At 44.9% G+C, this 69,189-nt stretch overlaps 4 protein-coding genes across 14 annotated transcripts; 2 read left to right on the forward strand and 2 right to left on the reverse strand.

Moving 5' to 3' along the window:
- Positions 1-6,294: 6,294 nt before the first annotated feature.
- Positions 6,295-12,227, reverse strand: JMJD6 (jumonji domain containing 6, arginine demethylase and lysine hydroxylase). 3 transcript variants are annotated; one of them, XR_008712814.1, is made up of 7 exons: positions 11,817-12,227; positions 10,894-11,282; positions 9,789-10,075; positions 8,814-8,949; positions 8,240-8,333; positions 7,393-7,531; positions 6,561-6,699 (listed from the first exon to the last, which is right to left on the reverse strand). XR_008712814.1 is itself a non-coding variant. In XM_055575223.1 (6 exons), exons 1-6 carry the CDS (start codon positions 11,943-11,945, stop codon positions 6,568-6,570), a joined length of 1,212 nt encoding a protein of 403 aa, XP_055431198.1. In that variant the 5' UTR covers positions 11,946-12,211; the 3' UTR covers positions 6,295-6,567. The 3 variants fall into 3 exon arrangements, 2 of the variants coding, with proteins under 2 accessions (XP_055431198.1, XP_055431199.1); XM_055575223.1 differs by lacking the exon at positions 8,240-8,333 and having other exon boundaries at positions 6,295-6,699; positions 11,817-12,211; XM_055575224.1 differs by lacking the exon at positions 6,561-6,699 and having other exon boundaries at positions 8,240-8,328.
- METTL23 (methyltransferase 23, arginine) lies at positions 12,138-17,830 on the forward strand. Of its 5 annotated transcripts, none has more exons than XM_055575228.1 (5): positions 12,138-12,260; positions 15,231-15,335; positions 16,905-17,142; positions 17,227-17,311; positions 17,462-17,830. In XM_055575228.1, exons 2-5 carry the CDS (start codon positions 15,252-15,254, stop codon positions 17,634-17,636), a joined length of 582 nt encoding a protein of 193 aa, XP_055431203.1. In that variant the 5' UTR covers positions 12,138-12,260; positions 15,231-15,251; the 3' UTR covers positions 17,637-17,830. The 5 variants fall into 5 exon arrangements, with proteins under 5 accessions (XP_055431203.1, XP_055431202.1, XP_055431201.1 ...); XM_055575227.1 differs by lacking the exon at positions 12,138-12,260 and adding an exon at positions 12,312-12,420; XM_055575226.1 differs by lacking the exon at positions 12,138-12,260 and adding an exon at positions 12,340-12,724.
- A 260-nt stretch (positions 17,831-18,090) lies between these two features.
- On the reverse strand, positions 18,091-21,345 carry SRSF2 (serine and arginine rich splicing factor 2). Of its 4 annotated transcripts, XR_008712817.1 has the most exons (5): positions 20,730-21,345; positions 20,182-20,492; positions 19,803-19,906; positions 19,062-19,168; positions 18,091-18,548 (listed from the first exon to the last, which is right to left on the reverse strand). XR_008712817.1 is itself a non-coding variant. In XM_055575225.1 (3 exons), exons 1-2 carry the CDS (start codon positions 21,089-21,091, stop codon positions 20,189-20,191), a joined length of 666 nt encoding a protein of 221 aa, XP_055431200.1. In that variant the 5' UTR covers positions 21,092-21,342; the 3' UTR covers positions 18,091-19,168; positions 20,182-20,188. The 4 variants fall into 4 exon arrangements, 1 of the variants encoding a protein (XP_055431200.1); XR_008712815.1 differs by having other exon boundaries at positions 18,091-19,168; XR_008712816.1 differs by lacking the exon at positions 19,803-19,906 and having other exon boundaries at positions 20,730-21,342.
- A 130-nt stretch (positions 21,346-21,475) lies between these two features.
- Positions 21,476-50,857, forward strand: MFSD11 (major facilitator superfamily domain containing 11). 2 transcript variants are annotated; one of them, XM_055575221.1, is made up of 14 exons: positions 21,476-21,952; positions 22,231-22,404; positions 22,902-22,957; positions 25,036-25,143; positions 25,709-25,788; positions 25,897-25,993; positions 29,420-29,478; positions 30,014-30,158; positions 34,707-34,747; positions 41,430-41,495; positions 42,987-43,112; positions 46,119-46,293; positions 47,261-47,396; positions 47,931-50,857. In XM_055575221.1, exons 2-14 carry the CDS (start codon positions 22,309-22,311, stop codon positions 48,093-48,095), a joined length of 1,350 nt encoding a protein of 449 aa, XP_055431196.1. In that variant the 5' UTR covers positions 21,476-21,952; positions 22,231-22,308; the 3' UTR covers positions 48,096-50,857. The 2 variants fall into 2 exon arrangements, with proteins under 2 accessions (XP_055431196.1, XP_055431197.1); XM_055575222.1 differs by lacking the exon at positions 21,476-21,952 and having other exon boundaries at positions 21,961-22,404.
- The last annotated feature ends 18,332 nt before the right edge of the window (positions 50,858-69,189 follow it).

Here is a 69,189-nt window from a genome sequence, read left to right on the forward strand (position 1 = left end):
GAAAAGACGTCTACTGTTTTTGCTTCTCCAGACCCTGAACAGTGTAGATTGGAGATAAATGTAACAGAAAACCTTTTTCCCCTACCACTCCCAAACCCTGCCCTAGTTATTTAAAAAAAAACAACAGTGGACAGTTTGTAAGGTGCCGTGCCAAACACAGGACTGATATTGAAAAACCAGGCCCTGGGTTTTTGCTTAGGATGCATTCTTTTTTGGGAAAAGCAGTGTCTGAGTTGATAGCTGATGTAAGATCCTGGACAGGGAAGCCTGGCGTGCTGCGACTCATGGGGTCACAAGGAGTCGGATACGACTAAGCGACTGAACTGAACTGAGTTGATAGCTGATGTAAGATCCTGGAAGGAGTGCTTCTTTTTTAATTAAAAAATATATTTTACTTTTATTCATTCGGCTGTGCTGGGTCTTGGTTGCAGCACGCTGAATCTTGGCTGCAGGTTCTTCAGTTGTGGCATGGAGACTCCTAGTTGCAGCATGTGAGGCCTACTTCCCCCACCAGGGATGGAACCCAGGCCCTCAGCCACTGGACCACCAGGTCCAACCCACCATCACCCGCCCCAGCCAGTGCCTCTTTTTAAAAGGAAGATGCAAGAACACTCTCAAGCTTCCTCTTGAACTCTAGTTACGACAAACAAGATTCCAACAGCAGGGTGAGCTTAATCCTGCAACATCACATAATGTTAGGGGGACACACAAAGGGAATTTTAGCAGAGGTTGATAAAAATGCCCACTACTCTGAAATGTGGAATGAGGTTTTTCTCCTGGCTACTAGCTTTTGACCAGTGGGGGACTTTCACCCAAAGTGTTTGGGTCTTATTTTTATTACCTGTCTCCCCTGTTTTAAAGTGTACAGTTGACTCTTGAACAACATGCATTTGAAGTGCATGGTTCCACTCACATGCGGATATTTTCCCATTAAACAGGAACTGCAGTACTATGCAATCCGAGGCTGGCTGCAGAACTGTGAAACTTGGATACGGAGGGCTGGCTCTCAGCTTTTCTTGAAATTTTCACTGTGCATAGGGAGGATCGTACCCCTAAACCCTGAGTTGTTCAAGGGTCAAGTGTATTTTTAAGAGGTCCCTGTGTGCGGACAAACTCAGTACACTCTGTTGACTTTCAGATGAATAAGAATGAAAACAAGGACAAGACAATGCAAAAAACCCAAACCCAAATCAAGTTGCTTTATTTAAAATGATGAACAAGTTTCATCGCAGTCCAAGTTAAAAATGCCAATCCAGTGGCGGCTGTCCCCCAGCACTCCCAGGCATTTGGTGACAGTCCCCACAGGAAAAACTACAGCAGAACCAGCAGGCGCTCAGCGCGCTTGACTTAAATGACTGAGGAGGCACCAGGTACTTGGCAGATGGTCCCAGTTCCTCTGTAGTGTCCAGTCTCCGTGGTGAGAGCAGGCGAGGTCAGTTCTCCTGCTCTCAGGAGAACAAAGGATGGGTGTGAGGTGTTCCAAGTTTTTGAACTTGAACTACAGATGAGACAAAGTTAAAAGCCATCCTGGGAGGGCTCCTGCAGTTTTGATGTATCATCATGACAGAAGCTAGGGAGGCAGGAGTGAGGAGAAACCAGACTCCACGTGGAACCATCAGCAGGACCCAATACATGTGACAAAAACACTTATTTGTGGAAACGCTGCATACAATTCAAGAAATCTACGGCCGCGTGTTTAAATGCCTACTTCCTAAACAGTACTTTTTACATTTACCGCAGAATCCCTGTTCCACTCCAACTCTTATCTAGCATCTTAAAGTATATAGAGGCAGAACCTCTAATAAATTTGTAAAGCACTTGTACCAGAAATTTTAGTGCTGTTCCTTAAATACCTTTAGCTGATTTACAAAGAAGCCGTGTCCTCAGTTAAAAATACAGCTAAAATTATAATTATGTTCCTTTATGAAAATCTCATTAACTTGTACTTAGTAAGGGCTAGACTTGCTTTTCTGATCATGGAGATGGACGTGTATGGTTCTCCCTGCACTGACCCGTCCGTAGCCCTTATGAACAACAGCACCCTCACAGTCCGTGAAGATCTAGGGGGTCAGGGATCTGGGTTTGTTGTCCCTGTGGTGTCTCCAACACCTAGAACAGAGCCTGGAGCTCCAACGTTTGTGGAACGTTTTAATAATGAACAAATGGGCATCTACAAGCTGAGCAAAATGTGAACGATGTTCCTGTTTTTGGTGGCTCTCCCCTCACAGGCGTCACCTTCAACATCACGGCACTACGGACCTCAGAGGCACCTACCTGTGTGCGACACTGGCCCCCTCGGGCTGATGGTAAAGCCTTTCGTGACCTCCCTCGTCTCCACAGACCCAGATGTCCTGGGTCCCTGACTCTGGTCTCACCCACCCGGATCCGCCTCTTCAGTAGTTATTAGTCTAGATCCTTTCTTCTAGGACCCAGCTTGTTGGTTTTTTGTTTTTAACATTTATTTATTTGGCTGCACTGAGTTTCAGTTACAGCATGCGGGACCTTCGATCTCCGTGGGGTAAACACGCCTTTAGTGGCGGTATGTGGGGATCTAGTACCCTGACCAGGGCTTGACCCCGGGCTCCCTGCATTGGGAGTGCAGAGTCACAGCCACTGGGCCACCAGGGAAGTCTCCACCCCCATCCCCCTGCTATTGGTTTTAACATCAGTTGTCATCTCAGAGAATAATCTCTAAAAACAGTTTAATGTTGTATCTTTCTCCTTACTGTCCTTGGCACCACTCACAGGAGCAGCTCATGCAAAGTGGGTAGAAGGGTTGACTTTAGAACAGATGGGCCCTTGGACCCCACTTCCTGCCTCACAGTGACCACCTGGCCACACTCCACTTTCTTTCCTCACCTCAGCCCTACTTTTCGTCCACAGCGGTGTGTTTGCCTGGCACAGTGACAGTAAAAGGCAGCTGCTCAGTCTCACCCGGCTAAGACAATGGAAGAGGGCCCCATAGTCCTTCATGGGGTGGCGGGAGCCAAGGGGTGTAACCTGTGCCACCCAGGCACTTTCAGGACAGGGGCCTGCGGGCCTGTCACACAGGCTGGACCTCTTATATCTGGATGTTGTTTATCAAACAGGAATTACCTTTGGCATCTGGGTAAGTAAAACTGGGTGGCTAGTCTCGCCAGCCGAACTTCTACTTCACCATGCCCACCACGCCCCCTGGTGGCAGGCAGCCTGTCCGGTGGTTTGATCCTTTACGCTGAAGCTGAGGGAGAAGCAGCTGGTATGGATTGGAGAGGAAAGGGAGTGTGACAGCCCAGCAGCAACACTGGGGAAAAGAAAAGCACTTTGAAGATGTCAAGAAAGTTTTTTAAAGAGGAGGAGGAACGCCATTCAAATATGAATGCGATCCCTGGATGATCCCTTCGGGGTCTGGATTCCTCACACCTAGAGACACTTGCTGGGCTTCCCTCGTGGTTCAGTGGTAAGGAATCTGCCTGCGATGCAGAAAACTTGGGTTCAATCCCTGGGTTGGGAAGATCCCCTGGAGCAGGGAATGGTACCCCACTCCAGTATTCTCGCCTGGGAAATCCCACGGACAGAGGAGCCTGGAGGGCTCCAGTCCATAGGGTCACAGCGTCAGACACCAGTGACTGAACACTCACAGGCACAGACATGCCCTGGAGCCAGAGGGGGTGTGTGTGTGTGTTGGGGGTGGGGTGGGACGGGTAGACTGATAGTAGGTAGACTGATACTAGGAAATGAGCAGAAGTTCCATCCAATCCACACGAGTTTTGGTTGGCCTTTTAGAATGCAAAAAATTGGGCAAAGACAAAATAGGGGACCAGCCTTCTAGAGTAAAGCCACACGACCATCCCAGGGAGTTAGGAAGGGATGACTGGTCTGTAGACAAGTAAACAGGATTCCCTGATCACACCCACTTTAAGGGAGGATTCTGAGAACCAATGGGTACGACTCCAGTTGATGGCCCACTCCTCTGTGCCTGGTGGCGCTGGTGAGGCTCCTCTGCCTTCACCTGCTGGTGCCCTTCCCTCCCGCAGTCCAACCTGGAAATTCACTGGATGTGTCCTCGACAGCCCCCTCTTATTTTTATAACAATTTAGTTGAATTTAGAGACAGATGAAGGCAAGCAGGCGAATCGAGAGGGCAAGACATGGAATCTGCTGGTCAACCTCTAAGTATTTAAACCAGAGTTATTTAGAAACCTAAACAGATCCCAAAGACCAGATGCACCACCTCTGCGTTTATTCCTGGCTGCTAACAGGATCACCCACCTAGTCTCTCCAGGTCCAAAATATGAGGCTGTTAATTATGAAGCCTCTTAGAGAGTGAGAAACTTCTGACTCAGGGGTCACATACGTGGTGGGAAAGATGGGGACAAATTTGTAAGAACCTGGTCCTGTTTATAACTTTAGTTCTGTGATGACAACATGTTGAACACCTTTCCTGCTCTGATCATAAACCCAACAAGCCCGATGTGTCGTCCTTCCCCCACAAAACACACCACAGGAAAATACCCTTGGAATCTCACAGCCTCTCTGACCAGAGTAAAGGTGATGAATGCTCACCCACGCCACTCACACACCCAGGCACTAGGCAGTGGGTGAGTGGGTGGCGCTGGCCCCCTGCCGGGTTTCTCCTGCCAACTGCATTTCTGGACGGATGACGGCACACAGGGAGGCGGCGCTCTCGTGGTCCTTCGTTTACATAACTGGTTCACAGAGGACTCAGAGTCCACTCACCACTCTTGGCGTCTCTTGCTTGCGTGCAGGCGGCCACATGTGGATGGTGGGAGTCCCTCACCAACACCAGCAAGGCGACAAGGCGTTCAAAGGACCACAGCCCTCCAGGCTTGCAGGTGGTCGACCAGCGCGGTTTTAAAGAAGCACAGAACCTTCTCACCTGATGTCACAGCGGCCTTCAGTGCTTCGCTGAGCATGCTGAATTTTTTTTAACTTCTTGACAATCTAGTCTCAGTTAGCAGAGAAAAAACAGCATTTGACCGGAGACATGAGCTTGGGCCAGAGAGGATTATCCAAATTCAAAGAAGACAAAGGAGAAGGTAGGACCAGAAGACAGGAAGACTGAGGTGAGTGGCTGCCAACAGCTCCCACAGGAGCCACCTCAGGGAGAGCTTCAGCTCAGGGGTGAGCACGGCCTCCACAAGTGTCCCTAATCCTGTCAAGGAAAGTACAACCGCCTGTGATCAGCAGGTAGACAGCACGGCTGCTGCAAAGGGGAATGAAAGGTTAAAAGCAGAACCCCCAGGGCCCCAGGCTGAAATAATGGCAGGGCCTTCACTAAAGACTTTCCTTATAGAGTACGAATACAAAGCCATACCCCAGGGGCAGATAAAAGTCTACAACAATAGAAACAAGGCAAGAAGAGAAATCTAAGGCTGGAAAGGACAACTAGGGCTGAGAAATGCATGATCCAATCTGATTGATTCATCTGATTAGGACACCCGAATAGCCCCCACGGGATTCCAACCAGACCCCAGAGAATGAGGAAGAGATGACAGAAAGGAATGTGGGTCCTCCACTTCTGTCACATTTAAGCAAGTGCCAGGCTGCTTGGAGACACAAAGAACGTAACAGGGGTATCAGCTGCAGTGGGCAGGGACTTCGGACAGAGTCGCAAGAGCCTCAGGATTTCACTGTCTGCCCAGAAACCATCCCTCTTAATGCCGCCCCAGTGACGCTTCAGCTAGCAGCACGTGGACAACAGGGCTCTGGGGTTTAAAGACCCGGGACGCAGACAGGGTCTCCACACTTCAGTGGGAGCCTGGCATGTGTGCAGCACTGGGGTAGCCACTTGCAGAAAAGTTACCTTATTGATTTTATCTCAAGTTTTAACTTATTTAGATCCAATTCATTTTTTTTTTTTTTGCTTAATAATTTAGTCTGTTTAGGCTCGTGGGATCTTAAGTTCCCCAAGTTCAGGGACTGAACCCAGACCCTTGGCAGTGAAAGCTCAAAGTCCTAACCACTGGCCCACCAGGGAATTCCCTCCCTCAGGTTTAACACAAAAACAAAACCCCGCTGGAGACATGATTAAGATTTTATTTGAAAAACCTGCAAGTGCTCCATGGAGCAGTGGCAGACTGGGAGAAAAAGCAGGAGGCCATGCCTCAGACTCTTCAGAAGCTTGGGGACAACTTCTCAGCGTTTCCCCCTTTACTGTGATAACCAACCATCATTTCCTCATTGAGGGCAGCCACCACCCGCCAGCAGAATCAGTCTTTTCTCCCAAGGTCACAGCAAGAAGAGCAATGAGAGGAGATCCTGGTGTTCTCCAGGAAAAAAAATTTCAAAGATATAAGATGAATTTAACTTTTATTAAATAACGTCAAGGTTTCCCTTGGCACCACTCACACGGATCCTCACCCTTATGCATAAAACAAGCCCCGTGCACTTGTGTTGGTAGCGGAGAAGAGAGCTACTGCCGCAAACAGAGTGAGCGGCTCCCGGCCCGAGGTCCTCATTCTCGGGCTTTCGGGGCCCTCCCGGGTCTGCGGGACCCACAGGCTGCCCCGGGGCCCTGCCGCAGGCTGCAGGCGCGTCCTCGCACACAGACGACAGCCACGCGCGGTCACCTGGAGGAGCTGCGCTCTTTGCTCACGCAGTCATCCTGCGAGGTGGTGTCCCCGTTCCCCACCATGCCGCACGTCCGCCTCTTCTTCCTGCGGTGCATTGTGCCTTCGCCTTCAGAGCCGGACTCGCACTGGACGCGGAAAGAGAAAAACAGGGCATCAGTCGGGGGCAGCCAGGGACTGAAACTGGGCCCTCAGCAGTGAAAGCAGAGTCCTAACCACTGGACACCAGGCAACTCCCTCTAGGCTTATTATTTACCATCCACGGAAATTCCTAACTTGGGCTTTCAGTCTGGAGAATGCTTGAAGTTTAAATCCCGACCACTGTCCCCGCTGTGTGATCCTGCATCATTTACTTAACCGAATCTTCAGCTACGTCTCACCCCTAGAGACTACTCTGCATGCGTGCGTGCAAGTGAAGTCGCTTCAGTCATCCCCGACACTTTGCGACCTTATGAACCATAGTCCGCCAGGTTCCTCTGTCCACAGCATTTTCCAGCAAGAATACTAGAGTGGGTTGAGGGGATCTTTCCAACCCAGGTATCAAACCCGTGTCTCCTATGTCTCCTGCATTGGCAGGCGGGTTCCTTACCACTAGCACCACCTGGGAAGCCCAGTGACTATTTTAACGATTAACAAATGCCTTCAGAGCTATAAAATGGGCAAACTTTACCCCACAGAAGGACTGAGGACAGTGGTAGTTCTTGGAAGAAGAAGGTGAAACACGACCCCCTCTCTCTCCCTTCTGGGGAGAAGGCACAAAGTCCTCTCTGGTTTTTCGAGGGTGCCTGCCCTGGAGGACTGGGGAGCGAGGGTGGCCTCACCTCTGAGTCCGAGTCGGACGAGCTGGAGCTGGAGGAGCTGGAGGAGTCACTGGAGCTGTCAGAGGCGATCCCCGTGGATTCCTGCAGGTCAACGGAGTCAGCCAGGACCGCCAACTCCGGGTGCTCCTGCTTCAAGATCCTAAGAGACGAGACACGTGCTCTCAGTGCGGCGACAGCCACCCACAGAGCCCCAGACTCAGGGCTGAGCCCTGCCTCTGCTAGACGTGCCGGCACGGTGCTGAGGACAGACACGGATCCACAGGCCGGGCACAGAGCCCCTGCTGCTCAGGCTTCCCTGAAAGGAAAACTAGCCGCACGTGACTGGCTGCTACCTAGTGAGCTCACAAGCCACGCGCGCTGCCCACACGGGGCTGCGCGCCCCTGAGTCAGTCTCGGGAGAAACCATCTCTCTCCCTCGTACTCTTCCCTGCACCTTCCTAGCTGATATTTTTTAACCTCTCCTTTCCACAGCACAGTGCTCAGTGATGGGAGCTGGGCTCAGTTAACGTTCTATTAAGAGCAGAAACAATAGGGTTTGTGAGAGGTAAGAAGCGTCGGGTGACAGAGCGGGTCCCCCCTCACTGGAAGGTAAAGCTGGACGGGACTGTCGGGGGGCAGCCGCCAGCCCGCCCCTTAGGGACCTCGTCTGGTGGCCACTGCAACCGAGGACAAGACGTACTGTTCGGGAAGGCCTTTTGGAAGGACCAGACGGCAGCACACAGCGGCCTGAGGGATGGAGTCAGTGGGCCTCGGACGCCCGAGAGTCCGGGGAGAACAAAGCCACCACCCTTGCTGGCCCTCTCAGCAGGGAGGCTGAGCACTGAGCAAGCCGGGATCCCTCTCTTACCCCGAGAGCTGGTCCCTCCAGGTCAGGGTTGGGACACAGTGGCACGGGGTGGCTGGGGGTGGCTTGCACTGCCGCTGCCCGTGCTGTATCTGTTCTGTGGATAAACAGAGGAGCTAAGTCTCCAGGGCAGTCACCTCACTCACGAGAACTGAAGGTAATAAGTTCAAATGGGGGTAAAGCTTTTGGAATAAGGAAAAGAAAACAACCAAAATCAAACCCAAACAAAAATGGCTTCCTTTGCTAGAGCTAGCTTTGAGGAAACACAAAACCAAAACCAAAAAAACGAAAACAGAAAATGAGGAACAATCCCAGTTATGACCGTGTTCATTGGGACCGCCTGGCCTCGATCAAACGTGCAGTCTGAGCCTGTCACCTCAAGGCTGGCAAGCATCCTGAGAACTGGCCCTGACCTTGGACCCACTCTCTTCTACCTGTGAGGTTTTGCAGCCCCAGTTTTTCCCAGGCCTGAGTTAAACTCAGCACATGTTATAGCAGCAGTGGACTCTTGCCATTGTATCTCTGGGGTAGAAGTTGGAGCAAAAGCAAAAAATAAGAAAACAAAAATGTCTCTCACCTATACCATTTCCTTGACAACTTTGGTCTCCCTCTTACCGTCTTGTGCCAGACAACAGGGAAGTTGGTACTGCTGGCAAAGTTCTGGGTGATGGCAATGGTGGTGTCAAGATTAAGGACAACGTGCCACCAGCCTCCTGAAATCCAACAAATCAACGGTTAAACAGGAATGGGCTCTGCACACAATCGCCCTACAACACAAATTTCACATAACATGTAACACAAACTTCCGAAACTGGGGATTCCTGTCCACAAGGGACAGTCTTAAGAGAGCCAGGACCCAGTGTGGTTAGCACTCCTCCTGAGGCAGGAGCCACCAACCACCTGCTTGTGCTAAGTTTCACCGGAGCCTGGCCACGCCTGCTTTCCTGTCTCCTGGGCAGAGCTGAGCACTTCCGACAGACACCATCCAGCCTGAGGTGCCTAAAATATTTATTCTCTGGCTCTTTTACATAACGAAATGTGTCCAGCCCTGTCCATCCAAAGCTGTGACCAAAACTGTAAAGGCAGCAAGTTCTTCGGTTTCTAGGAAGAGGGTGCATATCTTAAATACCCTCAATTCTAACACTTAGCCTATCAAAACAAAGCGTAATTTTCAGGTGTGGGATTTCCCGCCTCTTGGCTTTTAAGTAACTGTTTCCTGACTCAATCCACCCAGTGCTACACTGTGTCAAAAACCCCATTTATGGAAATAAGCACAAGTCACTGAACACACACAAAGACACTGGGGAACTAGTAGGAATAAAAATGAATAGGCTCTCCAGCAGATAAGAAGTTTTTCAATAGTCATAATACACACAGGCTACAAGAAAGGTGGACAGCAGCCCCCTGAGCAGGTGATTACACAGCAACACATCACAGTCAGAGGCATGCCCCAGTCAGTTCACCGGGAGTCAGCATGTAGAGGGATTTCTTTGACTCACTGTATATAACTGTGCTCCAGAATGACAGATTACTGAAATCAAAGAAAGTATACCTGGTACAAAAACAGTCTCTCCTGGTTTCTGTAAGATTTCCAGGGGTTTGAATTCGGGTGGCCAGGTTGGAAGCTGTGTCCGGGGATAGATGATGTTAAACCAGGTAATAGCTTCATCTTGCTGGTTCCCTCCTTCTTCTCGGGTCACCTTGATGAGTTCCCTAGGCGTGCTGGTAGGGAACAGGCACCAGCGCTTGTGGCCCTGAACTAAGGCATTCCAGGCACTGGTTCCCAGAGGGTCGATGTGGATTCCTGTTCCGGACCGTGGTGGCCCCATCACAAACCACCTAAAGGATGGAAGCATCCAAGATGTGCAGTGTAATTTGACTATATACATGCCACAAAAGCAGCTTTCAGTTTTATACAAATGTTATTTTGAAAACTATGCAAATTCTGATATTTAGAAATGCTGAGTAAATTGTACATGGGCTGATCCCTAACAGAAAAATCACTGATGTGGCTTACTGTTGGACTTTAGCTATTAAAATGTCCCTTACAGAGACTTTCCCTGTGGTCCAGTGGCTAACACTACGAGCTCCCGATGGAGGGGGCCCAGGTTTGATCCCTGGTCAGGGAACTAGGGGCTTCCTTGGTGGCTCAGCAGTAGAGAATCTGCCTCTTAATGCAGGAGACACAGGTTTGATTGAGACGACCCCCTGGAGTAGGAAATGGCAATCTGCTCCCGCATTTTCCCCTGGGAAACCCCATGTACAGGGGAGCCAGGAGAGCTACAGTCCCTGGGGTGGCAAAAAAGTTGGCTACGACTGATCGACTAAACAACAGCAAAAGGGAGCTAAATCCTGCATGCCACAACTTAAAAGAGCCTGCATGCTGCACCAAGACCTGGCACAGCCAAAATAAATAAATATTTAAGTAAAATAAAATGTCCCTTACAGATCACTGGTTCAACTTTGATTGCATGCTTGGATCACCTGAGGGAGCTTTCAAAAATCTGATGCCCAGGCAGCACCAGGCAGGAGTCCCTGGGCAGGTATGGGAAGCCCTCTAAGTTCCATGAGCGACTATGGCACAACCACTCACTGTTTCAGAAAAAAGATTAGTTGCTGGAGACAAGATTATAACCACATCACTGCCCAGTACTTACCTGTAAGGGGGCCTGCGCTTCTCCCCCGCATACTGGAAAAGGTCATCGGTGAAAAACTTCGGCACCTTGTAGTCTTCCAAAAGTTTCCTTCTTTTGGGGTGTTCCCCGTAACTGCTGTCAAAGATGTAAAGGGGGCTGTCATCGCGGGTGCTCTCCATGTACTCGATGTAGTATTTCATTTTCATCTTCACCGAGTACCCGTCGTTGTCCTCGCCACACTTGAACTTCTGGTTCCGGTATTTCCTTTTGAGGCGCTCCAGAGTCCACTTCTCCTGCGCAGACCAGCCCTCTTGGGCATTCAGCAGAACCACGGGCTTGTACGGTCTTTCATATCGCTCCACAAATTCTTCCACCGACAGTTGTAAAGCGTCTGCCCTTTCCACATTGTCCTGAGGGAATCAGAAAAGACCCATCAAATTAAAAAAGAGAGAGAGAGAGAGATAAAGAAAAGCCCGGTGGCAGGTAAGGGTGTTCCCCAAAGCCAATTAGCAATCATAAGCCCAAGGAGCCAGATTCTAGTTCTGGCTCCTCTTAGGGAGGGGAAAGGACTTGCGTGCATTCGGGCACAGCAAACCCACCGCCATCCTACCAAGGAAGCAGGGCTTCGCGTCTCCCACTTGTGGCCTTGAACACCTAGGTTCCCTATGGCCCCGCCGCCCAAAAGGGGTGCAGGGGTGACAGGCCTCGTGGAGGGCGTCAAGGGGGTGCGGCTCCAGCTGCCCTCGGCAGGCGCGGCTGCGGCGAGGAGAAAGGAGGCCCGCGCTGGAACGGGCGCCGACGACCCCGACCTCCGCGGGGTGCGGGCGAGCCCATCGGAACTCCGGGGGCAGTGCTGGGCGGCACCTCTCCGGTCCCGGGAGAGGTGCGCACAGCCCCAGGCGGATGCCCGTGGTCCGCCCGGCCCGCGATCGCGGCCCGCTCACCGCCACGGCCGCCGGGTTCAGTGGGAAGCTCTCGTAGTAGTTGTGCCGGGTCCAGTCCAACGAGTCCTTCAGCTCCGGCCGCGCACTCCTCTTAGCCTCACGGATCCGCTTCTTGCTCTTGTGGTTCATCCTGCAGGGTCACCACCAGCTGGTTCCGCGACGACCTCAGCGCAGCTCGCTTCCTGCCACCAATGCGCCGCCCCCCTTCCCGCACACACACACACCCAGACTCGGGCGACGGCAGGACCAAGACGCCCTTCGCTCCGGCCCGGCGCCTTTAAAGTCGCCTTCCAGAAGATTCACTCCCTAACCACCTTCCGAGCCTCCGGTTGGACGAGTGGCTGCCGTCTTCCCCCCCGACTCCGGCCTCTCGCGATAAGCCATTGGCCTCTGCGTCTCCGGGGCCAGCCCTCACACAGACCGGATATCCGCCATGTTGGGAAGGTCAGCCCAGTTGAGCTACCTCTTCGTTGCGGCCCCGCCTCTCCCGCGTCCGCTTCCTGTTCGTCACTTCCGGCCGCGAAGGGCGTCTCTTTTGGCTCTCTTCCGGCCGGCTAGCCGCCCGCTCCACCTGTTCTCTGTGTCTCGTTTGCCGGGTGCTGGGGTCTGTTCTCGCCGCGTGGTCATTTCGTCGCTCGAGGGGTGCTTCCCCCGCTTGCTGTCGGGTAGTAGCGACCTGACGTGCGCCGGGGAGACGGCCCGAGCCGACCCGGGGGCCCTCGCGCGTGCAGCTTGGCAGCCTGGCGGCCCAGCGCCCTCCCCTGCTCCCGGCCCGCACGGAGGCCACCGTCTCCTCTTCGGACGAGGGTGGCCTCCGAGGGCAAGTGGTCCGGGCCCAGCGCTTTCGATTCTCGGAGGGGCCGGGTCTGGGAGATGAGGGGGCCGTACTGGAAGTGTGCGTCCCGCAGGTGCGTGCCAAGGCACCCACCGGGAATCGCCTTAGCGCGGTAGCGTTTCTCAGCCGGCTTGGGGCTGTAGGGAGGGGTATAGGAGAGGGGGTCAGGGGCTTTTTCATTCAGCCTTCGGGTGAACCCGCAGAGCCAAACGGTTTGCTATGAAGCCTTTTGGCAGATTAAATGTCGAGAAGGGGAACCTCTCCGTACCTAATAGTTCTTACTGGGAAAGTGACATTCTTGACACCTAATTTTTTTAATCTTGTTGAAGGGCGTGTTAACTGAGATTTATCTGGGACAGGGGATTCCAACTCTCATTAATCAAATAAAGTTTCTGGGGCCTGGTCTTGCTTCCTTTCAGCTCATGGCTGCCCCCAAATTCTCAATAGCCGTTATATATTTTTTATGCGTCCGGTTTTTCAAAGCGTTTTCACGTTGCAGCGTTTCATTTGATTTTAACAGCAGCTGGTGGGGTAGACATTGGCAGCAACGGTTTTGAATATGAGAAACAGGTTAAGAGTTGAAGGCTGGAGTGGAATCCATTTCTGGCAGTCTCTAAAAGCCTTCGTGTTAAAATTCCCCTTTGGATTTCTTCCCAGATTGAGGAAGTGGATGAAGATACACCTTGTGAAAAGATACACCTTTAATATAAAAAAATGTTGTAATTGGGGTATTGTTGAATATACGTCTTTTTTCTTTTAATTACTTAAATCTGGATAACTCACACTTAAGATCAGAACTCCTTCATTGTACTCCTGGGTAAAATCCACCAGGGCAGGCATTTTTGTTTTATGTTTTATTGTATTTATTTAGAAACACACTCACAGACAAGAGTGGGCCATTTCAGTGGGCGAGTGCAGCCTAGGCACTAATATTTTTGTTGAGTGTATTGAATGATTATGTTCAGACCTTCAGTTCCTTCACCTTTGATATTTTTACCTTTTCAGCCTATCACCCTGGGAGGGGCACCCGTTACAAAACAGACTTGCAGTTTTGCAGTTAAACAGTCACTAACTTTGTATACTTTGTACTAACTAGTTTTCATTGAATTTTCCTGACATTCTATGAAGATAGTGTTTTGGAGTTGAGGAAAGAGCACAGGTTAAGTAACTTGAGTGAGGTTACACAGCTAGTATTGATAAATTACTTTTCTCAAGTTTGAACTCAGGCAGGCTTATTTCAGAGTTGTGAGCTATGTTGCCTTGCCTCCCTAAATACCATGCTCATGATTCAGTGCCTCCGCAAAGGCTTTACAAGTTGCCTGCCTTCCTAACTCCAGGACTCAGCTCTACTCAGATGTCATCTGAGATGTCATCCTAGAACCACCCTGTTCTTCCTCAGCGTTAGCACGTTCCTGCTTGTGCTGTCGCTCAGTTTTGTCTCTGTGACCCCATGGGCTGTAGCCCGCCAGCTTCCTCTCTCCAGGCCATTTCCCAGCAAGAGTACTGGAGTGGGTAACCATTTCCTTCTCCAGGGGATCTTCCCAACCCAGGGATCAAAGCCTGGCCTTCTGCATTGCAGGTGGCTTCTTTACCATCTGAGCCACCAGGGAAGCCCATTACCAGGTTATGCCTAGCTTAAAACCCTCCAGTATCTTCTCACTGCACTTAAATAAACAGCTAAACTTCCTGTGGCCTACCAGGCACCACAAGTCTGGTCTTTGCTTTCTCTCTGACCTATGCTTGTACTATGCAACCCTGCCTCCAGCCCTCAGGCCCACACTGCCAGGGAGAGGGCCCCGGGGAGGCCTTGGCCTTTGCCTGAATCATCCTCTCCCTATCTTGAGCAACCACCTTGTGGTCACTGCCCACCCCCATTACTCTCACATCACCCTGTTATACTGTGCTGGTAGCATTATTACTGAAAATACTTGCTTGTTGTCTCTCCACAGTAAGATACACACACACACACACACACACACATATACACATATTCCATGAGTTACATCCTCAGCCTAAAATAGCCACTAAGCCACAAGCTACTCAGGCCCTGGAGTGCATTATGAAGAATGCTTATCACAAAAAGGAAAAAAAAGTGCTTATCACATTGTATTATAGTTTTATATTCCCTCTCCCCCACCCAAGGGTCTTCTCTGATGGCTCAGTTGGTAAAAGAATCCACCTGCAATGCAGGAGACCCTGGTTCAATTACTGGGTCGGGAAGATCCACTGGAGAAAGGATAGGCTACCCTCTCCAGTATTCTCAGGCTTCCCTTGTGGCTCAGCTGGTAAAGAATCTGCCTGCAACGTGGGAGGCCTGTGTTGGGAAGATACCCTGGAGAAGGGAAAGGCTACCTACTCCAGTATTCTGGCCTGGACAATTCCATGGACTATAGTCCAGGGGTCGCAGAGTCGGACATGACTGAGCAACTTTCACTTCACTTACCCACCCATAGAATGTAAACTAGAGAACAAGGAATTGTCATTTTTGTAATGGATGCCAGTGCCAGGCACTCAGTAATTGCTGTATAAATATTCTGAGTTCCAGCGTTATTTATGGCATACAAAAAATTTCTTTTCAGGTCCTGCATCTTCAATATGGAATGTATGTTTGGCCCTGTGCTGTGGTCCTGGCCCAGTACTTGTGGTTTCACAGAGGATCTCTGCCAGGCAAGGCTGTCTTAGAGGTAAAAGTGCCCTTGAGGTTTGCAAAAATCCTATATTATAAGTCTGTATGCTGGTTATTGGGTTTCATTAGATATCTATTTTTAAGTCAGGGATGATGTGGCCAGTCTCCATGGCAGGTGAGTTAAAAACACTTTAAAGTTTAAGTGAAACCCATTGACTAATCTTAAGGAACCTTGGCGTGGAAGCAGTCTTTGAGGCCATCTTTCTAGGGTGTCCCAACAGGGTCATCCAGGCTCTACTATACCACTGCAGCCTTTCTTGAAAAATGGCTTTCATCTTTGAAAACCTTGAGATTAGTTTTAAAATGTATCCAGTGCTTTCTCACTACTCCACCTGGCTTAAGACTGCTGAAGGCTTACAGAAGTAAAACTTAAGTCGTTTGCAGAAACGGTACTATGCTTAAACCCAAAGGCTGAAGACCAGTCAGAAGCTTAAGGACACCTCTTAACTTTTGCAAGAGCATGTAAATGAAATGAAGGCATTTGGTGCATAATTCAGGCTCAAAGTAGTGATGGTTTTTAGCTACTCAAAAAAGGTCGGGAATCTCAGTGTTGATCCTTGAACAGGAAGCATGTTTCAATCCATAGCAATAGTAATTTTATGAAAGGATTTCTTCGTATTATGCAAAGTATGTTTAAGTTCTTTGCTGTTCTAAAGACCTGTAGACCTGTCAGACTTTAGCCATGAAAGTTATTTAAAATTGGTAGTAACTTAATGGCTGGTTGTACATTCAAGTCACCCACTGAGCTTCTAGACACCTGGTGTCGTCATTATTAGGAGCTCCTTATAGATCATGAGAACCAAGTGACTGAAGGTCACTATAGTGCTATAATGCTTGGACATCCTGAACAATGGAACTGCTCAAGATATGCTCCCACTTGGAAATGGTTGATCCTCAAACAGCTCAGTGATTGGAGCACCCACCCTCAACAAAACTCAAAATCCACATAAAACAGGTGGTTGTTCCCACATCCCAGGACTCAAGAAACTGGATTGCAGAGTCCTAGTTATCAGATCTGATCAGTCGCTCAGTCGCGTCTGACTCTTTGCGACCCCATGAATCGCAGTACGCCAGGCCTCCCTGTCCCTCACCAACTCCCGGAGTTCACTCAGACTCACGTCCATCGAGTCGGTGATGCCATCCAGCCATCTCATCCTCTGTCGTCCCCTTCTCCTCCTGCCCCCAATCCCTCCCAGCATCAGTCTTTTCCAGTGAGTCAACTCTTCGCATGAGGTGGCCAAAGTACTGGAGTTTCAGCTTTAGCATCATTCCTTCCAAAGAAATGCCAGGGCTGATCTTCAGAATGGACTGGTTGGATATAGACCCTCCCAATTTAAACCTGTAGTTGCAGTTGAGGGCCCTTTAAAATGCTGAAATAGACCAACTCCTTTGACACAGAACTGTCATGACAAATTTAAAGGAAGTAAAGCAGAGTTGAATAGACATGGAAAATTCAAATTTACACATTGACCTTGTACTTAAAAGGCCAATGCAGGAAATGAGAAATCATTCGCCAAGATCCACAACTTGTTGCAGTTCTAAGCAAAACCTTTAAACTTGTTACTAGATTGGTGCTGGAGTGAGCCTTCCAGGAATTGTGGCTGCAAAATGTGGTGCTGAAGTTACACTGTCAGACAGTTCCGAGTTGCCTCACTGCCTAGAAATCTGTCGGCAAAGCTGCCAAATGAATAATCTGCCTCAGGTCCGTGTTGTAGGACTCACCTGGGGTCATGTATCTCAGGATCTTCTGGCTCTACCACCACAAGACATTATTCTTGCATCTGATGTATTCTTTGAACCAGAAGGTAAACCTTTTTTTCTTCTCAGTAGTCAATTTAACCACAGATACAATGGAATTAAAAGTCTATTAAGAAGTCTTTTCTTCCCAGACTTTGAGGACATTTTAACTACAGTTTACTTTTTGATGCAGAAGAACCCCAAAGTCAAATTGTGGTCTACTTACCAGATAAGAAGGTAAGCCTGAATCCTGGTTTACTCCCAGTTTTATTAAAGCTAATGCAAGCCTTACTACTCATTCAGTGTCTAACTTAAGGATAAAATGAGAACATATCTCAAGTAAAACAAGAAAAGCTTGGTTTTTTAAAAGTAATTTATTTTTTTCAGTGCTGACTGGTCACTTGAAGCTTTGCTCTACAAGTGGGACATGAAATGTGTCCACATTCCTCTGGAATCTTTTGGTGCAGACAAAGAAGATATAGCAGAATCTGCCCTTCCAGGAAGACATACTGTTGAAATGCTGGTCATCTCCTTTGCAAAGGACAATCTGAATTACACCTAAAAACTGTTCTGGGACAATGTCAATACTGCTTAACAACCTGGCAAGCTAACTACAACCTGGCAAGCTAACTATGTGACTCAGACCACTTCAGCTTCTTGAGTACAGTGGGTTTGAAGATGGTCAGATCTGCTGGCTTTAGACTGTGATGGGTCACATAACCATTAAGACAAAAATTAAAACTATAAGAAAAAGGACCTGGACTGTTCCTAAATTATTAAAATAGGGCATAAATTAGATTATAAGAAGGGGGTTATTCAACTTTTAACATAGTGCTACCTTAGAGCATTGAGGAGAGTGGGTGGGGTGCTGAACTGGCATTTCCACTTTTTAACTTATGGGGTAAAAAAAAATCAACTACCAAACATTCACTTTCATTCTATACAGTCAGTAACATTCACAAAATAATTGCACAGGTCTTTCAAATAAATGAGAGGGGAAAAAAGACCAACACATATTCTGAGAAAAGCTAACACCAAGAAAACGTTTTAATTAAACTACAGAAACAATGGCTATAGTACAGAATATTCATGAGCAAAAAGATACACCATGTTATAAGTACTTACAAAATTACAAACCATTTGTTTGCTTCCTTAACATTTTCCATATTTTAAGTTCGTACATGAAGATGATCAGATTTACCATTTTGGGGGGGAAGAGGAAGAAAAAAAAAAAGGTGTATTTATCCTCGCTAGATGTGCTCACTGTATGCTCCATTATTTATATGCAAGGCCCGGGTGACTGGAAGTGCAGTTGTCAGGCATGTTAATAAACTGGACAGCCATTTGTTTCTGCACGACAAGGCATCTTTACACAGGAGCAATCAGGAGAAAACAGGAAACAGCCAAGCACTCTGCACTGCAACACGCCACCTTAACAGCTAACCAGCATTACTCAACTGCTACACAACTGCGCCTAGTGCACAAAAATACATAAGAGAAGAGATTAGAATTGTGTTTGGTAAACAATCCTTCCCAAAAAAAAATAAAAATCAAGTCTTTTCACCTGAAAAGTCTTTATACAAATTTGGGTTCTGTTTACCATTTAGACCTGAAGGTAAATAACATATACAAATAAATTTACACCAACTTTTGTAGGTTTTTAATTTTAAGGTAGGAAGGCAATGTTGAGTCAATCTCTTGACAGCTTTAGGCTGTGTGTAATGGCTGCACACGTTTCCTTAAAAGTCAGGAGGCCACAAATTAGGTTACCAATCTGTTTAATTCCAAACAAAAAAAGTCAGCACTATATAAACAAAAAGGAAAATTTACCTCAAATATCCAAGTCAATAATGAAATCTGAAGTCGTTCACCTTACTAAATTACAAGAAATTTGAATAACAGCAAAAAAATGGCACATAAAATGAGTTTGCCACCTGAGGCAAAGCTTAAAACAAGTAAAAAGTTAGACAAAATGTTACAAAATAACCTTTTCAATAGCCAGTTGCTTGTTCCAAGGACTCTTCTGATGGACTGAGTACTACCGAGTAAGTGGTCCTTTCCCCAAGTCCTCCTTTATGTTGCTTGTCGACAGATCTAGGTTTGAAAACAAACAAGCTCAGTTTACCTTCCATTAACAAAATCACCAAAAGTGCACATGGTTTCAATTTCAGTACTTACTAAGGATCTGGTGAAACCAGTAGGTTACAGAAAGGTTCCAACCAGCCATTATCCATTTTTTAAAGGCCCAATTAGGAAAATTTCACAAAGGTTACCATCAGCACTAAAAACGTGTGTTTAGCTTATGTATTCTTGGCCAAATAACCAAGGTGAAAAATGGTAAGGGGGGAAAAAAGAAGAAAAAAAAAAAAAAAAAAAGGAGGGGGGAAGGGTTGGGCTGTATCCAAACAAAACAATTAGTCAGTATATTTTAAGTTTTTAGTTTTCAAATGAAACCATTGGCATTTTAGAATGCTTTAACATCTGAGCTACTTAGGGCCCTTTCCTTTTAAAAAATAGGACCAAACAATTTGAGAGTTAAAGACACACTATCCTTTCCCCACCCAGTGCAATCAATACCTGTAAACTTTTGATTCCAAAAGTTCATTGCTTCTTTTTCGCAATTCGTTTGCCACATCCATTAGAATATGAAGTCCCAGTCAGTACAACAATAGTTGAACTGATTGTTTTCTCTAAGAGGATAGTGCATCTTTAACATTTAAAGACAAACCTGCTCCAATACACGCCCACAGAAACTGGTCCCTGGAGGATCAGCCAAATCAGTTAAAATCTGCAATACTGGCCAATATTCTTTTATCAAACAGGAGACCGCAGCTTTAAAGGGGAAAATGCAGACGTTGGATAAAAACAGCAAGAAATAGTCATTTTCATTAATAGGTCTCAAAACAGTTCATGAAACAGCCATTATCTAAGCTTTATACACATCCTTTCTGCAGACCCCTCTTCAGTATAACTCCCAAAGCTGAGTTAGCTCAGAGCAGTACTCCTAACATCAGGAGCCATTTTTATGTTAATACGGAACAAAACAACTACTCCAAACCCCATTTCTGAATTCGGGCCGTGAAGTCTCGGAGTCGCGCGAACCTTACCATTTGCTTAAGAGGACACCGCTCCTTCCTCTTCCGGAGACTTGGGAGGACTCTTGGATCGCGACCTGGACTTGGATTCCCTCTTGGACACGGGTGGAGGACTCCTGGACCTAGACCTGGATCTGGACCGCGAGCGAGATCTGGAGACCGACGAGGACTTGGACTTGGATCTTCGCGCCGATCTGGACTTGGAGGTGGATCGCGATCTTGAGCGAGTGCGGGACCGGGACTTGGAGCGGCTGTAGCGAGATCGACTCCGGGACCTGGACCGGCTCCGACTCCGGGATCTGCTGCGGCGACGCCGCCTAGGGCTGCGGACAGGGACAGCGGCGCGTCAGGGTTCGGCGGCCCCGCCCGCGTGCTCCCGCCCGCCCAGGCCGCCATTATCTCGCCGCCAGACGCCCAGACGCCATTTCCCTGGTCGCGAGCCCGGGTCCCCGCCCTCCCGCGCCCCGCCGACTCGGCCCGACCGCCACCACGTGTCCCCGTAGGCTTTGTGATGCAGCCAGGCCCTCCCGGAGCCCCGGCCGCGACTCCCGCCTGCTTACCTGCGGCTCCGACGTCCGTAGCCGCCGCCCCCGTACCTGCGGGGCGGGGGGCCCCGGCGGCTATGGTGCGAATCCGGGGGGCGGCCGTAGCGCGCCATCTGCACCCGCAGCTCGCGGCCGTCCAGTACGGCTCCGTCCATGGCATCCATGGCGTCCTCGGCGTCGCGCTTGTCGTGGAAGCGGACGAAGGCGAAGCCGCGGGACTCCTTGGTGTAGCGGTCCCGCGGGATGTACACATCGCCGACGCGCCCGTACTTCTCGAACACGCGCCTCAGGGTGTCGGGTGAGGTGCGGTAGGTTAGGTTATCCACCTTGAGGGAGGTCATGCCCTCCACATCGGGAGGCGGGCGACCGTAACTCATGGCTCTGTAAAGTCGGGCCGGGGCTGCGCGCCGACGAACTAATGCCCCGGCGGGCCCGCGCGCTCGGCTTCAGCGGCAGCGGTTTCCTCAGGTTAGCTCGGCTCGACGCCGCGCCTCTTTCCTGGCGGTTGGTTTCCGCGTGCAGACGTTTGGAAAGGCCGAATTGGAAAAGTCCACAAGAGAAAGGCCCAACCGACTCCACCAGAGAAGCAACTGGGCCGGCGGTGGCCGCAGCGCCCGTTTATATCCCTCCTCACAAAATGGCGCCCGCGCCACCCGGAAATGAATCTTCTGATTGGCTCATCTCACCCCGCCCCTCAACGTCCCTGCCGCGCGCCCCGCCCCTGTCCGGCGCGCTTGCGCAGAGTCGGCGGGCGGGTCGAAAAGCGCGGAGTCACTGCTGCTGGGAGGGGGAGCGGGATTGGCCGACAGTTGGAAAGCCCGCGAAACGCTCCTTCCGGCTGCGAGGCCCGTTGTGACATGAGGAAAGGGAGGGGCTCCCCTGCTGGGCTCCGCCTTCTTTTCGTGCCAGTTTCTAATCTCGCAGCTTTTCTACTGGAACCTCCGCCTTCTCTGTTCAAGGGGTATTCCTTCGCCTTGCCCCTCTGTGTTTCTGTCTCCTCAGACCGGTTCGCGGCCTACAGGCTTCCTTCCTCAATTCCTGACTCCTTCGCTGGGGTCCACTTTTTAGCCCCCGCCTTTCCGGAGCCCTCGAGGTCCTTCCTCCCTGCTCCCTCCGAGCGGATGCGGGAGCCCTAGCCGCGATCTTGCGCTTCCCCGGCCGCCCTGGACTACATTTCCCAGCGAGCCCAGCGGCCGGCGTCTCGGCTGCGGTCAGGTGACTGGGTCGCCTGACCTGAGGTGAGTCAGGGCAAGGCGGCGGGGTCGTACCGGCTGCTGCATCTCGCCCTTGACTCCTGATTCTCTCTTGGCTCCTCAACTTGGAGCAGCAACGTTCTTTGCTCTTCTCAGGGTGTTGGGTCCTTCCCTACTCGAATCGTGCGCTAGGAAGGTCCTAGCTAAGCCTGTGGGGAGAACTTCACCCTAAGCCCCGGATTCTACTCAAGACCTGGAAGTTGACAGCTTGGCTGCCCTGCTCCTGGATCTGCCTCCTCTCACCATCTCATTTCTTCTCCCAGGATTGCAGTGGGCTCGCCTGGAGGAGAGCTGAGTGACTGCCCTGGGCTACTGCTGACCTCCAGCAGAGTTGAGCCAAAATGTCCCCGGAATCGAAAAAGCTTTTCAACATCATTATTTTAGGAATTGCCTTTATGTTTATCTTCACCGCCTTTCAAACTTGTGGAAATGTAGCGGTGAGTTGGACTTTGTTCTCCCTCCTTTGCAGTGCTTGTCATAATGCATTCCAAAAATGATCACGTTATGTCTAATAGTACGCTTAAGTTGCACCTTTTATTTTGTCACCAAACACTTCCTCGTTTTCCATGATAAGATTTGATTTCATGTGTCAGACATCTCTTAGTGGGGTCGTTTATTTCTCTGATCTGATTTGGAGTTTATATGTTGACCTATTTATTTGTTATCTGTACTAAGGACTATATTAGTACTTGGACAGTTTAAGGAATAAACGTAAAGCCTAGTTATAGATGGTCTTCAGCCCTCCCCACCTGACCTGCCCGCCATTGGTTTGCCTTCCGTTCTGTAGTCCTTTCCCTTCTCTCCTGTTGGGATTTCTGTATTAAGCATCCAGCATCGTGAATTTTTACTTTATTCTCACTACTCGGAGACGGATTTTCTGAGGGGGTGGGAGGTTACAAAACGTTTTCATTGATTAGTTTTATTTTCCACACAGCAAACTGTCATCAGGAGCCTAAATAGTACAGATTTTCACGGCAGTGGATATACCAGGTATTGTACTGTATGATTGGTTCTACTTTGTATATCCTACAAATTGCTTAAAAGTTCGTCAGAGTCACGGACAACATAAGATACTGTGATTGGATTGTTTTTTCTTCTCTGTATCTAGACTGTTTAGGGGAACATAATGTGATAAAGATGATGAGTTTAGGTTTCAAGTAGAATTAGACAATGAGGTTCAAAACTTAATTGCTGTGGTATTTTAGGAAATTGCTTCTATGTGATCAGCTTCCTTGCTCAGGTTAATGTGTGTAAAGCACTTAGCAGAGTGGCTGGCATTTAATAAGCACTCAGGTATTGTCATAATTACATCTTCCCAATCCTAAACAGAGGATGTTTTATAAGACTCTTGAAATATTTGTTGGTCTTCCTGTTTTTCTAATTTCATAATTATTAATATACAGTCATCAGGAGCTTTTAGATTTCAGTTAAGGTGTTTAGTGGCAATTTTACAGGTGGAGAAATGAAGTGAAAAGCTCTTCATAGGTCACTAAGTACATTGTGATAACTCAGTATAAACACAAACAGATTTCTTAATTTCTCTATGGTTAAATGTTAGATTGTGGTCAGCTCCCCCTCTCACCCTCCCCAACTCTTCTTATTTGGTTCTTTGTTATCTAACCTAAACCTGATCTTATGTATAATACTTGAGAGTATAAGAATGTTAATGTCCATTTTTCTAAGTGACTAAAGATGCTTACTTCTTGGAAGAAAAGTTATGACCAACCTAGATAGCATATTCAAAAATAGAGACATTACTTTGCCAACAAAGGTCCATCTAGTCAAGGCTATGATTTTTCCAGTGGTCATGTATGGATGTGAGAGTTGGACTGTGAAGAAAGCTGAGCACCAAAGAATTGATGCTTTTGAACTGTGGTGTTGGAGAAGACTCTTGAGAGTCCCTTGGACTGCAAGGAGATCCGACCAGTGCATTCTAAAGGAGATCAGCCCTGGGATTTCATTGGAAGGAATGATGCTAAAGCTGAAACTCCAGTACTTTGGCCACCTCATGTGAAGAGTTGACTCATTGGAAAAGACTCTGATGCTGGGAGGGATTGGGGGCAGGAGGAGAAGGGGACGACAGAGGATGAGATGGCTGGATGGCATTACCAACTCGATGGACATGAGTCTGAGTGAACTCCGGGAGTTGGTGATGAACAGAGAGGCCTGGTGTGGTGCGATTCATGGGGTTGCAGAGAGTCGGACACGACTGAGCGACTGAACTTAAGCGCAGCACGCCAGGCCTCCTTGTCCATCGCCACCTCTCGGAGTCCACCCAAACCCATGTGCATTGAGTCGGTGATGCCATCCAACCATCTCATTCTCTGTCATCCCCTTCTCCTGCCCTCAGTCTTTCCCAGCATCAGGGTCTTTTCAAATGAGTCAGGTCTTCGCATCAGGTGGCCAACATATTGGAGTTTCAGCTTCAACATCAGTCCTACCAATGAACACTCAGGACTGATCTCCTTTAGGATGGACTGGTTGGATCCGCTTACAGTCCAAGGGACTCTCAAGAGTGAGCCATTATGTTGAGTTAAATAAATTCTGGTTTAAACAAGTTATAGCTACATGATTATTTATAGCAGTGAGATTTCATGCCACTGCCAGGAGTTGTCAGCTAAATCTGTAGGGCAGACTGGTTGATGAGGGCCTCTGGAATCAGATTCCCAGGGATGAGATTCTGGTTCCACCGTTGACTAGCTGTCCAGCTGCACTTTTGACAAGTTACTTGACCCCTCTGTATTTCACTTCTCTTTTCCATAAAAAATAATATGTTCTTCATGGGGTGTGTTAGCTGCTATAATAATTCACTGGTATATTAAAAATCATATTGTCCAAGGCAGACTAATTCTTTTCATTTGACAGGACTTCAGTATTTTAAACAAGTGAAAACTTTAATGTGACATTCAGTGTAAGAATGTAGTTATAAATTCTGACTAAAGAATGAGTGGTTATTGCAAAAAAAAAAAACAAAAACTGTAGACTCTAATTAGGTTTGAAAAAAATTGAGCTTTGAGACAGTGTTTCAAGAGTTTTGTTTTTTTCCCTTTTGTATGTTACGTGTGCAGCATGGCAATTATTTATGGAGTGTTCTCTGCTTCAAATTTGATTACACCATCAGTGGTTGCCATTGTAGGACCTCAACTTTCTATGTTTGCTAGTGGTTTATTTTACAGGTAAGTAATCCCGTTTTCTTTCATTTAATTAGAATGCCTTCAGCTTCTTTCAAGCACATAGTAAACTTGTGCTTTGAACTTGCTGACTTGGTTGGAATAGATTATAGGTAGTGTTTTAGAGGTTTGGCTCTCTACTTGATGCTTAGCGGTACTATTGTTTTAAAGTGATGGGATTTGTGTATATTTCCTTTTTTTTGTGACTAATATATATAATGTCCAAAAACCTCTTTCTAGAGGCTTGAAAAGAACTCAGGTAATAATCTTATTTTGTATCAAGTAGATTAATGGGAATTAAATTTCTTCTGGGTTGCAGAATTGTAGTCCCACTGTGTGCTGAGCTTTTTGGCGAAGGCCAGTTGCAAACCTTTATTCAATGCCTGAGTTCACAAATTTGAAATAGTAAGTTCAGAAATGACACTTGTCCTCTTTTTTCCAACACTGGAGAAGCCCTTTACAGCTTGAATTTTGAAAGAAGAGAGCCCTCAGAATTGATTCCTAGAAGGCATAATTGACATTCTGTTTCAGGTATTGTTTGACTGTAATACGTTGACCTGTTATATTTTAGCATGTACATTGCCGTTTTTATCCAGCCTTTCCCGTGGTCCTTCTACACAGCCTCTGTTTTCATTGGAATTGCTGCTGCTGGTAAGCATTTTGATTTCTATTTTCTGAGTCTAAGAGTATTGTTTATATGTTTAATATATAAAGCTAAATGCTTTCATTCCCTTGATAAACTTTTGATTTGAATTTTAGTACTTTGGACAGCACAAGGAAACTGCCTGACGATAAATTCAGATGAGCACACTATTGGGAGAAACAGTGGAATTTTCTGGGCACTCTTACAATTTAGGTAATAATTCTTATGGCTCCATCTTTCCTATAATTTTTTTTTTCTTTGGTCAGACCTTTTTTTTAGATCCCAATTGTGTTGAGAACTCAGATCTTCTTTTTACATGAGTTAAATTCCCAGGTACATGTCATAGAGATTTAAAAATTTATGGGATTACTTAAAGATGCATGGATCTGCCTCATTGAAATTTATGATTAGCAAATGGAAAATAATATTAACCATAATGTATATAGCTTCTGCTATACTTTAGGTGGCTCAGTGGTAAAGAAACCGCCTGCCAATGCAGATTGGGTTCAATCCTGTGGAATACATGTATGACGCCCACTCCAGTATTCTTGCCTGGAGAATACCAGTGGACAGGGGAACCTGACAGGCTACAGTCCACAGGGTCACAAAGAGTCAGATAGGACTGAAGTGACTTGCAGGCATGCATACTTTGTACATACCTTACATACTACTGGACTTCCCTGGTGGCTCAGATGGTTAAGCGTCTGTCTACAATGTGGGAGACCCGGGTTCAATCCCTGGGTCGGGAAGTTCCCTGGAGAAGGAAATGGCAATCCACTCTAGTAATGCCTGGAAAATGCCATGGACAAGGAGCCTGGTAGGCTACAGTCCATGGGGTCGCAAAGAGTCGGACACGACTGAGCGATCTTCTTCACCTATGTACTACTGGGCTCTTTAATCTCAATAATAGTTACAATCTCCTGTGATAAGAAGGTATTATCTCCATTCTACAGATTAGATAACAAAAGCTTAACTAAAAGTTAAGTAACTTATCCAATCATGTGGATTCCAAAGGCCATGTCCTTCCCACCCAGTTATGCTACTTGACAACTGTTAACAATTAAATTTTCAAACAGAGACTAACTCTATGGACACTGAAGGGTACGGCATGTTATATATTTCCACAGTAAAAAGCAACAACAGGCATGCTTGCTATCATGGAATCTGTCCTGAGGATTTACCCTCATATCCTAAATGCCTAAAATTTTGGCTTTGGTAAGGCTTAACCAAAAAAAGAAATGCAAAGAGGCAAAATGGTTGTCTCAGGAGGTCTTACAAATAGCTGAGAAAAGAAGAGAAGCTAAAGGCAAAGGAGAAGAGGAAAGATAGGGCCATTTGAATGCAAGTTCCAAAGAATATCAAGGAGAGATAAGAAAGCCTTCCTCAGTGATCAGTGCAAAGAAATAGAGGAAAACAATAGAATGGGAAAGACTAGAAAATTAGAGATACCAAGGGAGCATTTCTTTGCAGAGATGGGCACAATAAAGGACAGAAATGGTATGGACCTAACAGAAGCAGAAGATATTAAGAAGAGGCGGCAAGAATATACAGAAGAACAATACAAAAAAGATCTTCATGACCCAGATAACGACAATGGTGTGATCACTCACCTAGAGCCAGACATACTGGAATATGAAGTCAGGTGGGCCTTAGGAAGCATTACCAGCACCCATCTCACACACTAGCAAAGTAATGCTCAAAATTCTCCAAGCCAGGCTTCAACAGTACATGAACCATGAACTCCCAGATGTTCAAGCTGGATTTAGAAAAGGCAGAGGAACCAGAGATCAAATTGCCAGCATCTGTTGGGTCATCAAAAAAGCAAGAGAGTTCCAGAAAAACATCTACTACTGCTTTATTGACTATGCGAAAGCTTTTGTGTGGATCACAACAAACTGGAAAATTCTTAATGAGATGGAAATACTAGACCACCTGACCTGTCTCTTGAGAAATCTGTATGCAGGTCAAGAAGCAACAGTTAGAACTGGACATGGAACAACAGACTGGTTCCACATCAGGAAAGGAGTACGTCAAGGCTGCATACTGTCACCCTGCTTATTTAACTTATATACAGAGAAATCCTGGACTGGATGAAGCACAAGCTGGAATCAAGATTGCTGGGAGAAATATCAGTAACCTCAGATATGCAGATGACACCACCTTTATGGCAGAAAGCGAAGAAGAACTGACGAGCCTCTTGATGAAAGTGAAAGAGCACAGTGAAAAAGTTGGCTTAAAACTCAGCATTCAGAAAACTAAGATCATGGCATTCAGTCCCATCACTTCATGGCAAATAGATGGGGAAACAGTGGAATCAGAAACTTTATTTTTTTGGTCTCCAAAATCACTGCAGATGGTGACTGCAGCCATGAAATGAAAAGATGCTTGCTCCTTGGAGGAAAAGCTATGACCAATCTAAACAGCATATTAAAAAGCAGAGAAATTACTTTGCCAATGAAGGTCCGTCTAGTCAAAGCTATGGTTTTTCTAGTAGTCATGCATGAATGTGAGAGTTAGACCAAAAAGAAAGCTGAGTGCTGTAGAATTGATGCTTTTGAACTGTGTAGAAGTTCAAAGAATTGATGCTTTTGAACTGTGGAGAAGACTCTTGAGAGCCCTTTGAGCTGCAGGGAGATCTGACCAGTCCATCCTAAAGAAAATCAGTCCTGAATATTCATTGGAAGGACTGATACTGAAGCTGAAACTCCAATACTTTGGCCACCTGATGCAAAGAACTGACTCACTGGGAAAGATCGAAGGCAGGAGGAGAAGGGAACAACAGAGGATGAGGTGGTTGAAAGGCATCACTAACTCTATGGACAGAAGTTTGAGTAAACTCCAGGAGTTGGTGATGGACAGGGAAGCTTGGCATGCTGCAGTCTGTGGAGTTGCAAAGAGCTGGACACGACTGAGCGACTAAACTGAACTGAAGGCTTAACAAATATGAATATCGTTTTAAGGGTTGTATAGTAAGAAACTGGAGTGTAAGTGAATGATTTTTTCCCTGTTGCTATTCAGTCACTCAGTCCTGTCTGACTTTTGTGACCCCAAGGAATGTAGCCCTGCCAGTCTCCTCTGTCCATGGGATTTCCCAGGTAAGAATACAACAAAGGAGTGGGTTGCCATTTCCTTTTCCAGGGGATCTTCCCAACCCAGGGATAGAATCTGCGTCTCCTCCATTGGCAGGTAGATTCTTTACCACTGAGCCATCAGGGAAGCCCGATTTTTTTTCCTAGGAAAGTGCTAAATAAAGTATTTGATTAGATGCAGATAACTAAATCATTGATCTTTTCACCAGTTCTTTAAAATACAGAATTTTAGAGGTAGAGTAAACTTGTTTTCTGGGTGTCATTCCAGACTCCAATACATCACATGTTTCAAAGTGAGTCAGGTCTTTGGAAGCCGGTTCTGAATCAGGTTGCTGTCATGTGGAAGGAGACTGAGTTCCCTCTGGGTCAGTTGAGTTTTTCAGAAAGAGGGTGAAGTTGATACTTTTAAATGACTTAGGGCAGGTAGATAACTTCGTTATGTAGGCCTCTCTCTCTCTTTTTTTTTTAACAAGGAATGGAAAAATTATTTTAAAGCCCATAAATATGAAAATAACTTCCCAACATCCTCTCCCTCCTTTTCTTCCCCCAGCTTGTTCTTTGGAAATCTCTACATATATTTTGCTTGGCAAGGGAAAACTCAGATATCAGGTTTGTTTTATTCACTGTGCTTTATTCAGATACGTTCTAAGCGAAATAGCAGTTCCATGAAAATTCCCAGTATGCTTGGTTCAGATTGTCCTAGTGAACGTTGGTACTCTTAAGTCCTCTCAGATTTTTGCTTTTAATATCTTCCCTTGGATTATATTATTATACTAGGATTTATAGCTTATGACTGCGCTTCAAGTAGGATCTCAAAGTGTGGGAGAAGGTTGTGCATGTGTGGGTAGACTAATCAGTTGTCAAAAGAGTTTTTAATTCAGTTGTTTTGTCTATACTCTGATTAAAAGAATATGATTAAGTTCTTATGCTGTTTTTCTTTTGGCTTATTAGTATTTCTCTAACTGAAAGACAGAGGTGGATGTATCCTATTTATCTCTTTGTCCTAGGTTTTTACTGATGCAGTAAAATAAAATTAGTGATAAAGTATGTAAATAGTTATAAACAAAATACTGAACATGATACTGACTCTGGAATTGTTTGTGTGGCTAGTGCTATCTACTTTCATCTTTGTTTTTCTCCCTAGAGAGTGACCGAAGAACAGTGTTTATCGCCCTAACGGTGATTAGCCTTGTGGGAACAGTACTTTTCTTTCTCATTCGGAAACCAGATTCTGAAAATGTCCTGGGAGAAGATGAATCTTCTGATGACCAGGACTTGGACATCAACGAGTAAGAAGTTGGAAACATTCCTTTCTGTTTTAAGCTATATTTTGAATAGATACAGTCTAGAAATTACAAACCTGTTATAGGCCTAACTGATATCCAGTATTGGGCAGACATGAGGGGAAAGTTTTAAAGCAAATAAGCAGAGAAAGAAGATAAAAGGAGCTGTCAGGGAGGAAGAAGGGAAAGTAAGATAGACAGAGGTGGGGGAGGTAGCTAAAAGGTTTGTGGAGGGATTTTATTTTATTTTTTTTTATTTTTTTATTTTTTTATTTTTTAATTTAATTTTATTTTTAAACTTTACATAACTGTATTAGATTTGCCAAATATCAAAATGAATCCGCCACAGGTATACATGTGTTCCCCATCCTGAACCCTCCTCCCTCCTCCCTCCCCATTCCATCCCTCTGGGTCGTCCCAGTGCACCAGCCCCAAGCATCCAGCATCGTGCATCGAACCTGGACTGGCATCTCATTTCATACATGATATTTTACATGTTTCAATGCCATTCTCCCAAATCTTCCCACCCTCTCCCTCTCCCACAGAGTCCATAAGACTGTTCTATACATCAGTGTCTCTTTTGCTGTCTCGTACACAGGGTTATTGTTACCATCTTTCTAAATTCCATATATATGCGTTAGTATATTGTATTGGTGTTTTTCTTTCTGGCTTACTTCACTCTGTATAATAGGCTCCAGTTTCATCCACCTCATTAGAACTGATTCAAATGTATTCTTTTTAATGGCTGAATAATACTCCATTGTGTATATGTACCACAGCTTTCTTATCCATTCATCTGCTGATGGACATCTAGGTTGCTTCCATGTCCTGGCTATTATAAACAGTGCTGCAATGAACATTGGGGTACTCGTGTCTCTTTCCCTTCTGGTTTTCTCAGTGTGTATGCCCAGCAGTGGGATTGCTGGATCATAAGGCATGTCTATTTCCAGTTTTTTAAGGAATCTCCACACTGTTCTCCATAGTGGCTGTACTAGTTTGCATTCCCACCAACAGTGTAAGAGGGTTCCCTTTTCTTGTGGAGGGATTTTAGTCTCATCCCAGGTCACTTCCTGTATGACCCTGGACAGTACCAATGTTCCCCTGACTTTCTCTGGGCCTCAATTTCCTCCTTCAGTTCAGCAGACATCTTCTGTGTTTTAATGTGTGAGGATATAGGCTCAAAGTTAAATAGAAAATAGTCCTCAGTCACTTTCTTGGATCCAGGCTTAAAATTTTCTGATCATGTGGTACAAGTGAGTGGCAAGGCCACCAGCAGTCGTCATAGATTAGCCGTGGTTACATCCACACTCTGGATTTTGCACTAACCTGTGATGGTAGTTTCCACTGACATAATCCCTGCACGGAAATAAGTTCCTAGTCCTGTTTTTCTAAAAACTGTGAATAACCTTGAGCATATTTCTTATGTATTTGGCTGTGCTGGGTCTTAGTTGCAGTATGTGAAATCTTAGCTGAAGCATGCAGGATTTTTAGTTGCAGCATGCAGGGATTTTTAGTTGTGGCATGCAAGATTTTTTAGGTTCTTTAGTTGTGGCATGTGGGATCTAGTTTCCTGACCAGGGATTGAACCCAGGCCCTTTGCACTGGGGGCATGGAGTCTTAGCCATTGGACCACCAGGGAAGTCCCATTTATTATTACTTTTTTTTTTTTTTTTAACAAAAGTTTATTTTTAAATGTACAGCAGGCTCTAAAACAACACTTCATTCTAGCTATAGGTGGCAACAGATGTTATAGCTGGAAATCCAGATGTTTAGACAGGAATGGAATCAAGGGCCTTTATTTCCTCAGGCACAAGGAACAGCTTTGCTTTTTAATAGATTTCTTAATTCCACTTGTGGCCAGGCGGCCATTCCCCGAGACCTCTTCTTTCCGTTTCTGGTTGAATGTCTTATCTTCCTCATCCATCCCCTCGGCCTGGTTCTTGGGCTGCTTCAGTGGCTGCTGGTTGCCATCTTCAAGGCCAGACATGGTGCCTTCTGCCCCTTTCCCAGGTCCTGCCACTGAAAGCAGGGGCCTGTTTAAGTTGTAAGTAAAACTGTCTAAAACCTTGCAGGTGATTTCTCTGCAGATCATCATCTAGATTTGAAGAAAGGGGAATAAGAAGTCTTTACCACTCTTGTGCTATGTGAATTGATAAATTGTGAAGCTTGCCTTATAGAATTTTATCTGTTGTTAAAAATTTTGCATTGAACTTTCTGTGCTTCCTTTTTAAAGCCCCAAAAGGGCATAAAATTCTCCAGTCACAGGATCATTAAGCATTCAGAATTTGCACTGTTCCAAGCAAAAGAGAGGTGTTTATATGAGTATACATATGTATATATATCACATATTTTTAAAAGCATAAACCAATGGATATTGGAGAAGTGGTCTCCAAAGATGAATGACACAAACTTAACAAAAATTCAACATTCATTCAGCAAATGTTAGGGACTGTGAATACAAATACAGTCCATCCCTGTGTTCATGGAACTTCGTTGCTAGACAAGGGATCATGTACCTGTCATAAGGTCAGTGCTGAGTGGTTCTGCTCCACCTTGTAGATCTTTCTCTCTTCCTGAATTGTCTTCCCAATCTTGAAACTTCTATGTCTTTATTCTATAAAGAGCACCATGCATGCAACAGCCATCTTCCAAAAGGTAGGAAAGAAGTAATGAGCAAGACAGTGCTCATTCTTCTTATGCAACTTAGTTGTAGACGGGCTGGTAGTCACCATGCATGTTAAGAAAACAGCAGAGTGAGTTCTACTAGACAGTAAGAGAGGGGGAGGTGGTGGAGAGCTGGGTGGTGAGAAGGTGTGAAGATCAGCTGATGTCTGTTGCAACAAAGGCCAGGTGTGGAAGGGAGTGTGATGGCTACCGGAGGGCCTGCGGGATGCACACAGTGCAAGTAGGAGCATCTGCAGCGGACAGAGAGATGACTGCATCAGGATATGGCGGGAGTTTGGATTTTGTTCTTGGTGTGATCAGAAGGCACTGAGGACATGCGTGGGGTCTGACTTTAAAGGTACCATAAAGTGGAGTCCACTCTGAATGATTTACAGCAGAGTACTAGCTGAGTTGATTATAATTCAATAGTCTATAGCCTACAAATCAGTTCCTACTTATTTGGGGCCTGGAGTGTGAAATAGTATATCTACCCTGGTGGCTCTGTGGTAATGAATCCACCTGCCAAGCAGGAGGCGCAGGTTCAATCCCTGGGTTGGGAAGATCCCCTGGAGAAGGCAATGGCAACCTGCTCCAGTATTCTTGCCTGGGAAATCACAAAGGAGCCTGGCAGGCTACAGTCCATGGGGTCACAAAGTGTTGGACACGACTGAGCGGCTAAAACACCACCACCACCCGATCTTATCCAAGTGCCAGGTGAGGGTAGTATCATTAAATGGAGTCTACAGAGTATTCGCTTCCAGGGATGGCATGAGGTGTGGGTTTTTTTTTTTTTTTTTTTTAATTTAATTTATTTTTAATTGAAGGATAGTTGCTTTACAGCATTGTTTTGGCTTCTGTCATGCATCAGCATGAATCAGCCATAGGTATACATATGTCCCCTCCCTCTTGAGCCTCCCTCAGGCTTGAGTTTTTATGGTGGGGGAAAATGTTTTCCTATTGGTTAAAACATATTACCTTTTTTGTGTCAGTAATTTAAGTCACCTGCTCTCCTTTAGGTTTTTTCTTTCGGATTGTTTGTAAATGATATCTTTTCAAGATCTGGGAGTAGACTTGGCTGATAGGATAAGAAGTGTAATTTCTTACAGACTCTCTTACCATGACCTGCAAACACTTACCCTTAAGTTACTGTATCTCGTTTCCTTCTCACAGGTAAGTGATAGTGGCCCTGTTTTATAAATGAGAAAGCAAAAGAGAAATGAAGCCACTTGTCTAAAACCACACAACTAATAAGTGGCAAAGCAGGACTCCGCCTCGAAGCCCACGTTTTTAACCAGTCGGTGATACTGCGCCCAAACCCATATAGCCGTTGATGGTGTTGCTTTTAACACTGAAGAACCACAGAGTAATTTTTTACGTAGTTGGAGTGGTGGAAAATTGAGCCCTCATGATTTGCTTTTACAGTTTAGAAACAGCAAGGTAGAGGAGATTTTTGTCCTGCCTGAAGTATCATTTCTTTCTTTCCTTTTAAAATTTTTTTCCTTTTTTTGTCTGGGTTGGGTGTTTGTACAGCTTGCGGGCTTTCTCTGGTTGTGGCTAGGGCTTTTCATTGCAGTGCATGGGATTTTCTTGACAGGCTGTAGAGCGTACAGAGAAGTACCATTTCTGAAAAAAGACATGCATGACTCTGTGTCATAAATTTAATGTGAGAGAATCATGTTCTGTGGTTAATAAAGAGCCAACCAAGTAGCACTTTTCCCACAGTCTCTGAAGCAAGGACACCTTGGAGCAGGGAGCATTGAGGCCACTGAAGTGTTTACCAGACCACATAGAGCACAGAGCTTTTACAGACTTAAATGAAAATGTGATCGTTTTTTGGTTTCTTCTCTTTTTCAGTTTTCTGGGGAAAACTTTTTTCTTTTTATCTTTCAGGTCTCCCCAGAGCAACATGACAAAGGCAGTAGATGCATTTAGTAAGTATTTTCTGTATCTGAAGTGCAGGAACTGTTCAGGAATAACTTTCCCCCTTTCTCTGGTAGCTTTGCATTGACAATACCCCAGTATTTTCACATTTCTAGGTATACTGCTCTGAAATCCGCTTGTCTTCTCAATAAGTATCTCTAACATGAGGCCTGTGAGGGATGGAGAATAATTCAGTGCCCTACCTGAGTGCGTGTGTGAGGGAGGTCTGAGGAGGAGGAGGCAGAGGTTTAGGAGTTTATAGGAGGAAGTGAGGACACAGACCATTTCTTCAAGCATTGCTTGTCACTCCTTAGATAGACCAGAGGCTCGGGTGACCCCGTAACATGTAAAACCAATCATCCTCATCTGTTGAGGGCTCTTCCTGGCTAAACCTCTTAATGTGTTTTATTTTGTTCTCACGACAAATCTGTGAGTATCATATAATACATATATATCACTATCTCCATTTTATAGAAAAGAAAACTGAGGCTTTGGCAAAATTATTTACTCAAGGTCAAACAAGGAATTTCCTTCTTGTTATGAGAGACCTAGAAAGACATATTGGCTTCTTTGGTGAACATGAAGTCAGGCAAAGGGAGGGTGATGACCTTCAGGCTTATGGGCTGGTTCATCCACCTTCAGTAAGACTTGATGCAGCCTCTGTGCTCTGAAACCCCCCCGCTGTCCCGGATGTCTCTTAATAGTAACCAGATTCAGGATGTACTTTCTAGATAGTTGTATCAGCTTTGCCTCAACTTCTCTGTAAAATGAGACACTAACACAGTGAGGGCCTCACGCTTTTTATCACGGAGCTGGTTGGTTACCTAGTGTAGAGTTTGGTAGTAATAGGATATTGGGCTGTTAGGTTTGAATGGGGAGAAGGAAGGGAGCAGCTAAAAAAGATAAGACATATAAGGTGTCCCAGGGCAAGAAAATTTAAATTTGGGCAATGGTTCCTGGCAGTTGGGGAGCAATGTGAAGTTAGGAGGTGGCAATGAAGCCAAAGGCAAAGAGAAAGGAAAAAGAGTGTCCAGGCTTTAATTTGCTTGTGCGCCAATGTTTCATTTATTACTTAATCATGATATTCCTTCAGTTGATGCTGTAGTAGGTATTGAGTAGAAAGGATTCCTGCTTATTTAAAGGCACTTAAGTTCGTCAGCTCAATGTATATGTTTAATGCAATTCTAGAAAATTTCAATGAGGATTTTTAAATTTATTTTTTGGTCCTGATAAAAGGTTCCTCTGGAAGAATAAACATCTGTCAATAGCCAACAAAATTCTCAAAAAGAACTTTCCCTAGTGAATATCAAAACCTACTATGAATTCATTTGAAAACACTGGAATACAGGCAGCACTGGAACCGAAGTCTGGATGCAGGTCTGCATTCATAAAGGAGCGTGGAATACTGTAACAGAGCCTTAAAGCAAGGCCAGACAGCCGGCTGCATGGGAGAAGTGTGAACTCGTACTTCGCGTCTTATACTAAAATTCTATGTAGATTAAATGTAAAAATGAAACCATAATAGTAACTGTAAGAAATTAATTTGGTAGAGGAAAGCCTTTCACAGTTCTGTCAAACAGTAAGGGGAAAGTATGTTCTTTTTTACCTAAAATATAAAATTTTGATCTCTCACAGTAATCAAATGAAATAAAAATAGCAGGGAAAATATTTACAGTATATGATAAAGGGTTATGAACCAATAAGAAAGGCATGCATTAGAACTGTGGTGTTGGAGAGAAGACTCTTGAGAGTCCCTTGGACTGCACAGAGATCAAACCAGTCAGTCCAAAGGAAATCAGTCCTGAATAGTCATTGGAAGGACTGATGCTGAAGGTGAAACTCCAATACTTTGGCCACATGATGTAAAGAACTGACTCATTGGAAAAGACCCTGATGCTGGGAAAGCTTGAAGGCAGGAGAAGAAGGGGATGACAGAGGATGAGATGGTTGGAAGGCATCACTGACTTGATGGACCTGAGTTGAAGCAAGCTCTGGGAGTTGGTGACGGACAGGGAAGCCTGGCATGCTGCAGTCCATGGGGTTGCAAAGAATCAGACACAACTGAGCAACTGAACTGAAGAAAGGCATAAGAAAAAAGTTATAAACAAAGGAAAGTTATTAAATCTATAAGAAATGCAAATTAATAAGTTTTTTATTAAATTTCCAAAGATAAATAATTCTCAGTATATAGGCTGTAGGTACTTAAATACATAAGACCACATTCTTAAGAATATAGTCCTTGTATTACTTTCTGAAGATAGATTTATTAGTAAGAATCAAAAGCCTTAAAAATGTTTATCCCTTTACTCCAACAATTCCACTAATAGGATTATCCTCAGGAAGTAAGAATTTTCCCCAAGATTTAGTTACTATTTATATTAGTGAGAAATAGAAATAATTTAAATATTCAAGTACAAAGCAGCTATCCAATAGATTAGTGCAGCCATTAAAATGATTACTACAAATGTTAGAAAATGTTTGCTTTGTTATATGAAAATAAATTGTAAAACAGTGTAAATAGTGAAATTTCTTTTTAAAAAGCATAAAGCCTGGAAGGAGACTCATTAAGGTGTTAGATTATGGTTATTTTCCTTAATAGAATATTGAGATGTAATTCACATAGTATACAGTCCACCCACTTATATAATTCAGTGGTTTTTAGTATATTCAGAGAGTTGTGCAGATATCACCATAATCAATTTTAGAACCTATTCAGGTAGTTACTGGTCTAGTGGTTAGGATTCAGTACACATGTGGCCAAAATTAAAAAAAAAAAAAAATTAGAACCTAATGATCACCCCCAAAAGAATGTCTACGACCATCAGCAGTCAGTTCCCATTTTCTTCCCATTAGTAATCACTTTCCATTTCCTCTCCCAACCCCAACCCCAGCCCTAGTTATCCAGTAATCTATTTTCTGTCTACAGATTTGCCTATAACTGGACATTTTGTATAAGTGGAATCATAGGACTAGTTGGCTTCTGTGACTGGATTCTTAGCATCAGTTTTTGTGTGGACATTGTTTTCAGATTTCTCGGCTGTATACCCGGGGTAGTGGGCTTGCTGGGCTCTGGTGTCTCTGTGTTAAATCTTTTAGGAGCTACCAGGTTGTTTTCCAAAGTGGCGGTACCATTTTACATTCCCACCGGCAATGGACGAAGGTTCCAATTTCTCCACGTTCTAGAGTTATCTTTTTGATTATAGCTATCCTACTAGCCCCTGATGCTTCAGACAATAAAGATTCTGCCTGCAATGTGGGAGCCCCGGGTTTGATCCTTGGGTCGAGAAGATCGCCTGGAGAAGGAAATGGCAACCCACTCCAGTATTCTTGCCTGGAGAATTCCATGGACAGAGGAGCCTGGCGGGTTATAGTCCAGAGGGTCGCAAAAGTTGGACACGACTGAGCGACTAACACTATCCTAGTAGGTGTAAAGTGGTTTTTTGTGGCTTTGATTTGCATTTCCCCAATATCTAAGATGTTGATCATATTTTCATATGTTTATGGGCATTTCATCTCTTCTTTGGAGAAATTTCTGCTCAGATCTTTTGCTCATTTTTTAATTGGGTTATTTGTATTATTATTATTATTATTATTTTGGCCACACCGTGTGACTTGTTCCCCGACCAGGGATTAAACCCCAGCCCTCAGAATTGGAAGTGCTGAGTCTTAACCAGTGAACTGCCAGGGAATTCCTCGTCTTTTTGTTATTGAGTTATAAGAGTTCTTTATATATTATAGGTGAAAGTCCCTTATATATATAATTTACAAATATTTTCTTCCATTCTTTAAGTTGATTTTTCTCATTTTCTTGGTAGTATCTTTTGAATCTTAGAATTTTAAAATTTTTTATTAAGTCTGATTTATCTACTTTATCTTCTGTTGTTTGTGCTTTTGGTGTCCTAGGAAGACTCCAAGTCACAAAGATTTATTCCTGTATTTTTTTTGTAAGAATTTTATAGTTTTAGCTTTTACATTTTGTTCTGTGATCCATTTGAGTCAAGTTTTATGGATGTTGTGATGTAGGACTCCAGCATCATTCTTCTGCATGAGATCAGTCATTCTAGCACCATTTGCTAGAAATACTATTCTTTCTCCCATTGAATTGTGTTGGCACCCTTGTTAAAAACCAAATGACTGTGAATGTAGGAGTTTATTTCTCAATATGCCTGTTCTTATGGCAGTACCATGCTGTGTTGATAATTGTAAATTTTGAGTCTTCATTTTTGTTCTTTTTCAAGATTATTTTGGCTGTTATCAGTCCTTTGAATTTACATATGAATTTTAGGATCAGTTTGTCAATTTCCTCAAATGAATTATATTGGCTTTTTTTTGATAAATGATTTTTTTTTTTTTTTAGAAGTTTTAGGTTCACAGCAAAATTGTCAATATACAGAGATTTCCCATACATGTCCTGCCCTCACCTGCGTAACCTTCCCCGTTATTGTTGTCCCTCATCATTGTGGTACTTTTGTTAACAACTGATGAACGTATAGTGACACAGCATCATTATCTAGAGTCTGTTGTTTACATTAGGGTTCCCTTTTGGTGGTGTACATTTTATAGGTTTGGACAAATGTATGAGGACATGAATTCACCATATAGGATCATACTAGGTTATTTTTCTTTTTAGGTTATGTTTTAAAATTTCCTTTTGTTAGCTAAATCTTCTGATTACTCAAAAGCAAATATGCTTTGCTGATATGATTTTTCTAATTAAAAATATTGTTTTAAACTTTATTAATCAAGTATTTTTTTCTGGAAGTATATGAAAATGATTGGTGAAAATATCTGACTGATTTTCAGTTCAGTTCAGTCGCTCAGTTGTGTCCCACTCTTTGCGACCCCAAGAATCGCAGCACGCCAGGCCTCTCTGTCCATCACCAACTCCCGGAGTTCACTTAGACTCCTGTCCATCGAGTCAGTGATGTCATCCAGCCATCTCATCCTCTGTCGTTCCCTTCTCCTCCTGCCCCCAATCCCTCCCAGCATCAGAGTCTTTTACAATGAGTCAACTCTTCACATGAGGTGGCCAAAGTACTGGAGTTTCAGCTTTAGCATCATTCCTTCCAAAGAACACCCAGGGCTGATCTCCTCTAGGATGGACTGGTTGGACCTCCTTGCAGTCCAAGGGACTCTCAAGAGTCTTCTCCAACACCACAGTTCAAAAGCATCAATTCTTCAGTGCTCAGTCTTCTTCACAGTCCTAGTCTCACTTTATTTTAGTGAAATTCAAGAAAAAAGCTATCCTCTTGTATATAGAGAAATTCAGGACAGTGTCTGTGACTGATGTGTTTCCTAGTCATCCACTGAGTAGGAACTGAAATCTGGATCCACCATTAGTTTAGGATCCTAGATAAGTGGCCTTAAGTTATGAAATGTGAGCAGGTTCAAAGTTAAAATGTGCAGCGTTTAGAAATGCATTTTCCATTGTAGATTTCAACGAAGTTAAACAATAAAAATTAAAAATTAAAGGGATCAGAAACAAATGAGCAGAACTAAGGTTTCAGTCCTCAGATCCAGAGACTGAGAATCTCAGGAAGTGGTGGTATCCCAGCTTGGGGTGGTCAAAAACCTCTGGGCTGATTCTGACCTTGAGTCCAGCCTTAACGCTGCCCTGGGAAAGTTGCTTAGGGAAGTTAGCACTCTGCCAACTGTTGAGTCCCTAACCTTTAATCAAGTCTGTTGGAATAGTCTGTTGTTTTGTTCTGTTTCTTTTCTCTGTTTCACGTTTTCTTTGTTTTCATGAGAGCTGGAAAAGGTGTTAGAGAAAACACAACTCTAGAATATATTTAAACAGTTGAAATCAACATTTTACTTATAGGGCAGGTTTAGTTCATATGTTAAGCATTTTAATCTGAATCATTAACCTGTGTCCCAGTGTCTGTTTACTGGCATTATTGACAACAAGTAATAATGAATTGGTTGAATGAATATTTTAGAATTTTTGTTCGGTTGATTAAAATCTAGTTCAGTTCAGTTCAGTCGCTCAGTTGTCTCCGACTCTTTGCGACCCCATGAATTGCAGCACTCCAGGCCTCCCTGTCTATCACCAACTCTGGGAGTTCACTCAGACTGAAGTCCATCAAGTTGGTGATGCCATCCAGCCATCTCATCCTCTGTCATCCCCTTTTCCTCCTGCCTCCAGTGCCTCCCAGCATCAGAGTCTTTTCCAATAAGTCAACTCTTCGCATGAGGTGACCAAAGTATTGGAGTTTCAGCTTTAGCATCATTCCTTACAAAGAACACCCAGGACTGATCTCCTTTAGAATGGACTGGTTGGATCTCCTTGCAGTCCAAGGGACTCTCAAGAGTCTTCTCCAACACCACAGTTCAAAAGCATCAATTCTTCGGGGCTCAGCTTTCTTCGAAGTCCAACTCTCACATCCATACATGACTGCTGGAAAAACCATAGCCTTAACTAGACGGACCTTTGTTGGCAAAGTAATGTCTCTGCTTTTGACTGTGCTGTCTGTCTTGGTCATAACTTTCCTTCCAAGGAGTAAGCGTCTTTTAATTTCATGGCTGCAGTCACCATCTGCAGTGATTTTGGAGCCCAAAAAAAGTCTGACACTGTTTCCACTGTTTCCCCATCTATTTCCCATGAAGTGATGGGACCAGATGCCATGATCTTAGTTTTCTGAATGTTGAGCTTTAAGTACTCCTAATTTTTTTTTCTTTTTTTTTTTTTTGCAGAAAAGTCTCTGAAGTTATGTGTCACCAAGGAGATGCTCCTTCTTAGCGTTACAACTGCTTATACAGGTAATGGAGTTAATTACCGTGTTGGTTTTCTGTAACTGCGTACTGACAGTAAGTGTCGAAAACAATAACTGTGTTACTTTCTCACAATTCTGTACATGGACCTGTCTCAGCGAAATGGTTTTTCTGATGGTCTCAGTTGGGGTCTCTTGTGGTTCTTTAAGTTATAGTGCTAAAACTTCCAAGGTAGTTTAATTTGCACGTTTAAAGGGGTCTAATGCAAGCTGGATCTCACCTCTCTCCATGTCTCAGCATTTGCGTGACCCCTTCCCATGTTGGTGAAAGCAAATCACAGGGCCAGCCTAAATACCACCTAGGGGAGGGTTCTGTACAAGGGATTGAAAAGCAGGAGGCTTGATTCATCTCAACCGGTGATTTTAGGACAAAATGGAGCACTACAGAAAATAATCATGAGTAAATCTTTGCAACATGAGTATGAATTAAGATAATTTTCAATAAAACAGAATGAATTCTGTGGCTTCCAGTGATAATGTGATGTGGTAATAGGTGAAGTAGGCTTAGGTCTTAAGGAAATCTGTTTCCTTGTCAAAAGTTGCTCTGATATGTCAATTATTACTTTTGCCTTTACAGTTGACCCTTGAACAGTGAAGGGATGGATTAGGTGTGCTGACCTCCCCTGTGATCAGAAATCTTTGTGTGACTTTAGTCAGCCCTTTGTATCTGTGCTTCCTGGTCTGCACAATTGACCAACTGTGGATTCTGTAGTACTACAGGGGCCTGCACAGTTCAAACTTTATTTGTTCAAGGTTCAACTCTCTGTGCCTCATAGGTATAGGTAGAAACATCTTATTTTTAGGTCAAAGGGTGGTGTCAAAACATCTTCAAAATTCAGGTAAGATTTTGTGACATTAAGGAATCAGGTCTTCTACTGATTTGCTCTAATTTTTTACCCAAATTTTAAAAATTTCTTTTCCTAGAAAACATGTTTAATTAAAACTTTTTCCTTTAAGCAAAAGTAGATAGTAGGTATTAGTCTTGCCACCATATGTTCCTGTTCCCTTGGAAAGCTATTAATAAGGATAATGAGTACTTTAGTGTCTCTGTTACAAGTTTATGTTAATTATGTCCTCTGTCCACCCCCTTTTTGTGCAGAGTGACTGTTTTAACATAAGGCTGTCTTTGCTTATTTGAGTTGTATATTCTAATCTGAAATATGTGACAATTGCCATCTTGTGGCTAATTCCTTTTCATCAGTTATGTCACGTGGAGTAGCATTTCAGTCTGAGTGAATTTTGTTTTATACATGCATAGCTCAAATACTACAAGACTTGAAGACATGAAGAAAAAACCAGGAAAGGTAGACTGTGTTTTTTCAGTACAAAATCCAGTGCTTTGTTATCTGCAGTTGGTTTACTCTAAGGATGTAGAGACTTGAATGCAGAGAGCTGATTATGGGACTTGAGTATCTGGATTTTGGTACCCATGGCAGATACTGAAGGACAACTGTAATTTAAATCTGACTCTTTTCTAAAGGTCTGGAACTGACTTTCTTCTCTGGTGTATATGGAACCTGTATTGGCGCTATAAATAAATTTGGAACAGAAGAGAAAAGCCTCATTGGACTTTCTGGCATTTTCATCGGCATTGGAGAAATTCTAGGTTGGTTTAAAAAAAAAATTTGCATTAAATCAGTTTGTTACAGTTATAATGGAAATTTTAAGTATATTTCACTTCTCTGTCCTTGGATTTCTGTTTCTTTGCTTATTTTTATCCACATGGGTATGTCTGGTTTTTCTTTTATTATCACTGTTCTAAAACTAAATTATAAAACTTTTGCCAAGTAATTCAAGACAAAGCCATAAGTAAGAAAACAAAGATTTTTGTTTCCCAGATTTTCCTCTTAAAATACTTAGGGAAGGTGTATTAGAATCCCTGAATTTCTTGTTCTCTGGATCTCTGACACCAGTTGTATGTCCAGCAGTACAGTTCAACTCTGACACTAACTCCTAGGGTTAGCAGCAGACCACACAGGTTCAAGGATACAATCCTGCAAGGCCAACCTCACTTCAGACGCCAGTCCAAGTCCTGAGTCCCCAGGCCACCTTCACTTCTGTCCAGCTTGGCTATACATTCAAGGGTTCCTACAACACCCCTGGGAAATGCTATGAAAGGAAAGTGAAAATGAAGTTGCTCAGTCGTGTCTGACTCGTTGCAACCCCATGGACTATAGCATACAAGGCTCCTCTGTCCATGGGATTTTCCAGGCAAGGGTACTGGAGTGGGTTGCCATTTCCTTCTCCAGAGGGAAATGCTATACTTACTGTTAAAGTTTATTTAATAAAGGATGCAGATGAACAGCCAGATGAAGAGCTACTTAGGGCAAAGCCCAGAAGGACCGCTGGTGTAGGAACCTCCATCCCCTTGGAGTCTAGGATGTGGTACCCTCCCGACACATGATGGAGTCATCGCAGGAAGCTCTCCCAAACCTGTTGTGTGGGGATTTTTATGCACATCTCATCATGGTGGATTAAATCATGGCAGACTCAATCTCTAGCCCCTCTCCTCTCCCCTGAGATGGGGGGTGGGGCTGAACATTCTAGTTTTCTAATCAAGACTGGGTCCTGGCAACCAGCCTCCATCTTGACTGGAGCCACCCCCGCAGTCCTTCAGGGGTCAGCATTAACTCGGGTGTGGTTGGAAGGGGTTAGTTAAGATAACTAGAGACACTCCTTTCACTGAGGAAATTCCTAGGGTTTCAGGAGCTCTATGCCAGGAAGCGGGGAGAGGAGACAGGCTAAGACCACACCTCTGTTTTGATTATGCCACCAGTCACTCCTGCAGTGGTGATCCATGCAGCAGTGGATGCTGTGTAGCGTGTGAGGAGCTTCCCAAAACTTTCTGTGCCTCCATTGTATGAACAAAACATGGAGCTTATATTTTTGGGGAAGAACACATGCAATAAAAAATATCTGAAACTTAGAATGTCAAAATGATAAGCACTATAGAGAAAGGACGGAGAAGGTAATGGCACCCCACTCCAGTACTCTTGCCTGGAAAATCCCATGTATGGAGGAGCCTGGTGGGCTGCAGTCCATGGGGTCGCTAAAGAGTCAGATGCGACTGAGCAACTTCACTTTCACTTTTCATTTTCATGCATTGGAGAAGGAAATGGCAACCCACTCCAGTGTTCTTGCCTGGAGAATCCCAGGGACAGGGGAGCCTGGTGGGCTGCCGTCCATGGGGTCACACAGAGTCGGACACGACTGAAGTGACTTAGCAGCAGCATGGACAAAGGAGGGTGGGGGGGGGGTTGGTGTATTTTTTTGTTCCCTATAATTAATTTTAGAACATTTTCATTGCCTTTTTCCAGGCAACTGCTAATCTACTTCCTCTGTAGATTTATTCTGGGGACATCTCATGTGAATGGAATCATACAATCTGTATTTTTCTGTTGTCCCTGGCTTCTTTTACTTAACACAGTGTTTGCAGGGTTTTTTCATGGTGTATCATGTATCAGTACTTCATTTCTTTTTTCTTTTTTACTTCATTCCTCTTTATTACTAAATATTTAGTCACGTGGATCTACCACATTTTTATTCATCCATTCATCGTGTCATGGACATTTGGGTTGTTTTTGCTTTTTGCCCATTATGAATAATGCTGCTGTGAACACTAAACCTAGGACTGAAATCACTGGGTCGGGTGATAACTCTGTGTTTGACTGATTTGTCTAATGACAGGTCCTATTTTCCTGTTCCTTTGCATGCCTGGTAATGTGGATACTAGCCATTGTGAACTTCACCTTGTTGGGTGTGGGATGACTTTTATATTCCTGTTCCTGTTCTTGAGCTTTGTTCTTGGATGCGGTTCATTTACTTGGAAACAGTGTGACTTTTTGAGTCTTGCTTTTAAAGTGTGTTGGATGGAACCAGAGCAGTGCTCAGAGGAGGGCTAATTATCTCTCTCCCCCAAGGGAAGACCCTTTTGTGAATACCCAGTGAATAATAAGATTTCCGGTCTGGCTGGTGGGACCAGGTACTCTTCCCAGCCCAGGTTAGGGCACTAATGCCACTAATCCTTTTGGAAAGTTCTTTCTGATCTCTGCTACTCACATCCTGTGCTGATCAGCTCTCCTTTTTGATGCCCTGTTTTGGAAACTCAGGCACCTTGGTCTCCCCAGCCCCTGAGCTCTGTCTCTGACTCAGGGAGGCTGTGGGCTTCCTCCTGCCTTCCCTCCCCTTCTGCCCCTCTTCCCGGTCTCCTTCCCCTGTCCTCCCCGCTCTGCTTCCGCCTTCCCCCTTTCCGAAGCCCCCGGCCTCTCGGTCAGCTGGGGCAGGTGTGGGCCTCGCCTCATTCGTTCCCTGTCTCTCTGAGATCACTGCCCTTTGTCACCTGAGAATCTGTGTCTTCAAAACCGTTGTGCCATATTTTTGGTTTTTTTTTTTTTTTTTAGACTGGGGGTAAATTCAGTTCCTGTTATTCCATCTTACCTAGAAGTCTGTCCTGATTTTTATAATTTCCTTTGTTTCAACAGTTATTTTGTATATTCGTGCTTGCTTTCTTTATTTTATTAAATTCACTATTTGTCCATTTATATTTTCAAAACTAAGTTTTTGATATGTTAACTTGGCCTTGGATTTTTTTGTTTGTTCATTGATCTTATAGGTGGAAGCCTCTTTGGCCTGCTGAGCAAGAATAATCGTTTTGGTAGGAATCCAGTTGTGCTGTTGGGCATCCTGGTGCATTTTGTAGCTTTTTATTTAATATTCCTCAACATGCCTGGGGATGCCCCCATTGCTCCTGTTGAAGGCACTGACAGCAGCGCTTACATCACACCCAGGTACCGTGGCCGCCCTTCTCTAGTAAGTTACATCACACCCAGGTACCGTGGCCGCCCTTCTCTAGTAAGTTACATCACACCCAGGTACCGTGGCCGCCCTTCTCTAGTAAGTTACATCACACCCAGGTACCGTGGCCGCCCTCCTCTAGTAAGTTACATCACACCCAGGTACCGTGGCCGCCCTTCTCTAGTAAGTTACATCACACCCAGGTACCGTGGCTGCCCTTCTCTAGTAAGTTACATCACACCCAGGTACCGTGGCTGCCCTTCTCTAGTAAGTTAAGGAAGGGCAGGGGGTAAAGGATGGCTTGGAATTTAGAATGGAGCAGTTAGTCCTTTTCTGTAAGTCTGTTACAAGGTCATTTGTCATGTGTTAATGGAGCCAGAATGAGTTTGAATAGAAATCCATAGAGAATATCAAGTTATTTTTGTGATTGTTGGTTTTAACCTTTCTCCCCACTAAATCTTTTTCTTGATCTGTGAAGGATCATGTAAGTGTCTGATTTGAATTTTTTATCTCTGCCTTTTGAGCATTGAAATCTCTAGAAGTTTGGGCTTCAGGGAAGAGCAGTGAGGAATGAGGGGTGATGTGTCTGCTGGGCCGGCCGCCCAGCCCTTTCACAGTGCTTATGGGAGCTTTGCGGGTGTCACTTTACTGCACTCAACCCTCGGATTCATTGTCAACGGAGGCGTTTATGTCTGGATCCACAAGCCAAGGGCAGCCCCATCCCAGACACACTGTTTGCTTCCCTGATGGTTAATAGACTAGAGTTTGCTAGACTGTGAAGGTGACAGCATTTGAGCATAAGTTCTTTGTAAATTCCATGTTTATTCATTCTTGTTTCATAAACTTGTTTAAATTGGAGAGTAAAATGTTTTTGTGGGTGAGTTGCTATTACATTTTAAACAACTCTAACAAATATTATTATTATTAATGCTCACTCTCAATTAATTTTATTTTAATCAGCAAAGAAATTGCCATCTTCTGCAGCTTCCTGTTGGGTCTTGGAGACAGCTGCTTCAATACCCAGCTGCTTAGTATTTTAGGTTTTCTCTATTCTGAAGACAGCGCCCCGGCTTTTGCCGTCTTTAAATTTGTGCAGGTAAATTCTTCTTTAAACTGTGTTTAAAAGCGGGTCTTTTTGAAGTGCTGTAACTTCATTTTCTTAATGTTTCTTAAATAAAAGTCTAGGAGATCCTTTAAAAGGATTTCTGATCAGAATAAGGAGACAATAAGTACAGTGATCTTTTTTGTCCCATCACTTATATAAGAGATTTTACATTCCGGCCTCTGCAGCTCAGACTTCTTTCAGTAGATACTAGAGTTGATGGTGTTCACAGGTAACAAGTGTGCTTCTCACTGTGCATGCACGTAATTTTATCACTCCAGTTTTTTTTTTTTTTTTAACAAAATACTATTTTAAATAGCAGACTGTAGCTCACTTGATTATTCCCAGCTCTCAGTGGGACTTGATGGTGCGTGTCTGTGAGCTAGTGACTAAGGAGGTGCCCTCTAGATGCAGAAAGAGCAGGGAGCAGTGACAAGAAGCCTTGGGTCCAAGCTGTGGGGTTCGTTGTGGAGTCGGCTGGGTCACCTGTGCATGTTTCACGATCTGTTTTGTCTTCTTTATTCTTAGTCCATTTGCGCAGCCGTGGCATTTTTCTACAGTAACTACCTTCTCCTTCATTGGCAACTCCTGGTCATGGTGATATTTGGGTTTTTTGGAACTGTCTCCTTCTTCACTGTGGAGTGGGAAGCTGCTGCCATTGTAGCCCGGGGCTCTGACTACCGAAGTATTTGAAGAAGGGTGCCAGTGAGAGGAGGCCGCTTCTTCAGACCCTCGGCTGAGCGGCAGGGCCAGGCAGAGGAGGCCACTTCTTCAGACCCTCGGCTGAGCGGCAGGGCCAGGCAGGGGAGGCCGCTCTCATCTTCACCATACCTTGGAGGCTGTTAGGATGAAAACTCCGAGATCTAAGACTGCTAAATCTGCCAGAGTTGGTATTCAGGTTTACAAATATTGTTTAAAAAGTAGTGAAATAAGGGAACTTGTCCTGTCAGTCATGATGTTCGAAGATGTTGTTTTTCAGTTCATCTGTCTCACGTTCCTTATGATCATGTTGTAAATGTAAATGTTTTCTTCTGCCCCCTGTTCTCGTTGAGAGATCATGCTTTGATTGAAACTACTAGGCCATATGTGTATGAAGACTCGTATGTCATGTGAAGACTCCTAGGTGTGTGGCTGTGTGTTACTATGTAGTAACAGGGAGCATGTGCCACCCCATGTGTGTCTGGGAATGATGTCTAAGTAAATCATGTAACACTGAAATGGAATCTTTGAAAAGATTTGCACATTTTTGATAGTTTTTCTTGTAGTTCATAGCAAGAGGGGTACTAATCAAGTATTATGAAATGAGGTAAAAATTGTCTTAAGTTTTAAAAATAGGGATCTTACATTTGTAAATGAACAGAAACACACTTAAGAAAAAAATACACATTTATTGATGGAGGCTTTTGCTAGTAATTTTTCTAGAGGATGCAGTGCATAAAAAACAAACAAACCCAGAACACGTGGTGAAGTCTAAGCTGTGGCGGCAGGCTGTTGTCACTAAGAAGCACCATTCCATATGCATGTCTGGGAATGGAGTCTTAACTGTTTGGGGGAGATGTTTAGAATGGAAATGTTAACTTTAATCCATAAGAGCTTTAAACAGTTATTTTAATTGAGATATAATTCAGAAATCATAAAATTCATCATTGTAAAGTATACAGTTTAGTGGCATTTCAGTACATGCACAAGATTATATAGCTATCACTACTGTCTTTTCCAGAACGTTTTCATCACCCCGAAAGAACCTCCCATGCCTACTAGTAGTCATTCCCCATTCTCTTGCCTGGCACCGGTGGTCAGTAATCCGTTTCCTGTCTCTGTGGATTTGCTTCTTCTGGATATTCCCTATCGATGGGAAAGCTCACTTTTAAAATTGAAAATTAACTGAACAAATCAAGAGTTTTATGGCAAAGTAGATTTAATCAAGAAGACAAACAATATTTTGCTTTCCATTATTTTTTAAAACCTGCTTAGAAATTTAAGGAGTGTGAGTTTTAGACTTGATGGCAATTGCAGGGAATTGTGGTTAGCTGGAACCCTTAGAGAAATTGCATTTGTATGGAACACTAAACTCTTTTGCTCCAAGTTGTAAAACTGTGGTTTTCTTTCTTGAAGTTGAGATAAACTCAGTTGATAGTTGATTTTATATAAATTGTAAATGCTGTTTCAGAATTAATGCAAATGAATTTATTATCTCTTTAAGCACATTATTGTCTACTCAGATGTATTTGTTTTCTATCACTGTATTACAGATTACTCCAAAACTTAGCCATTTCCCTGGTGGTTCAGATAGTAAAGAATCTGCCTGTAGTGCAGGAGACCTGCGTTTGATCCCTGTGTCGGGAAGATCTCCTGGAGAAGGGAATGGCTACCCACTCCAGTATTGTTACTTGGGAGAATTCCATGGACAGGAGCCTGGCAGGCTATAGTCCATGGGGTCACAAAGTCAGACGTGACTGAGCAACTAACAGTTTTTTTCACTAAGCACATTATTGTTTACCCAGATGTATTTGTTTGCTATCTCCGAATGACATATTACCCCAAAACTCAACCACTTAAGACCTACGTATTCTCTCATAGTTTCTGCGGGGCTAAGTCTTGGCATGGCTGAACCAGGCCCTCCAGCCAGCTCAGGGTCTGTCACAAGGCTGCAGCCAAGGTGTGACCCGGAGGAGGACCTGCTTCTCTCAGCTTAGTCTCATCCTTGGCAGGAGTCGGTTCCTCACAGGCTGTTGGACTGAGAGTCTTAGTTTCTCACGGCTGTCCTCATCAAAGAAAGCAAGTGAGAAAAGCCAGAGGGAAGTGCCAGCAAGTCATAAATCACTGTTTTTTATCGCTTAATCTTGAAAGTGACATCTCATCACTTTTGCTGTATTCTCTTTACTAGATTCAAGTTACTAGTTACCGGCCACACTCACGGAAGGGGGTGGGGGTTACACCAGGGAGTGACTAGAACCGGGATCCCCAGGACTGTCTCGCAAGGCTGCCTGTCTCACGTTCAGCTGGGAACTGGGCCCTGCATTCCCGTGTTCCTCACTCTGCCCGGCTCGGGCTTCCTTTGCTTATGATAGGTCTGTAGAATTAGGTTGCAGAGGTTCAGTAGCCTCTGTTAATACTACTGAGTGCATTCTCCCAGGGCAGCCACAGCCTCTTATCACGACTGGTAGGATTCCTGGTAACTGCTTTCACAAGGGAAAAGAGAGTGAGGGGAGTGTGTCAGGAACATGACTTCTGGGCTGCCTCCCTCCTGTTGTTATGTGTGATGTTCTTCACCTTAAGTTCTGTACTCACATTTTGTGTTTGGGTGGGTTTCGTTTTGTTTTTTTACTCAGTCTTTATGTCTATAAATAGTGTTGGCCTTGGTGGGCTCTTTATTTGACTGATAACAGCTCGTTTGAATTTGTATCATTATTTGAATTTGAAATGTATGAAATAAAGAATTTAATTTTTACGCTTGTCTTATGTACTCTGTCAAATAATTTATGCTTCTGGGTAAGTCAGTCTTCACTTTGTCTCACATGGGTGTGTGTGTGTGTGTAAGTATGAATGTGCTGTTCTTTTGCTGCAGATTTCTGTATATTGAAATTTGGCTTAGCCCTGGAGCAACCTTTATTGAGTCACAACTGTTTTACTCTGTGTGAAGGCATCCCCCCACCCACCTCTTCTGCCCTATACCCGAAGGCTTGAATACCTTAAAACCTAGGCTTTGGCTGTTGACACTGAGGCTTGCTTTCCTCTGGGAGTTAAGTTCTCAAAATACAAAAAAAAGTTGCCAATTAAAAAAATGAAGTGAGGACATAAGAGAAACTGAATCCTTGGTAGGAATGTAAAATGGTGCTGCCTTTATGGAAAACAGTAATGTAGTTCCTAAAAAATGTCAAACTAGAATCACCGTCTGATCCACCAATTTCATGTTTGGGTATGTACCCCAAAGAACTGAAGAAAAACTTGAGGAGGTATTTGTACAGTTATGCTTGTAGCAGCATTGCTCACAATGGCCAAAAGGTGAGGACCCATGTCCATCGGTAGGTGAATGGATAGACAGAGTGTGACCTATACATGCAACAGTATGCTGCCTGCTGCTGTCACGGGGCTCCCCTGGTGACTCAGCAGTAAAGAATGGCGACCAAAGGAGAAGGGGCGGCAGAGGATGAGATGGTTAGATAGCATCTCCAACTCAATGAACTTGAGCAAACTTGGGGAGATAACGATCTGCTGGAGGAGGGCTTGGCAACCCACACCAGGATTCTTGCCTGGGAAATCCCATGGACAGAAGAGCCTGGCGGGCTACAGTCCATAGGCTTGCAAAGAGCTGTCTGTACATGAAGCTACAGCACGCACGCATTGGGAGACAGTGGAGGGGAGCCAGGCGGCGGCAGTCCATGGGGTTGCAAAGACTCGAACATGACTTAGTGACTGAACAAGAACTGTAACAGGAGCACAGCCGGTGGCCCAGAGGGCGGGGTCAAGGGTCCTGTTCAGTCAGCTTCGCCAGGGTCTCTGGGCCCTCCAGGCCTTCTGGTCTCAGGGTGGGCAAGTGTGCCGGGGGCCCAGGGAAAGGCTGAGGGCTGGGTCTCAAGAGCTCCAAGGCCCTCCTCATGGCCGCCTGCAGGCCAGGCCCAGGCCTTGAAGCAGCAGTGAACTCTTCCCCTCTTGCCGTCTCCTAATGGCAGCAGCTAGCTGTCTCCATGGGTCACGGTCCAAGGAGGCCCCAGCAACTGGAATATGTGGACACAGTCATTAAGGTAAGAGCTTCACAGAATTCCCTGCGGGGCCAGTGGTTAGGACTCAGCGCATTCACTGTCGTGGCCCAGGTTCAATCTGTGGTTAGGGAACTAAATTGCGGTAAGCCTCAAGGTGTGGCAAAAAAACCCCCACTACTTGTAAATTGGGAGATTTGCTAGCAGGAATCAGGGGTACTCTCAGGGTTTATTACAGTGACCTCGTAAGCCAGGTCATCAGGGACAAAGACCCTGGGGGGAGTCTAGAAGAATCCAAGTACAAGCTTCCTTAGGCTTTCTCTCTCCCTTCCCTGAAGGTCACCCAGAGCTTCCTCTTGCCCCTTTGCCCCTGCATCGAAGATGTAGCAATGTGTGCGATGTTTCTGACCAGGAAAGCCTGCTAGAGACGCACCTAAGGGTTTTACAGGGGCTGGTTGCAGGCAGCCTCTGCCTGGCATTTGCCAGGATTTTAGACTTGCAGAGAGAAAGCAGGTGTTTGTTTAGCATAAACCACATTGTTTGGGACTTCCCAGGTGGCGCAGTAGTAAAGACTCCATCTGTGATGCGGGAGAATCTCTGGGTTGGGGAGATTGCCTCAAGGAAGAAATGGCAGCCCATTCCAGTATTCTTGCCTGGAGAATTCTGTTGACAGACGAAGCTGGTGGTAGTCCATGGGGTTGCAAAGAGTCGGACACAACTGAGCAACTAACACTTTTCACATGTATAATTGAATCACTTTGCTATACAACAGAAACTTACACAACATTGTAAATCAGCTATATTTCAAAAAAATTTTTTTGACTAAAAAAGTTAATTAGGGACTTCCTTGGCGGTCCAGTAGTTAGGAATCCGTGCTCCCACTGCAGACAGCACAGGTTCCATCCCTGGCTGGGGAACTAAGACCCCTCAGGCTGCAAGGTGCAGCCAAAAAAAAAAGTTAAGGTCTAATTACATAATTAGCTAAGATGTCTCATTAACATAAATACTTGGGCTTGTTTCATTGGTACTTTTGGTTTGGTTTTCAGCAAGTAAAATATGGTTAAACAACTGCTTACAACTCAACTCATACTACTTAAGAAAAAAATTGTATTTTCTAGAAGATAAGGACACATAGTCCATGAAAATGGTCTGACTCTTGAAATTTTGTGTGATTCTTTTGGCTTGTTTCTTTATAAACTTTTTATTTTATTCAATTGTAAAAAGGTAGATTTCTCCCCCAGCCCCACCCCCATTGCTTTTGGAATCTTAGTTCCCGGACCAGGGATTGATCCTGGGCCCCAGTAGTGAAAGCCCTGAGTCCTAACCACTGAACCACCAGGGAATTCCTGACTTTATGTTATTTTCGTTTTTGTTCTTTTAAAGTAGACTTCATTTTTTAGAGCAATTTTGAATTCACAGCAACGTGAAGGGAAAGGTTCAGAGATTTTTCTTATCAACGTGCCCCACCAAAGTGGTACATTTATTGCAATTAATGATCCTATATTGACACCTTGTCATCACCCAGAGTCCTTAGCTTCGGGACCTCCCTGGTGGTCCAGTGGCTAAGACTTCAGGCTCCCAATGCAGGGGGCCCAGGTTCCATCTCTGGTCAGGGAACTAGATCCCACATGCGCAACTAAGACCTGGCACAGTGAAATAAATAAATATTTTTTTTTAAGTCCTTAGTTTACGTTAGGATTCACTTCAGTGTTGTACGTTCTATGAGTTTAGACAAATGTATAATGACTAGTATCCCCCGTTATAGTATCTATCATATGGTGTAGTTTGACCACCCTAAAATTCCTGAGTTCTTCCTGTTCTTCCCTCCCTCCCCCAGAAACCACTGACTTTATTTTTTACTGTGTCCATAGTTTTGCCTTTTCCAGAATGTCATATAGTTGGAATCATACAGTATGTAACCTTTTCCAGATTGGCATCTTACATTTAGTAATACGTATTAAGTTTCCAACATGTCTTTTCATGGCTTGATAGCTCATTTCTTCTTAGCACTGAATACTATTCCATTGTCTGGATTGTTAAAAAACAAGACATCAGGCCCAAATAGAGTGGCTTATGGTAAGTTCCACATCCCCAAACGGAGACTTAATTTCAGTTTCAGCTGTCCCAGAAACGGAATCTTAAACGAGTCAATCAGGAATTGCCTGACCGATACTGGTTAGGTAATCTGCCTGATATTGACCCCTGCCACCCGCTAAAGAAAAATAAGCTCTCAATAACCAATTGGCTTTTTGGCCTAGTATAACTTCCTTGTTCCTACTTCCTCTGTCTTTCTCTATTTTTTTTTTTTGGCTGCGTTGCCCAGCTTGTGGGATCTTAGTTCCCTGACCAGGATTGAACCCATGCCCTGTGCAGTGAAAAATGTGGTGTTCTAACCACTGGACCGCCAGGGAATGCCCAAGTCCTTCATTTTGTAAAGCTCCTCAGACCTCCTTTCTATCTGCTAGATTGCATGCTGCCTGTTTCAAACCAGTGTTTGCTCAAACACTTAAAAATGTTTATATGCTTTCGTTTACCTTTTAACAGGATGTACACAGTTTATTCACTTACCAATTGAAGGATATCTTGGTTGCTTCAGGTTTTGACAAGAATAAAGCTACTCTAACCATCTGTGTGCAGGGTTTTGTGTGGACATATGTTTCAACTGTCTTGGACAAGCACCAAAAGAGCACAATTGCAGCATTGTATTATGGTAAAGAGCATGCTTAGTTTTGCAAGAAACTACCAAACCATCTTCCAAAGCAGTCGTACCGTTTGCCTTCGTCCCAGCAATGAATGAGAGGCTCCTCTTGCTCTGAATCCTTGCCAGCATTTGCTGCTGTGTTCCAGATTCTGGTCGTTTTCATAGGTGTGCAGTGGGATCTCACTGTTTTCAGTTGGGTCAACAAAAATGGCTTCCCTTGGTGCTCAGATAGTAAAGAATCTATCTGCAATGCAGGAGACCCCAGGTCAGGAAGATCCCCTGGAGAAGGAAACAGCAACCCACTGTAGTATTCTTGCCTGGAGAATGCCATGAACAGAGGAACCTGCTGGGCTACAGTCCATGGGGTTGCAAAGAGTCAGATACAACTGCAAAGAGTCAGATACAAACTTTCACTTCTTCACTTTCAACAAAAATCAGTCCATAAGAAAGAAAATGGAAATTTTTATTCAAGCCAAATTTGAGGATTTTATAAAACTCGAGAGAGCATTTCAGAAAGCTCTGAGAATAGTTCTGCCCATTAGAAGTCAAGGCACATGTATATGAGTTGTTTTTTTTTTTTTTTTTTTCCGAGACAAAGGTCTGTAGTTCAAATGATGTATTAATGACACCCTACACAATCCAGATCTGAGTGTCATCAGATCATGATGGTTTCCTGTGGCATTTTATAAGATAAAGAAGGAATGTTGTTTTCTAAGGAATTGCCTTGTTGATGCTAGGTGAGTGCTGCTCTTTTGAATTGAGAAAGTACTCCTGCTGCTGGGGGAGGCTTGGTTGATGCCCAATGCAGATGCACAATGCACAGGAGAGGGCAGAGAGGAGATTCAAGGGCAGAGGAAATTTTTCGTGTTTAAATTTTTCTGGTTCTGCCATAAAATATGAATTTTATTTTGCAGTTGCTTTTCCTTGATGACATAAAATGTGGAACATCTTTTTAGGTGCTTGTTTGCCACTTGTATATCTTCACTGGTGAGATGTTTGTTAAATTCCTGTTCTTTTTATATTTTGGATAATAGTCCTTTATCAGATGTTGAGCTGCATGGTATATGGGATCTTAGTTACCTGACCAGGGATCAGACCTGTGGCCCCCTGCATAGGAAGTGCAGAGTTTTATCCACTGGACTACCAGGGAAGTCCCTATCAGGTATATCTTTATATTTTCTCCCAGCTCATGGCTTATCTTCTCACTCTCTTGAGAGTGATTTCTTTTTGTTGGTCCATAATACACTAAATTTTAATTACTGGGAAGCACATTTTTGTTGATCTGGTAAGTCAAGAAACTATGTTTCACAGTGGCTTTCAAACTGAGATTGTTTTCAACTTTGTGCACAAATGGTCTGAAGATGCCATCACCTCTTCCCTGGTGCATTTGTTTGTGACTGGTTGGTTTCCTGAACTGCTATTAAATCTAGAAGGTTTGATGTTTTTATCGTGAGTAGTTTTGCCCTAACTCTGTGTGAGCTGAGATGGATAATTTTAAGGAAAAGCTGACTGCTGTTTTATAGACATCAGATCCACAAGAGGCTCATTTAGGTATTTCTTTCTAACTTCAATTCATTGGTCCTCCTTTCTTATTTTCTTCCCTAAATGTTGTCAAATATATCCCAATTCTTCAGTCTTCTTTGTTTATATTCTAAGTCTGTTTGACTTTTTAAAAAATGATTTCATTGTATTTCACATTTTAAAAAGGATCTTTTGGGATAATTGTCACATGAACTGAAAAGCAAAGTCTTTGGATGAGTCATCCCACAGACACCGGGAGGGAAGAAGCAGATTTGTTTTTTCTCTACTTATTTTGTGTGGTTACCACTATTTGAACAAAAGAGGAGAAAGCAAATGTTTTTAGTTCACGTGCTGGGGAAGGAGACTGTTGGTTAGATGGTGCTTTCAGAGGGAGCGGTGCCGGGGGTCTGGGTTTGATCTCGGCAAGGCAGCAAGGCAAAAACTGTAAATGCAGGTACAAAGTTCATTACTAGAGATATAGCACAACAACATGCGGGAGAGCACACAGAAAAAGAGTTTGTTTAGTTAAGATAGAAGCCAGGTAGAGATGGACACCCAGAGAGAAGGTGTGGGCGTCCGGCTTAGGGAGGAGGAGCACAGAAAAGGGCCAGGCAAGTCATTTTTATAGGGCAGTTCTTCCAGGCCTTTGTTTACCTTTAGCCAATTATCTGGCTTATTTTTCCACACCTGACCTACCCTGGGGCCCTTTCCTGGGTGCACACACACCTATCAGCCAAGATGGTACCCTAAGTGAAGGCCGCTGGGAGGAGCAAGACCCATTATGGCCTGGCGGTATGCCCTGACTTGTGACCCACAAGGAACCTTTCTGCACATGTGTAGTGTCTCCCTTCTTCCAAAAAGGGGGGAAGTGGAGATCCCTTAATCTTTTACTCAAACAGGGTTTGCCCGCTCTTTGTCCTTACCATGACTATTGTCACAAAAGATGTGCAGGGTCTGGCTACTCACCGCTCAAAAGCCAATAAACAGGCCAGGTTGGTGGAAAGGAAAGTTTGCTTTATTTCAGACCCCGGCAACTGCGAGGGGTGGGGGCGTAGGGGGCAGCGGGGGCACTGTAGGTGGACATGTGTCCAAAGGCCAACTCCTCCTCACTGGCAACGAGTGGGGCAAGAGCGTTTCTAGACAGAAGGAGGGGCTACGTGTAGAAACAGCACGGTCAGCTCTGACAGTCACCTTCAAATTGGTCATCGGTGCTCTGACCAGAGTCATCTTTTTTTTTTTTTTCAGAGTCATCTTGATTGTTTAGGTACGGTTAATCTTCAGTTCCAGGGTCAGTTTGTTTTCCGTTACTTTGAGGCCAATTCTTGGAATTGTGGCAGCTCGTATGTCACGGCTATAGCCTGGTCATCATATAGTTAACTTCTCCCACCTGGTGAGGGTTTCACTATGAGACAGCTCGCAGGATATGGTTCAGAGTACTATCTATAACCCTTGAGAAGGCACCAAATCGCCTTGACGATGCATAACGACCACATTATTATTATTTGGTTTCCTTTGTTTCTGCACTTCTCAGTTCTCTGATTAAACTTATTCTTTGACTAAAGTTGTCTACAGACAAAAGGCAGACAAAAGACCTGTGGGGGTGGGGTGGGGGGTCAGGCATCACACGCTCCCGCTCTGTTTCACTATTACCTTGACTGTTGCCACGACTATTACCTTAAGGTGTTTACAAGCGACAAAGACTGGCTATCTACCCTACTTCTGTTGTTATCTCCATTTCGGAGGGCAAAGGGAGGCTGATTGTAAATGCCTTAATGGAGGCCTATCTATCTCGTGTCCCAGGAAATGCAAACAGTTGTTAAGTATCCAGCCTGAAGCCCACGTCTTTGTGCCCCAAGAAAGAGAAACAGGAGGCCAGTTGTAAGTGTCTAACCTGGAGCCCACTGCTCTCCTGCCTCAGACTGGGTCTCCTCCTGCAGGAACACCTGTAGCTACGCCTTGGGTGCCTGCTTCTGTGGGGAAATGCCTTGTTTTGTGTCCGAAACTTAAGACTGCAGGTCATCCCTGTGGCAGCAGCAAACTTCCGTTGCCCAAAAACCAGGTTTATCTCTTGGCTATTGAGCCAAAAGACACAAGCAAACCAAACAGTAGGAGAAGGAAGGATTTATTGTTTGCAATAAGTAAGGAGAACACCAGGGATATTTCCTGAAGCTGTTTTTCTCTAAACAGCAAAATCCGGGAACCTTTCAGCTAGGGGTGCGTGCTATTCATGAAGGGGCTGGAGAATTCAGCCTAGAATTGGGGCAAAGGTCAACAGAGTCCAAGCTTTAGCTGATTGAAGTCACGAGGGTCAGAAAAAGGTCAACATCATCATTGCTTAGATTCCTATCAGTCTGGGATCTGGTCATATAGTTACCTTCCTCCGCCTGACGGGGGGTGGGGGGGGTGCGGCGGCGGGTGGGGCCTTAGGTCTTGCAGGATTCAAAGACACGTGTCAGATGGTGACGTATATCCCTTGAGGAGGAACTGGGACTCTGTTTTATGCTGAGCTATTGTTTCCTGACTGCTTTTCCTTTATCCGTGCATTTCCTCACTTCCCTAATTAGTAATTTCTTGAATTTGCTCTTTGGAATTCGAGGAGGCCCAGGAGACTAAAGCCTTTTTCTACAAACAAGAAAGGCCTTTGTACCCAGAGGGCCTCACCTGGTCCTGCTCCACTTCCCTTTCTCTTAGTGACTGAAAAAAAAAAAAAAAAATGCACAACCTAAATTTTTTTTTCTTACAACCTAAAAATTGAGAATCATGTTTTATTTGGTGGACAAACCTAGACAGCGTATTAAAAGGCAGAGATATCCAGAGATTTTAGGAACTCTGTGCCAGGAATCCAGGGCAAAGACCAGATAGATATATTTTTTATTATACCACAGTAATGCATCATATTAATAGGATAAAGGACAAAGCTACATGACCATTCACATTGCAGAAAAAGCCCTTGACAAAACCCAACACCATTCATACTTAAAAACAAACAAACACCTCTCATTAAGGTAAGAATAGAGAACTTCGGTATAAATGGAGCATTTATGGACAAGCCCATAGCTAATACATTTGGTGTGAAAAAATGAATGTATGAATGTTCTTTTCCTCAGATCAGGAGAAAAAGAGAGGCAAAAATGTAGGGCTTCCCTGGTGACACAGTGGATAAGAATCCGCCTGCCAATGAAGGGGATACGGGTCCGATCCCTGACCCAAGAAGACCCCACATGCCTTGGAGCAACTAAGCCCTTGCAGCACAACGTCGGAGCTGCGTGCGGCAATGAGAGGCCACCACGATGAGAAGCCCACACGCTGCAACCAAGAGGAGCCCCCACTCGCCACAACCGGAGAAAGCCCGAGACAAGCAATAAAGGCCCAGCAAAGTCATAAATAAACAAATAAACAAAAAGGCGAAGAATACACTTCTGCAGTAAGACCAAAAAAAAAAAAAAGTCATCTAGATTGATAAAAAACGAAACTGTCAATCAGTGATGAGTTACTCTTGAATGTAAATATACACACACAAACCTACTAGAACTAATGCGTTACGCAGAGCCACAAGACACAAGCTCAACACTCAGAAATCAATTGTGTTTTCTATATACTAATACTGCTGCTGCTAAGTCACTTCCGTCGTGTCCGAATCAGTGCAACCCCGTAGACAGCAGCCCACCAGGCTTCCCCATCCCTAGGATTCTCCAGGCAAGAACACTGGAGTGGGTTGACATTTCCTTCTCCAATGCATGTAAGTGAAAAGTGAAAGTGAAGTCGCTCAGTCGTGTCCGACTCTAGCGACCCCATGGACTGCAGCCCACCAGGCTCCTCCGTCCATGGGATTTTCCAGGCAAGAGTACTGGAGTGGGGTGCCATTGCCTTCTCCATACTAATACTGAGCAATCTGCAAATAAAATTAATGCATTTCTTGTCACAATAGGAATAAAATACTTAGTAATAAATTTAACCCCCAAATGCAATTTTTGTTTTCTGGAAACCACAAAGCATTGCGGAGAAAAATTAAGGCTGTAAGCAACTGGAGCAAAGTTCCACAGTCATGGATTGGAAGACTTGATATTTTTAAGATGCAGTTCTCACCTCATTGATAATAAATTCAATGCAATCTCTATCAAAATCCCAGCTGGATTTGTGTGTGTGTGTGTGTGTGTGTGTGTAAATCGACAAGTTGACTTTAAAATTTATAGAGCAATGCAAAGGACCTGGAATTGGCAAAACAGATTTTTTGAAAAGAAAAAGCTGGGACTTCCCCTGGTGGTCCACTCAGAAAAACTGCAGTTAGGGTTCAGGCCAGCTCAGTCAAGTTCAGGCGTGGGCTGCATGCTCTCCCTTAAATTCTGTGTGGGTCCGGGGCTGGAGCCATTTCTGTTGCCTGTGCTTTTTTGTTTTGGCCGTGCCTAGTTGTTCAGTCGCTCAGTCGTGTCCGACTCTGCGACCCCATGGACTGCAGCACGCCAGGCTGCCCTGTCCTTCACCATCTCCCAGGATTTGCTCAAACTCATATCCATCGAGTCAGTGATGCCATCCAACCATCTCATCCTCTGTCGTCCCCTTCTCCTCCTGCCTTCAATCTTTCCCAGCATCAGGGTCTTTTCCAATGAGTTGGCTCTTTTTCATCAGGTGTCCAAAGTATTGGAACTTTAGCATCACTCCTTCCAATGAATATTCAGGGTTGATTTCCTTTAGGATGGACTGGTTGGATCTCCTTGCAGTCCAAGGGACTCTCAAGAGTCTTCTCCAACACCACAGTTCAAAAGGTGGGATCTTAGTTCCCTGACCAGGGATTGAACCGTGTCCCTTGCATTGGAAACATGGAGTCTTAACCACAGGACTGCCAAGGAATTTCTATTTCTATGCTTCTGGGTGAAAATTATTATCCTCCTGCAGCCTTACCTCTAGAATAAGAATTCACATTTATGTGACCTAATTTTGCAGAGCTCTTTCAAGGACTTCTTTTTTTTTAATGTATTTATTTGCTTGAAAAAATTTAAATTAATGTATACTTGATTCACAAAGTTGTGTTAGTTTCTGCTGCATGGCTAAGTGATTTCGTTATACACACGCATGCATTCTTTTTCATAATCTTCTCCATTTTTTATCAGTATATTGAATACAGTTCCCTGTGATATACAGTAGGACCTTGTTGCTCATTCATCCTGTGTATAATATTTTGCATCTGCTAATCCCAAACTCCCAGTCCTTCCCTCCTCCACCCTCTTCTCTCTTGGCAACCACAAATCTGTTCTCTATATCTCTGAATCTGTTTCTATTTTGTAGATAAGTTCTTTTGTATCATTTTCTTAAATTCCACATGTAAGTGGTATCGGTATGGTATTTGTCGCTCTCTGACTGACTTGTCTTAGAACGATAATTTCTAAGTCCATCAAGCACTTCTTCATGGAGACTCCCAAGAACTCAGTACAGAAGTTAGGAGAGAGGGGATCAGCATCTAATATTGTGACTCGGAACTGAATTCAGAGGGATGGAGGCTTGCCCAGGAGGGCAGGGAAGTGGCACAGCCAGCTCATAAAAGTCTTCTTACAACTGCACTTGGCCCCATGGCCTCTCCACAGAGCCTTTGCCCAGGTGCTCACTAAATTCTAGTTGGATTAACTAGAATTCTACAAGTTGAATTAAGAACGTATCTGGGACATCCCTGGTGGTCCAGTGGTTAAGGACTCTGTGCTTTCACTGCTGAGGGCCCATGTTCAATCCCTCGTTGGAAAACTAAGATCTCACAAGCTGCAAAGGCATAGAGCATCTTATTCAGTTATTTGGTTGTGGTGGGTCTTAGTTGCAGCATGTGAACTCTTAATTGCAGCATGTGGAATCTAGTTCCCTGACCAGGGATTGAACCTGGGCCCCTTGCTTTGGAAACTTGGAGTCTTAGCCACTGGACCACCCAGGAAGTTCCACATAAGGTATCTTTTTTTCTTTGATCCAGTCTAAGAGAATTTAGTTACTGAACGCATCGGAGTGGCTTGTTGCTGTTTTATCAAGACGTGGGGAGTGTCCTATTATTCGGCCAGGGTTTATTGAAGTTCCAATAATGTTTGGGATATTTATTACCAGGTGAGAAGAGTAGGTTAGGAAGATTTCAGAAACCTCTAGGGGGGAGTAAATTGTTTAAATATCCCAAGAGCATCTGAAATTAAAGCACAGGGCTGAGATGCTCAAGCGGGTAGAGTGGCCTGCAGGTCCCAGCACTTGCTGACTCCATCTCGTTTGTCTTTCTCTCCAATATCCTGCTCCTCCGTGCAGATTTCTCACCACTTGTCTCTCTGTTATTGGAAATGGCAAAGCATCCACAGTTAAGCCGATTTAAACCCAGTCGAGCCTGCAAGCATTAACACTTATGCTCGAAAATGGGGAAAATGACAGAGCCTGTTGCCGAAAGGTCTCACTGCACGCTTTACGGGTGTCGCCGGGGGAAAGAGATGAAAAACGGCCTTGAGGGGACTGCAGAGTGAATTTCATTCCATGCAAAGAAAAATGAGATTTAAAATATTTCGAGGCAATAAAGTACCTTCAAGTGCCTGCACTGGGCAAATAAGCCAGACTCACAGGTGTTGGGAAAAATCAGAGGAGGGAGCAGGGTCTGTGCCAAGTTGGGGACTTCAGTGCCACAGAGGTTCACTGTGTCTTCCAGTTGTGGGGGCCTCAGAGTCGCTGGGAGCCTTGGCCTTGTGTGTCCCGGTCACCATGGTTTTCAGTCTCCTGGGTGACCTGAAAGCATGTCTTTTTTTTTTATTATTATTATTTTTTCGATGTGGACCATCTTAAAAGTCTTTATTGAATTTGTTGCAATATTGCTTCTATTTTATGGTTTGGTTTTCTTGGCCGTGAGGCTTGGGGGATCTTAGCTCCCTAACTAGGGATCAAACCCACACCCCCTGCCCTGGAAGGCGAAGTCTTAACCAGTGGACCACAGGGGAAGTCCCTAATAGACTTAATTTTTAAGAGCAGTCTTAGTTGATTGCAAAATTGCGTGGAAAGTACAGAGATTTCCCATATGCCTTCTGCCTCTACAGATGCACAGCCTTCCCCACTATCAGGATCTCTACCAGAGTGAGACATTTACGAACAAACTCCGACCTTATCCCCCAGAATCCACAGTTTACGCCAGGTGCTGCTCTTGGTGGTTCTGTGAGTTTGGACAAACGTACCGGGGCATGCATCCAGTACTATCATATTGTATAGAGCAGTTTTGCTGAAGTTTACTTTTTAATGCAGATTGCAGACCATGGGGAACACTTTGCATGTCAGGATCAGCTTGGTGCGATTTCCATGCAGCTTCACCCAGCATCTATAACTTTGGTCAGTTATCTATTTTTTAAAAAATATTGATTTGACTGTGCCGGGTCTTAGTTGTGGCGTTCGGGAACTTTAGGTTGCAGCATGCAAACTCTTAGTTGTGGCATGTAGAATCTAGTTCCCTGACCAGGGATCAAACCCCGGGCCCCCTGCATTGTGAGCATGGAGTCTTAGCCACTGGATCATCAGAGACATCCCTGGTCAGTTGTCTAGTAAATGTACATTGTTTGTTCTGAGGCGGAGCAAGTGAGAGACTTGCAGTAGGTCACTGTAAAATCCTCCCAGCTGTATGAAAAATGTTTAAGTCATGCTCACTTATTGAGATAAATTCAGCAACTACCAAGCACCCACTATGGTATGTGTGCTTGTGCTGAGTTGCTTCGATCGTGTCCGACTGTTTTTGACCCTATGGACTGTAGCCTGCCAGACTGCTCGGTCCATGGGATTCTCCAGGCAAGAATACTGGAGTGGGTTGCCATGCCCTCCTCCAGGGAATCTTCCCGACCCAGGAATCAAACCTGCATCTCCTGTGTCTCCTGCATTGCAGGTAGATTCTTTACCCACTGAGCCACCAGGAAAGCACCCCCGCCCCGCCCCCACCCTGCCCCCCGCCCCGCCCCCCACCTGTAGTGTATTAATACACCAATACACTATGGTGTATTAAGGAGCAAAAGTCACAGGGGTGCCTTCCTAGAGTGCTCAGTCTACACAGTGTCATTTAGAGATCGGGGCACGTGTTAACTACAGACAAGGGAAGCCAGGATTTGCCCATGTAATACAACAGAACTTTCTTATGAGGGGATGCACTTGGCTTGCAGGTCCTAGCAGGCCCTACAATAAACTAGTCTGAGCAGAACTCCAGATGTCAGACCATGGGGCAGATGTCCTCTTCCAAACTTCCTTCTGCCCTTCTGAGGTTGGTGCTTGCTCCTACGGGTGGGAGAGTAAGAATGACAGAAGGGAAACCCAGGTTCTGGTCCCTGTTGGGGGTTTTTAGGCTGGCCACTGGCACTCCCAGACAGGGTTTTCTCATCTGATAAGGAGGGTTTGGACACAAGGGCCTCTGGGATTTCTATTTGCCAGGACAGAGTCTTTAAAAAAAAAAAACACAAAATGTATTTATTCATTTGGCTGCTCCAAGTATTAGTTGCAGCATGCGGGATCTTAAGTTGAGTCAGGCAAACCCTAAGTTGCGGCAGGTGGCATCTAGTTCTGACCAGGGATTAAACCTGGCCCCCCTGCATTGGGACTGCAGTCTTAGCCACTGGACCACCAGGGAAGTCCCTAGCCAGTACAGATTCTGCTTGTCATGAAGATGGGGGCCCTATAAGACCATGTCCACTTCAGTTTGCTTTCATGTCCTTTGTCAGCCAAATACCCCTAGTCCTTAGCTAGAGCTTCAGGTGAATTCCAAATGCTTGGTCAGAAGTTTCAGCCATGGCCCTGTGGCCCTCTAAGTCCTCACTGCTTGCCACATTCATAAGTTCCAGGTGGAATGCATCTCTTTCCAGATAGGGAGTGTACAGGAATTACTGTGCTGGTTTCAGTCTTGAAGGAAAGAAACCTCAAGGAGATCGTGCTCCTGTCCCCTCGTGCCCTGCAGAGGGCGTCCCGTTCTTGCAAATGCATCCTGGTGGTGGTTGCCTCTTTTCTGTGTGGCTGGAGACCGGACCCGGGATGTGAGAGGACTGGAACTGATGCCATATAAACCTGGACTCAGCCCCGGAACGAAGCCCGTGCTGCGCTGACTCTCCTCTTCGTGCACTTCTCCTCTGAGCTGCGGAGACATCCATCCTTGTCCTGTGGGCTACGCTTTGCATTCTGTGATATTCCTATTTAAGTCCCTGCATTTGCAAACGGTCCCTCTCTTTCATCTCCTCTTTCAAAGGCACTGAGAACTCGATTCATGGAAAATAGAAAAGCTTTCCAGTTATTACTCTTTTGAAAGTGGCTTTGCCTAAAAACATAACATACAAGCTCTAGGAGGAGAGATGCATTTGGTCCTGTTGGCCTTGACCTAAGAAGAAAACGCACAGGAAGACTGCGGAGTAACAGTTAAAACCAATACATAAATTCATTTTTAACCAAGCTTTAGAATTCCTAGGAAGTACAGTAGAATAGGAATGTATATAGCCTTGGTGGTGGTGGTTTAGTTGCTAAATCGTGTCCAACTCTTTGTGACCCCATGGACTGTTGTCTGCCAGGCTCCTCTCTCCATGGGATTTCCCAGGTAACAATACTGGAGTGGGTTGCCATTTCTTTCTCCAGGGGATCTACCCCACCCAAGGATTGAACCCAGGTCTCCTGCATTGCAGACAGATTCTTGACTGACTGAGCTTCCATGGAAGCTGTATATGGGTTTAGAACCATTTATCCATAATATCGCTGCTGGCTGCTACAGGGAGGCTTGGGGTCTAAATGGTGGCGCAGAGAAGGGGCCCCAGTGCATCCTCACGGGACTTCCTTACTGTGGAGCAGTCACAGCTGGGGGTGAGGAGGGGAGGGCGGTCACAGTGCCTTTCCCCAGTCCTCTGTGCTCTCTGTGGTCCCCTGTGCCTTTCTCCATGAGCACAGTACGTACCCTTAGGCTGGCTCCAGGGGTCACTTTCCTAATAAGGTTACTTGCACAGGGTTCAAGAAGAAGACAGATATATTTTGGGGGACTACCATTTGGAGAAGACTCTTGAGAGTCCCTTGGACTGCAAGGAGATCCAACCAGTCCATCTTAGAGGAGATCAGCCCTGGGTGTTCTTTGGAAGGAATGATGCCAAAGCTGAAACTCCAGTACTTTGATCACCTCATGCGAAGAATTGACTTATTGAAAAAGACTCTGATGCTGGGAGGGATTGGGGGCAGGAGGAAAAGGGGACGACAGAGGATGAGATGGCTGGATGGCATCACCAACTTGATGGACATGAGTTTGAGTGAACTCCGGGAGTTGGTGATGAACAGGAAGGCCTGGTGTGTTGCAATTCATGAGGTCGCAAAGAGTCGGACACGACTGAGCGACTGAACTGAACTGAACTGAACCATTTGGAGAGTGTGCATTGGGGTGCAGCTGCAGCTGGGTTTCTGAGCTATCTTCCCTCCCAGGACCCTCTGAAAGGTGGACCACTTCTCTCACACCTGCAGGCTCCCTCTCCACCTACAGCCTCCTTCCTCACCTGGTAAACCACTCCCAGTCTTAAACACAAAACCAACCGAAGATCCTTTTCCTCAAGACCACTCTCCCTGGAACACCATCCATTTTCCTCCGCTCAGAGAGGCGGTCTGTGTCCCTGGTCTCCCACTGGGTTCTGCACTGTCTCAGTCTGGGCCTGCCTCCTGAGGGGCTCCCGGGACCATGACCTTCGCTGCTGGATGGAGCCCCTGGGATTCTCCATCTCTTCACCACATTTCCTGGGTTGGAGGCTTCCTTGCCCTCTGGCCGTGGAAGAGATTCCCACTAGGAATACGTGGACCACCAGGGGTCTGTACTGGGGAGAGTGGATCTCAGCTTGACCCCTCTCCAGCTGCCTGTCGATTTTGAGAAAGGTACCTCTGCTCTGACATCCCTGGTGGCTCAGACGGTAAAGCATCAGTCTACAATGCAGGAGACCCAGGTTTGATCCCTGGGTTGGGAAGATCCCTGGAGAAGGAAATGGCAATCCACTCCAGTACTATTGCCTGGAAAATCCCATGGACAGAGGAGCCTGGTAGGCTACAGTTCATGGGGTCACAAAGAGTCGGACACGACTGAGTGACTTCACCTCTTCTCTGGTCCTTGGGGGCTTCTCGGGCTGTGGAGACCATCAGATTGTGGGGTTCAACATGTGTGCTGTGACTTTTATGGCTAGGGGGTCCTCCCAGGGAAGGGGAGCTGGACTTCCCTTTCCTCTCGACTCTGCTCTTTTGTTGACGTTTATCTGTTTGACTGCATCAGTTCTTCGTTGCAGCACTCAGGATCTTTGTTGCTTCATATGGAATCTTTCATTGTGGCCCACAGACTCTGAGGCATGTGGGCATCTTAGTTCCTTGTGTCCCCTGCATTGCAAGGTAGATTCTTAACCCCTGAACCACCAGGGAAGTCCCTCCTGATTCTGCCTTGAGGATGAGACCAGAGGGTGGGGAACGAGGCCCCAGGTTCCCGAAGCCCTGGGGTCTTTTATTCAGCACAGCCTCACCTTTCCCGTGTGACTGAGGTTTCTTCCTGGGAATCTCCAGTGCTGGAGAACCAAGCCCCATGCCCACTGGAGGGCGGGCGCAGCTCTGCTGATGAAATTCTATGTAGATTAATGAAAACAGGGGGAAGCGTTTCTCCTGAACTATTCTCCAGCTTTCAGAAAGCAAAACAATCAATGCAGGGTCTTGTTATGGAATATCAGAGCCTCTTTCTGAGGGGTGGGCACGTGCTCCAAGACTGGGGATTTTTTTTTTTTTGTCCTTTTGGTCAAACCCTAAGATCCCCCTGGTGGCTCAGATGTTAAAGAATCTGCCTGCCAATGCAGGAGACACAGGTTCGATCCCTAGCTAGGGAAGATACCCTGGAGCAGGGAATGGTTACCCACTCCAGTATCCTTGCCTGGTAAATCCCATGGACAGAGGAGCCTGGCGGGCTACAGTCTATGGGATTGCAAAGAGTTGGACACAACTGAGCGATTAACACTTTCACACTTACTATCCTCTGACTCTATACATGGACATCAGCAGATGGTCAACACCGAAATCAGATTGATTATATTCTTTGCAGCCAAAGATGGAGAAGCTCTATACAGTCAGCAAAAACAAGACCAAGAGCTGACTGTGGCTCAGACCATGAACTCCTTATTGCCAAATTCAGACTTTAATTGAAGAAAGTAGGGAAAACCCCTAGACCATTCAGGTATGACCTAAATCAAATCCCTTATGATTATACAGTGGAAGTGAGAAATAGATTTAAGGGCCTAGATCTGATAGATAGAGTGCCTGATGAACTATGGAATGAGGTTCGTGACATTGTACAGGAGACAGGGATCAAGACCATCCCCATGGAAAAGAAATGCAAAAAAGCAAAATGGCTGTCTGGGGAGGCCTTACAAATAGCTGTGAAAAGAAGAGAAGCGAAAAGCAAAGGAGAAAAGGAAAGATATAAACATCTGAATGCAGAGTTCCAAAGAATAGCAAGAAGAGATAAGAAAGCCTTCTTCAGTGATCAATGCAAAGAAATAGAGGAAAACAACAGAATGGGAAAGACTAGAGATCTCTTCAAGAAAATCAGAGATACCAAGGGAATTTCATGCAAAGATGGGCTCGATAAAGGACAGAAATGGTATGGACCTAACAGAAGCAGAAGATATTAAGAAGAGATGGCAAGAATACACAGAAGAACTGTACAAAAAAGATCTTCACAATCCAGATAATCACGATGGTGTGATCAGTGACCTAGAGCCAGACATCCTGGAATGTGAAGTCAAGTGGGCCTTAGAAAGCATCACTACGAACAAAGCTAGTGGAGGTGATAGAATTCCAGTTAAGGAAATAGAACTGCCTTATGATCCAGCAATCCCACTGCTGGGCATACACACTG

The sequence above is a fragment of the Bubalus kerabau genome, chromosome 4 (assembly GCF_029407905.1).
Source record: "Bubalus kerabau isolate K-KA32 ecotype Philippines breed swamp buffalo chromosome 4, PCC_UOA_SB_1v2, whole genome shotgun sequence".
Taxonomy (NCBI): Eukaryota; Metazoa; Chordata; class Mammalia; order Artiodactyla; family Bovidae; genus Bubalus; species Bubalus kerabau.

Excerpts from the sequence above, each read along its gene's own strand:
- JMJD6 (XM_055575223.1), bottom strand. The coding sequence starts at position 11,945 with ATGAACCACAAGAGCAAGAAGCGGATCCGTGAGGCTAAGAGGAGTGCG. Across the intron at positions 11,283-11,816 it reads TGAACCCGGCGGCCGTGGCG|GACAATGTGGAAAGGGCAGA; the intron begins GTGAGCGGGCCG and ends TGATTCCCTCAG. Across the intron at positions 6,700-7,392 it reads CGTCCGACTCGGACTCAGAG|TGCGAGTCCGGCTCTGAAGG; the intron begins GTGAGGCCACCC and ends TTCCGCGTCCAG.
- METTL23 (XM_055575228.1), top strand. The coding sequence starts at position 15,252 with ATGTATGTTTGGCCCTGTGCTGTGGTCCTGGCCCAGTACTTGTGGTTT. Across the intron at positions 15,336-16,904 it reads CAGGCAAGGCTGTCTTAGAG|ATTGGTGCTGGAGTGAGCCT; the intron begins GTAAAAGTGCCC and ends ACTTGTTACTAG. Across the intron at positions 17,143-17,226 it reads TGTATTCTTTGAACCAGAAG|ACTTTGAGGACATTTTAACT; the intron begins GTAAACCTTTTT and ends TTTTCTTCCCAG.
- SRSF2 (XM_055575225.1), bottom strand. The coding sequence starts at position 21,091 with ATGAGTTACGGTCGCCCGCCTCCCGATGTGGAGGGCATGACCTCCCTC. Across the intron at positions 20,493-20,729 it reads TACGGACGTCGGAGCCGCAG|CCCTAGGCGGCGTCGCCGCA; the intron begins GTAAGCAGGCGG and ends CCCTGTCCGCAG.
- MFSD11 (XM_055575221.1), top strand. The coding sequence starts at position 22,309 with ATGTCCCCGGAATCGAAAAAGCTTTTCAACATCATTATTTTAGGAATT. Across the intron at positions 25,144-25,708 it reads GCTAGTGGTTTATTTTACAG|CATGTACATTGCCGTTTTTA; the intron begins GTAAGTAATCCC and ends GTTATATTTTAG. Across the intron at positions 25,994-29,419 it reads TGGGCACTCTTACAATTTAG|CTTGTTCTTTGGAAATCTCT; the intron begins GTAATAATTCTT and ends TTCTTCCCCCAG.